This window comes from Zalophus californianus, chromosome 1 (assembly GCF_009762305.2).
Source record: "Zalophus californianus isolate mZalCal1 chromosome 1, mZalCal1.pri.v2, whole genome shotgun sequence".
Classification (NCBI taxonomy): domain Eukaryota; kingdom Metazoa; phylum Chordata; class Mammalia; order Carnivora; family Otariidae; genus Zalophus; species Zalophus californianus.
The window spans coordinates 211,535,733-211,606,444 of NC_045595.1; the positions used below are offsets into that span (position 1 = coordinate 211,535,733).

General features: G+C 49.5%; 2 protein-coding genes across 4 annotated transcripts in view; both read left to right on the forward strand.

Moving 5' to 3' along the window:
* Positions 1 to 10,817: 10,817 nt before the first annotated feature.
* On the forward strand, positions 10,818 to 45,836 carry FAM3B (FAM3 metabolism regulating signaling molecule B). 2 transcript variants are annotated; one of them, XM_027585604.2, is made up of 8 exons: positions 10,818 to 10,937; positions 17,119 to 17,262; positions 24,350 to 24,473; positions 36,634 to 36,692; positions 37,640 to 37,690; positions 38,677 to 38,764; positions 39,892 to 40,024; positions 45,698 to 45,836. In XM_027585604.2, exons 1-8 carry the CDS (start codon positions 10,919 to 10,921, stop codon positions 45,785 to 45,787), a joined length of 708 nt encoding a protein of 235 aa, XP_027441405.2. In that variant the 5' UTR covers positions 10,818 to 10,918; the 3' UTR covers positions 45,788 to 45,836. The 2 variants fall into 2 exon arrangements, with proteins under 2 accessions (XP_027441405.2, XP_027441406.1); XM_027585605.1 differs by lacking the exon at positions 17,119 to 17,262 and having other exon boundaries at positions 10,838 to 10,937.
* A 3,834-nt stretch (positions 45,837 to 49,670) lies between these two features.
* MX2 (MX dynamin like GTPase 2) overlaps positions 49,671 to 70,712 on the forward strand; it is a 29,506-nt gene continuing 8,464 nt past the window's right edge. Inside the window, exons 1-8 of one of the 2 annotated variants that reach the window (XM_027583500.1) lie at positions 49,671 to 49,824; positions 55,180 to 55,497; positions 56,043 to 56,235; positions 57,832 to 57,969; positions 60,088 to 60,242; positions 62,228 to 62,366; positions 67,084 to 67,282; positions 69,635 to 69,713. In XM_027583500.1, the coding sequence (XP_027439301.1) occupies positions 55,249 to 55,497; positions 56,043 to 56,235; positions 57,832 to 57,969; positions 60,088 to 60,242; positions 62,228 to 62,366; positions 67,084 to 67,282; positions 69,635 to 69,713 (1,152 nt within the window). In that variant the 5' untranslated portion in view covers positions 49,671 to 49,824; positions 55,180 to 55,248. Of the gene's footprint in view, positions 49,825 to 50,511; positions 50,555 to 55,179; positions 55,498 to 56,042; positions 56,236 to 57,831; positions 57,970 to 60,087; positions 60,243 to 62,227; positions 62,367 to 67,083; positions 67,283 to 69,634; positions 69,714 to 70,712 lie in introns of those variants that run through there. The other variant, XM_027583501.1, reaches the window with a different exon arrangement.

Below are 70,712 nucleotides of genomic sequence, written 5' to 3' on the forward strand. Positions count from 1 at the left end.
GAAGGGAAAACCTTATACACTGAAAACTATAAAACATTGCTGAAAGGAATTAAGGAAGTGACCAATAAATGAAAAGACATCTGTTGTTTGCAGATTGGGAGGTTTAATATCGTTAAGCTATCAATACCACCAAAAACAGTCTACAGATTCAGTGCAAGCCCTATCAAAATCTTGATGATGTTTTTTTGCAGAAATAGAAAAATCCAACCTAGGGGCGCCTGGGTGGCTCAGTTGGTTAAGCGTCTGCCTTCAGTTCAGGTCATGATCTCAGGGTCCTGGGATAAAGCCCCACATCAGGCTCCACACTCAGCGGAGAGTCTGCTTCTCCCTCTACCTCTGCCCCTCCCTGCCCCACCTCGTCTTCTCTCTCTCTCTCTCAAATAAAATCTTAGAAAAAAATAATAATAATCCAACCTAAAATTCCTCTGGAATCCAAAGGGACTCTGAGTAGCCAAAACAATCTTGAAAAAGAAAAAGTTGGAAGGCTCACACTTCCTGATTTTGAAACTTATCATAGGGCGCCTGGGTGGCTCAGTTGGTTAAGCGACTGCCTTCGGCTCAGGTCATGATCCTGGAGTCCCTGGATCAAGTCCCGCATCGGGCTCCCTGCTCGGCAGAGAGTCTGCTTCTCCCTCTGACCCTCCCCCCTCTCATGTGCCCTCTCTCATTCTCTCTGTCTCAAATAAATAAATAAAATCTTAAAAAAAAAAAGAAACTTATCATAAAGCTACAGTAATCCAGTGGTACTGGCATAAAGACAGATTCCATATATATCCATGGAATATACCTGAGAACCCAAAAAGAAACCCTTGCATATATGGTCAAATGATCTGTAACACGGGTGCCAAGACCATTCAATGGGGAAAGGATGGTCTCTTCAACATGTTGGGAAAACTGGACATCCACATCGAAAGAATGTAGTTAGGCTCTTCCCTAGCACCATATACAAAAAAACTGACTCAAAATGGGTCAAGGACCTTAATGTAAGTCCTAAAACTGTAAAACTCCTAATAGGAAACATAGGAGAAAAACTTCATAACACTAGATTTGGTAATATCTTGGACATGAGACCAAAAGCATAAGCAACAACAGCAACAAAAATAGATAAATGAGACTATATCAAACTTAAAAACCGTGCATAATAGGACACAATTAGCAGAGTGAATAGAGCACCCTATGGAATCAGGGAATATATTTGCAAACATCTGATACATGCAAATACATCTGATAAGGAACTAATACCCAGAATATTTAAAGAACCCATACAACTCAGCAACAACAACAAAACCAGACTATAAAATGTGCAAAGAACGGGAACAGACGTTTCTCCAAAGATGATACACAGATGGCCGACAAGCACAGGTGATGCTCAACATCACTAAGAATTAGAGAAATGCGAATCACACCACAGTGAGATACCCATTAGGATGGCCACTATGTAAAAATTTAAAAAGCAAAACCAAAACGTGTTGGTGAGGATGTGGAGAAATTGAAATACTTGTACACTGTTATTAGGAATATAAAATGGGGCAGCCACTGTGGGAAACTGCATAGTGTTTCCTTAAAAACTTAAAAATAAAATTACCATATGATCCAGCAATCTCTATTTCTGGGTATGTACCCAAAATAATTGAAAACAGGGTCCCGAAGAGATGTACATCCATGTTCATAGCAGCATTATTCACACCAGTCAAGAGCTGGAAATAACCCAAGTGTTCATCAGCAAATAAATGGATAAACAAAATGTGGAGTATACACATAATGGGATATTATTCAGCCTTAAAAAAGAATGAAATGCTGTCACATGCTACAACATGGATGCACCCTGAGGACTTTATTCTCAGTAAAATAGGCTAGTCATAAAAAGACAAATAGTGTATGTTCCAGTTGGGTGAAGTTCTTTTCTTTCTTTTTTCTTTATTTTATTTTTCTTTATTTGAGAGAGAGCACAAGCAGGGGGAGCAGCAGAGGGAGAGGGAGAAGCAGGCTCCCCTCTGGGATCATGACCTGAGCCGAAGGCAGATGCTTTAATCAGCTGAGCTACCCAGGCGCCCCTTCGGTGAAGTTTCTAAAGTAGTTGAATTCATAGAAACTAGGTAGGATGGTGGTTTCCAAGAGCTGGGGGTGGGGGAAGGGGAGTTGATATTAATGCGGAACAAGTTTCAGTTTTGTAAGACAAATAGGTCTTAAGATCTGTTGCACAACAATGTGAATACACTCAACACCCCTGAACTGTGCACTTAAATGTAAATTATTTTTAAATTTGGAAAAGATAGTAAATTTTATGTTATGCATTTTTTTTTACCACAATCAAAAAGAAAATGAAGGGGGGGCGGAGCAAGATGGCAGAGGAGTAGGAGACCTGAATTTCGTCTGGTCTCAGGAATTCAGCTGAATAGGGATCAAACCATTCTGAACACCTACGAACTCAACAGGAGATCAAAGAGGAGAACAGTAACAACACTCTGAACAGAAAAGCGACCACTTTCTGGAAGGTACGACGTGCGGAGAAGTGAATCCGAGGCGATATTCGGGAGGTTAGACGGCGGGGGAGGGGGCCTCCGTCGGCCGCTTCTGGCAAGTGATAGAGCCGCGGAGCACAAAATTGGAACTTTCCGCTGAGGGACGTCACTCCAGTGGCTAAGCGGGGGGGTGGAACCCTCGCGGGACAGTGTGGTCTCAGGACCCTCGGGGTCACAGAAAGACCAGGGGTGCCTGAGTGCGGCAGAGCTCCCAGGTATCGGAGCGGGGAAGCCGGCTGCAGAGACGGAGCCGAGGCGCGGGCTCTCAGCTCGGGGTGGCCATAAACTGTGATCCGCGGCCCAGTCGGGCCACTGCTCCTCCAGCAGGGACCCAACAGGCGGCAGATCCGGGGAGACTCCCCTTCCTCCCCCGGGAGCAGCGGCGCGGGAGCGCACCGCAGGGATCTGCTGGGTTTGGAGACTCCACACGGGGTCGGGTGCCAGAGATAGAAACGCTCGGTCACAGGCCGGGTGAGCACGGAGTGCGGCCGGAGACCGGGGACACGGGAGTGACTGCTTTTCTCTGGGGGCGCACTGAGGAGCGGGGCCCCGAGTTCTCAGCTCCTCTGAGGGGAGATTGGGAGGCCACCATTTTCACCCTGGTCCTCCAAAGCTGTACCGAGAGCTTGCAGGGAACAAAAGCTCCTGAGAGCAAACCCGAGCAGCTTGCTTAGCCCGGACCTACAAGGGCGGGGCAATTCCGCCTCCGGCAAAGACATTTGGGAACCAGGGCAACAGGCCCCTCCCCCAGAAGATCAGCACGAACAGCCAGCAAGCCAAGACCAAGTTTACCGATCAAGGAGAACGGGAGAACTCCAGCGCTAGGGGAATACTGCACATAGAATTCATGGCTTTTTTACCAGGATTCATTCGTTTTTCAAAGTTAATTTTTTAACTTTTTTTTTTAATTTTTCTTTTTCCCTTTTTCAAACAACATCTTATCAATCCCTTTTTTAAAAAAAACATTTTTTATTTTTCATTTTTAGAGTCATATTTTTATCCCTTCATAGTAGTTACCCTTATTTTTGGCATATATATATAAGTTGTTCTCTCTTTAAAATTTTGAGATACAATTTCTTCTAACAGATCAAAATATACCCTAAATCACTAGTGTATGGCTTTGTTCTAGTCTTCTGCCTGATCACATTCTCTCCCTTTTTTTTTCTTTTTTTTCTTTTTTGTTTTTCTTTTTAAATCTTCTTCTTTCTTTTTAAAAAACAACTTCTTATCTTATCAATTCCTTTTATAAAATCTTTTATAATTTTCATCTTTACAGTCATCTGCCATCCCTTCATTGTATCAACCCTAATTTTGTACATATATAAGTCTTTCTTCCTTTAAAATTTTAGCAGGCACTTTCTTCTAACAGACCAAAATATGCCCAAAAGCTAGTGTGTGGCACTGATCTATGCACTAGCCTGATCATATTTGATCATATTCTGTTTTTTTTTGTTTTTGTTTGTTTTTATCTTTTTCTTTTTCCTTTTTTTTTTCCTTTTTTTCCTCTCTTCTTTCTTTCCCTTTCTTGTCCCCTGGTTTCAGGTCTTTTCTGATTTGTATAGAGTATATTTGCTGGAGACATTGTTAACCTGTTAGCATTCTGTTCTCTCATTCATCTGTTCTCCTCTGGACAAAATGACAAGATGAAAAAAATCACCTCAGCAAAAAGAACAAGAGGTAGTACCGTCTGCCAAGGACCTACTCAATACTGACAGTACGATGTCGGACCTAGAGTTCAGAATCATGACTTTAAAGATACTAGCTGGGCTTGAAAAAAGTGTGGAAGTTATTAGAGAAACCCTTTCTGCAGAAATAAAAGAACTAAAATCTAACCAAGTCGAAATCAAAAAGGCTATTCATGAGGTGAAATCAAAAATGGGGGCACTAACTGCTAGGATAAATGAGGCAAAAGAAAGAATCAGCGATATAGAAGACCAAATGATGGAAAATAAAGACGCTGAGAAAAAGAGAGAGAAACAACTACAGGATCACGAGGGCAGAATTCGAGAGATAAGCGATACGATAAGATGAAACAACATTAGAATAATTGGGATCCCAGAAGAAGAAGAAAGAGAGAGAGGGGCAGAAGGTATATTGGAGCAAATAATAGCAGAGAACTTCCCTAATGTGGGGAAGGAAACAGGCATCAAAATCCAGGAGGCACAGAGAACCCCTCTCAAAATAAAAATAGGTCAACACCCCGACATCTAATAGTAAAACTTAGGAGTCTCAGAGACAAAGAGGAAATCCTGAAAGCAGCTCGGGAGAAGAGATATGTAACCTACAATGGTAGAAACATTAGATTGGCAACAGACCTATCCACAGAGACCTGGGAGGCCAGAAAGGACTGGCATGATATCTTCAGAGCACTAAACGAGAAAAATATGCAGCCAAGAATACTATATCCAGCTAGGCTGTCATTGAAAATAGAAGGAGAGATAAAAAGCTTCCAGGACAAACAAAAACTAAAGGAATTTGCAAACACAAAACCAGCCCTACAAGAAATATTGAAAGGGGTCCTCTAAGCAAAGAGAGAGCCTAAAAGCAGAATAGATCAGAAAAGAACACAGACAATATACAGTAACAGTCACCTTACAGGCAATACAATGGCGCTAAATTCATACCTTTCAATAGTTACCCTGAATGTAAATGGGCTAAATGCCCCAATCAAAAGACACAGGCTATCAGAATGGATTAAAAAACAAGACCCATCCATATGCTGTCTGCAAGAGACTCATTTTAGACCCAAAGACACCCCCAGATTGAAAGTGAGGGGGTGGAAAACCATTTACCATGCTAATGGACACCAAAAGAAACCTGGGTGGCAATCCTTATAACAGACAAATTAGATTTTAAAACAAAGACTGTAATAAGAGATGAAGAAGGACACTATATCCTACTTAAAGGGTCTATCCAACAAGAAGACCTAACAATTGTAAATATCTATGCCCCTAACGTGGGAGCAGCCAATTATATAAGACAATTAATAACAAAAGCAAAGAAACACATTGACAACAATACAATAATAGTGGGGGACTTTAACACCCCCCTAACTGAAAAGGACAGATCATCTAAGCAAAAGATCAACAAGGAAATAAAGACTTTAAATGACACACTGGACCAAATGGACTTTATAGACATATTCAGAACATTCCATCCCAAAGCAACAGAATGCGCATTCTTCTCTAGTGCCCATGGAACATTCTCCAGAATTGATCACATCCTAGGTCACAAATCAGGTCTCAACCAGTACCAAAAGATTGGGATTATTCCCTGCATATTTTCAGACCACAATGCTTTGAAACTAGAACTCAATCACAAGAGGAAAGTCGTAAAGAACTCAAATACATGGAGGCTAAAGAGCATCCTACTAAAGAATGAATGGGTCAACCAGGAAATTAAAGAAGAATTAAAAAAAATTCGTGGAAACCAATGAAAATGAAAACACAACTGTTCAAAATCTTTGGGATACAGCAAAGGCAGTCCTGAGAGGAATGTATATAGCAATACAAGCCTTTCTCAAGAAACAAGAAAGGTCTCAAATACACAACCTAACCCTACACCTAAAGGAGCTGGAGAAAGAACAGCAAAGAAAGCCTAAACCCAGCAGGAGAAGAGAAATAATCAAGATCAGAGCAGAAATCAATGAAATAGAAACCAAAAGAACAGTAGAACAGATCAATGAAACTAGGAGCTGGTTCTTTGAAAGAATTCACAAGATCGATAAACCCCTGGCCAGACTTATCAAAAAGAAAAGAGAAATGACCCAAATCAACAAAATCATGAATGAAAGAGGAGAGATCACAACCAACACCAAAGAAATACAAACAATTATAAGAACATATTATGAGCAACTCTATGCCAGCAAATTAGATAACCTGGAAGAAATGGGTGCATTCCTAGAGATGTACCAACTACCAAAATGGAACCAGGAAGAAATAGAAAACCTGAACAGACCTATAACCACTAAGGAAATTGAAGCAGTCATCAAAAATCTCCCAACAAACAAAAGCCCAGGGCCAGATGGCTTCCCAGGGGAATTCTATCAGACATTTAAAGAAGAATTAATACCTATTCTCCTGAAACTGTTCCAAAAAATAGAAATGGAAGGAAAACTTCCAAACTCATTTTATGAGGCCACCATTACCTTGATCCCAAAACCAGACAAAGACCCCATCAAAAAGGAGAATTACAGACCAATATCCTTGATGAACATGGATGCAAAAATTCTCACCAAAATCCTAGCCAATAGGATCCAACAGTACATTAAAAGGATTATTCACCATGACCAAGTGGGATTTATCTCTGGGCTGCAAGGCTGGTTCAACATCCACAAATCAATCAACGTGATACAATACATTAACAAAAGAAAGAACAAGAATCATATGATCCTCTCAATAGATGCAGAAAAAGCATTTGACAAAGTACAGCATCCTTTCTTGATCAAAACTCTTCAGAGTATAGGGATAGAGGGTACATACCTCAATATCATAAAAGCCATCTATGAAAAACCTACAGCGAATATCATTCTCAGTGGGGAAAAGCTGAGAGCTTTTCCCCTAAGGTCAGGAACGCGGCAGGAACGTCCACTCTCACCACTGCTATTCAACATAGTATTAGAAGTCCTAGCCACAGCAATCAGACAACAAAAAGAAATCAAAGGCATCCAAATCGGCAAAGAGGAAGTCAAACTCTCACTCTTTGCAGATGATATGATACTGTATGTGGAAAACCCAGAAGACTCCACCCCAAAACTGCTAGAACTCATACAGGAATTCAGTCAAGTAGCAGGATATAAAATCAATGCACAGAAATCAGTGGCATTCCTATACACCAACAACAAGACAGAAGAGACACAAATCAAGGAGTCGATCCCATTTACAATTGCACCCAAAACCATAAGATACCTAGGAATAAATTTAACCAAAGAGGCAAAGGATCTGTACTCAGAAAACTATAAAATACTCATGAAAGAAATTGAAGAAGACACAAAGAAATGGAAAAACGTTCCATGCTCATGGATTGGAAGAACAAACATTGTGAAGATGTCAGTGCTACCTAGAGCAATCTACACATTCAATGCAATCCCCATCAAAATACCATCCACCTTTTTCAAAGAAATGGAACAAATAATCCTAAAATTTGTATGGAACCAGAAGAGACCCCGAATAGCCAGAGGAATATTGAAAAAGAAAAGCAAAGCTGGCGGCATCACAATTCCGGACTTCCAGCTCTATTACAAAGCTGTCATCATCAAGACAGTATGGTACTGGCCCAAAAACAGACACATAGATCAATGGAACAGAATCGAGAGTCCAGAAATGGACCCTCAACTCTATAGTGAACTCATCTTTGACAAAGCAGGAAAGCATGTCCAATGGAAAAGAGACAGTCTCTTCAACAAATGGTGTTGGCAAAATTGGACAGCCACATGCAGAAGAATGAAACTGGACCATTTCCTTACACCACACACAAAAATAGACTCCAAATGGTTGAAAGACCTAAACGTGAGACAGGAGTCCATCAAAATCCTAAAGGAGAACACAGGCAGCAACCTCTTCGACCTCAGCCGCAGCAACTTCTTCCTAGAAACATCGCCAAAGGCAAGGGAAGCCAAGGCAAAAATGAACTATTGGGATTTCATCAAGATAAAAAGCTTTTGCACAGCAAAAGAAACAGTCCACAAAACCAAAAGACAACCGACAGAATGGGAGAAAATATTTGCAAATGACATATCAGATAAAGGGCTAGTATCGAAAATCTATAAAGAACTTATCAAACTCAACACCCAAAGAACAAAGAATCCAATCAAGAAATGGGCAGAAGACATGAGCAGACATTTTTCCAAAGAAGACATCCAAATGGCCAACAGACACATGAAAAAGTGCTCCACATCGCTCGGCATCAGGGAAATCCAAATCAAAACCTCAATGAGATACCACCTCACACTAGTCAGAATGGCTAAAATTAACAAGTCAGGAAATGACAGATGTTGGCGGGGATGCGGAGAAAGGGGAACCCTCCTACACTGTTGGTGGGAATGCAAGCTGGTGCAACCACTCTGGAAAACAGTATGGAGGTTCCTCAAACAGTTGAAAATAGAGCTACCATACGATCCAGCAATTGCACTACTGGGTATTTACCCCAAAGATACAAATGTAGGGACCTGAAGGGGTACATGCACCCCAATGTTTATAGCAGCAATGTCCACAATAGCCAAACTGTGGAAAGAGCCAAGATGTCCATCGACAGATGAATGGATAAAGAAGATGTGGTATATATACACAATGGAATATTATGCAGCCATCAAAAGGAATGAGATCTTGCCATTTGCAACGACGTGGATGGAACTGGAGGGTGTTATGCTGAGTGAAATAAGTCAATCAGAGAAAGACATGTATCCTATGACCTCACTGATACGAGGAATTCTTAATCTCAGGAAACAAACTGTGTGTTACTGGAGTGGTCGGGGGTGGGAGGGATGGGGTGGCTGGGTGATAGACATTGGGGAGGGTATGTGCTATGGTGAGCGCTGTGAATTGTGCAAGACTGTTGAATCACAGATCTGTACCTCTGAAACAAATAACACAGCATATGTTAAGAAAAAAGAAAAAGAAGAAGATAGCAGGAGGGGAAGAATGAAGGGGAGTAAGTCAGAGGGGGAGACGAACCATGAGAGACCATGGACTCTGAAAAACAAACTGAGGGTTCTAGAGGGGAGGAGGGTGGGGGATGGGTTAGCCTGGTGATGGGTATTAAAGAGGGCATGTTCTGCGTGGAGCACTGGGTGTTACGCACAAACAATGAATCATGGAACACTACATCAAAAACTAATGATGTATGGTGATTAACATAACAATAAAAAATTATTGAAAAAACAGAACAGGACATAAAAGCTCAATCTCCAAAATCAGATGAGCTAGACAAAGGTGAGACACTCTTGGTCAATGAAACCAAGATCCACCTTAATGAACTGATGCACTTGCTTAATGTAACTGTGAGGAACAGCCGGGGAGGGGCTTCTGAGTGTTGCCGGAGAGCAGCCCAGAGGTGGCGTCTGAACTGAAATGTGCCATGCTCCAAGTCCTGGGAACTGTGGAGACCCTGTCTTCTGATCTCCCTGATTGAGGACACAGTCGGAGGATGAGTGACCTGGAAGAGTAAAGCCAAACTGTCTGCAGGACATGTGTCTCCAGGCCCCCCGGATGGAGCCTCACAGGAGCTCCTTAGGAGGCAAAGACGATGGTGGAGGAGGGTCAGGGTAAAGCCCCTTCTGACAGCCCACGGGGATGGGTGTCCTAGGACTGGGGGAGGGGACTGGTTGGGGCCTCTGGGCTTTTCAGGAGAAGAGAAACAGGAACAGAGCAGAACTGTGGAGCCCGCGGACTCTGGGACTGGGAGTGGGTCTTCTGTAGAACCCTGCCAACCTGGAACACTCTTTCTACAAAGGTGACCAACTGCCCTTGGAGCCTTAACTTGCCCTTGGCAGCCTGAGGCCACTATGACTGCCGTGTATTCCAAAGAGCAATAAAATCTGATGGATGTCTGGCTTGGGTGTCTTCTGGGAAGCTTTTTTCAAACACCTGCCAGACTCCCACCCTGGCACCCCCGACCTCCCTGTGAACAAAAGGACCTGCAGACCTGTGACCCTGACCGTGGGGTTGGGGGCACTGTCCTCGCTCCATTCCCCCAAATCAAGCCCTGAAGTGAAGGAGGAAACAAGAGGTGGAGGACCGTGCTGGGCTGTGCAAATCACAGGGGCAGCAGGACTGCGCTGGAGGAAGCAAGGAGCATTATGACCTTGGCCCTGCGGCATTGACCTCCAGCTTGGACCCTGCTAGGACTTGGCTTTGATGTTTAGAAGGCTCAGGGCATACTTATCTTTGTAGCCATTTCCCCTTGTGAGACATTAAATTGGCGGCTGAGGCTGCCAACCCTTAAGGGACACAGTGTCCACCGCGCCTGGTTGGCTCAGGCAGTTAAGCGTCTGCCTTCGGCTCAGGTCAAGATCCCTGCTCAGCGGGGAGCCTGCGTCTCCCTCTCCCTCTGCCGCTCCCCCTGCTGTGCTCTCTCTCAAATAAATAAATGCAATCTTTTTTTAAAAGGGGGGGACAAACCCTGCTCATTACTCCCGGCCCCCTGTCGGCCGGGCGGAGGGAGCATCCCTCCTGGGCTGAAGGTCCGGAGCTCGTGGGCGCTGGCCCGCACCTGCCGGATCTGCTGGCACCTGGCCCGTCAGCACCCGCCCGGCCCGCGCCCCGGCCCGCACTTCCGTCAGGCCCGGTCTCCCCGCCCTTTGCTCTCCTTCCCCGCCGCCAGCCGCTCCGAGGGTGCATCTCTGTCGTCACTGGACCCCTCGAGGCTCGCTCCGGGCGCCAGAGAGCTGCACCTGGAAGATGCGCCCGGGAACAGCGGGTGAGTGCGACCCTCACACAGGAAGAGGGCGAGGGGACTCCGGCAGGGGAGAGCCGCCCCCTCGTCCTTCCTGGGAGCCCCCCACCCCCCGCGCGAGCCCGAGGGCGGGGCAGGTGCTGGGGCCGGGTCTTCTCCTAGCCCTGGGAGCAGAAATGCGGAAAGGGGCTCGGGCAGGGAACAATTCGCTGGGTTTCCCTTGCAGGTAGTCCCACCCCGTCTCCCGGCTCCGTGAGTCTGATGCTTTGCCTGGAAAGTAGGTAGCAGGTGAGCGCAGGCAGAGCTCCAAGCGGAGGGGGCTCCGTCCACGGGGGAGGGCATGTGCCCGCCGGGATGCCCTCCCCCGCCCCCCACCTCATGCGCCGCCGGGAAAGGGCTGCCAGCTGAGAAGTAGAGGCCCTTGTGGGCTCCACCTGGTGCTGCTCAGGCAGGAGTTGGGGGTCACTAGCCACAGGTCAAACTGACCAGCCCAGGAAGTTATGAAAAGTGAGGGAGAGTGAGGCAGCCTTTTTAAGTCGGGGGGGGGGGGGGGGGTGGGAGGGGGAGTGGGTAGGAGGTGGGGACGGATGAATGTGGAATGCCCCATTGGCACTGACTATAAAATTTCTGCTAGCATCTCTTTATAAGGCCGTTTTTATGTTTTCCAAACATCAAATTACTTGAGAAGGCTTGGGAAAAATAGGAAAAAGGGAAGAAGAAACAAAAGTCATTCCACCAGTCGTGTCGCCTCTCAAAGCCTGCCCTTCTGTCGTTGGCCTCCACCAATGGTTACTTGCCTGCCTGCCTCACCTTATAGGGCGCTCTGGGGTTCCAGGTTAACCTGCCCACCTTTGTACTTCCTGTTTCCTCCCTATAATCTGAGGAATCTGGATTCCTCCCGGAGCAAGGCAGCATACCTTGTACAAAAATGGGAACTTCAGAAATGGAAGTTCTCTGGACTTCTTTAGTGGCCCCTGCCCCTCCCCGGAGGGCAGCTTGTCTGCCTGGAGGTGGTAGACTAAACCATCCTCTTTTGTTGGGGCGCACCATTCCAGCTGTGTGGTCATACTCCAGAAAGTTCTAAACGCCACCTTTGCGGCTTCATTCCCAAAGTTTGGAAAGACAGATTTTCAGATTTTTCTTTATTGTGTGAAATAGTCGTGTTCTCTAAGAAACTGTTTATTTATGAACAGCAGTGTTTTTGGTAACTTGTGTGGATTGTAGGATAAATGGGTGGAAATATATGTCTCTTTTTGGGGGAGAAAACATCTCCCTTGGGGCATTATTTTCATGATAGCTATTTTGGAAGATTTTTTTTTCATTATCTCTATATTCTTAGAACATTTTGCTGGCTACTTGGTGGAAAATGCTGAATATTCTTAGACTGCTTTCCCCTACCTACACCTTTTTCACACATGGCCCTTGTGAGTCGTTCACGGCCCATGTGGTCCTTTTGCATAAAGCTTTGACGTATCGTCAGATCTGTAGTTATATGGACGTGTGTGGTTAAGAGAGAGTCACCTGCAGAAGCTCAGAACCATGTTACTTTGGATTTTGTGAGCTCAGGATTTGGCAACATTCTCAATGCAGCATTTTCCTGGATAGTTTGGTCAAGCCCTTGGGTGTTTCCCAGGTAGAAAGTTCACAGGAGGGACATTCAGATGGAATGGATGAAGTAAGTGAAGCTTCCACCACCGTTCACCTATGGGGCAGCTGCCTGATAGCTGTCGTCCTAACTCCTCAAAAGTAGGGCGTTGGTGTGTGAAACTTCTAAGGCAGGTTACCTTCCAAACCTATGAGCTTCAGGTGTGACACTTCCCAGCCTTCCTGCCAAAAAGCCTCAGTCAACAGGACAATGACACCAGTGGATACTGAGGCCAGCAGAGCCTGAAGCCGCAAAGCCGCCAAGTTCCGAGGAGGATGAGTAAGGCTCGTCCACCCTCAGCCCTCCCTTGCTGCCCCCTCCCTGAGATAGGAGGTGCAGGTGAGGCCACCTCCAGGGTGAGGGGGTTCGGGTTCATGTTGGCAAGGCTGCTAGTGACAAACAGCTTCCTCATCATACTTTATGTTGAAGGAGATCCCACCAGAGAAAGTCTGTTCTTAGGGGTTCAGAGTTGCCCTCTTCAGGGTCCCAAGGTTGGAGGGGTAAGTGGTACCCTGAGATCCCCTTAACCTGTAGCCTGGCTTAGTGCAAATTGGTTTTAGGACTGCTGCCTTCTCCAGTGTAAGGGAAGGGTCCGGGGCCAACCTGAGACCCCAAGAATCTGAGGGTGGGATGAGGGTAGGACACACACACGCACAGGCACACATACAGGATGAGTGGGGGGTCTCTGAAGAGGAGTTCCGCTGACTCCCTGTCCTGCTTGGAACTGGCCTTTGCTCTAACCCTCCCCTGTGACACCTGCTGGTTGGAGGCCCGCAGGAGGACATGTGTGTCAGCTGCCGCTGATGACTTTATTACTTTACAAGAAGAGACCAGATCCTGGCTACAGGATCACAGAAGGTTCCTGAACTCGACATACTTCCTCCCCACCCCCACCTCTCATCGGAAGCTGCTGGACCCCCTCCCACACAGGGCCAGGGAGCCATCTTAGCTGAAGTCTGGCTCCCACCTTTCCCAAATGAGTCCTCACCTGTGCCCCGCTCGGGCACGGGTTCCTTCTCTGCCGCCCAGGGTCTGAGCCTATCTCAGCAAACTGCTTCGGGTCCTACCTGGTGGGCACTCACCCCAGGGACTGACAGAGGTGTCCAGCCCCGAGACTGGCTGGGCCCCAGCTGGTGTGGGCGTTGTCCGGGCTTCCAGGCCTGCTCTCCCCCGGTAGCTGGACACTTCCGTGACTGTAAGGCCTGCCCACCAGCTGCCGGTCTAGCGCCCTGCTGGCGGGAGCCACCAGACTGTCGTGGTGGACTGGTCCCAGTCTGTGCTGCCTGATCTGCCCTCCCGCCTGGAGGTGGTTCTGGCTCTAGGTCTTGGCTTCTCTCGGCCAACCCCAGCCAGAACGTCACTGGCTCACCCCTCACCTGAAGCACGGGGACTTTACAGCCTTCCCAGGAGCGCAGGAAAGTGTCCAGGGCTGGGAGCTTACTGCCTTGCAGGGCAGGCCAGCCACAGTTTATAGCTGTGCGTACGAGGATGCTTGTACCATTCCTCATGGCCCTCCCCGTCAGTTCCGTTCATGTGTCCTTGTTCAGCCGGGGGCAGAACCCTGTCTCTCTTCTGTGTAGCTGCCCTTTACACATGTGGAAGGTAGCATCATGTTCTGTTTCAGTGTCCTCCAAGCTAAACAGCACCTGTGCTCAAAGACTTCACACGAGCCGTGGTGACTAGAAGATCCTGCAAAGAATCTCTGGGTTGCCAATTGTCCTCTTTAAATATGACACTTGGACAAAATAGTCCAGCTGTGATCTGACACACACAGGACACAGTGGACTACTGTTGCCTTTGAGCCAGACACTGTTGGTGCTGACTCCGTTTCCAGCAGTCATTCCACACTGCTCACTCGGCGTGCATCCAGCAGAATTTTCTGGAACCTCTGTGACCCACGTCTTGGTGTGCGGGCACAATCCTGGAGGGGGACGACCCTTGGCGTGCAATGCCAACAAAGCGTGTGAAGGGCTGCACTGAGGTAGGGGGAGCCGTGGAGGGAGAGAGAGAAGGCTGGAGGTCACGGAGGAGAGCAGAGACTCATGCAAAGGTACGTGGCAGGACGGGGCCGAGGCTCCAGTAGATCAGTGTGACCCAGGAGAGAAAACAGAGGAGTTGCAGGAACAGAGTCAGCCACGCCCATGGCTCTCAGTTTGTTTCCTGTGGCTGGTTTTCTCAGCTTTGAGGTGTCCCTTTGGCCCTGCAAACTGCAGTGGCCACCCTGTCCCACCCCTGCATAACCTTCTAACAACTTAAGGGGCTGCATGGTTTGGAAAACAGAGGAACATCCTAGATGTGGAAGTGCACACTTGAAAAAGACCAACTCGTCCCAGTGAAACCTAAGCGTCCCACCCTATTCCATCAGCGCCACCCACTGAGCTCACGGGTCACCCCCAAGCACAAGCACACGGACTGGAGGACACATGCCCTGTGGATGGTCCACAGATCTGGAGCACCAGCCCAATGAGGAAGCTTCTGGGTAGAAGACTAGGAGGGCCCCGGCCTCGGAGTTTTGGGCCTCTGCCCCCTGGGGTCACAGTGCATCAGCGTCCTCTCACATCTGTGTGTTAACTACCAGAAAGGTGCCCAGCCTCAAGCGTTGGGAGTCCAGAGTTCTTGAGTCTAATCATGTCATTGGTCACATAACCAGCTCAGGTTCCCTTTCATCTTCCTCCGGGAGGTCAGAGTGCCAACCCTCCAATCACATGGCCAGCCCCTCCCTTAAAGCTATCGAAGGACCTGAGGACACTCCTCCACCCCAGTCACCTCTTGAGCCTAGACTGAGCTGTGGTCGAAAGGAGCCTCTTATGAATAACAAAAGATGCTCCTAACAGATAGGAGATACCAAGGGTTTTAGGCTGTCTGTGCCAGGAACTGGGACAAAGCTGAGATACAGTCTTTATTACATCCGCTCTGATAAGTCCACGCGTTGTCTGGAGCACAGCCGGGTGTGGAGTTTTTATTCACTGCCAGCGAGAGGGAAGAGTTAACAATGGTGGTGGCCTGGCAGGGAGGAGGCAGTAGAGATGAAGAAAAGTCTATGGAGGTGAGATTTATGGTTTTGGTAAACCCAAGGAGACTGGCTGATGGATTCCATCAGGGCTGGGAGGGGAAGTGTGAAATAAAGGAAGAATCCCAGGTATCTGGCACCTGACCCCAGCCATCCACTGAGATGGGCCAGACGTGGGTCAGGAACAGATCTGGGGAGCGGGGAGAAAATGAAGGGTTTTCCTCTGGGACATCCCAGGGTACTGACAGGTTGGCAATTGGGCACCGAACTCAGAGGATTGTCTGGGCGAGCTAATCCTGGGATCCGGAGGAGAGGCCCAGAAGAGGGAAGGAGGGAGGGAAAGCCAGCAGAGAACACCAGGACGTGCCCACACACTGGGAGCCCCGTCAGGAGTGTGGGTGTCAGCCAGGGGGACATGCACAGGGGTGCCTGTCATCGGGGGACGGGGCGCCGGAAGCACCGAGGACTTTGGAGGCTTTGACCAGCACAACTGCGCTGAGCCATGGAGTGGGAGGGGAGGCCTGGAGGCTGTAGGAGGGGGCGGTATTTCCAGGTGCGTGGCCCGAGTGGTTACAGGGGTGAGGCAACCACAGGACGTTGTGGGGTCAGCTGTGAGGTCCCTCTCCTCCCCTCCCTTCTTTCCTCCCTCTCCTTTCTCTTCTCCTCGCTCCCTCCCTCCTTTCCTTCCTTTTCTTAGTTCTTAGGACTGGACCTATGAACACATATTTAAATGCTGACGGAGAAATTCTCGCTGTCCTTTTGTGCTGCGCCTGCAGCCATTCCTGCCTTGTGGCCCTTTTGGTGATCCTGAGTCGAGTCCCGATCTTTGAGCTATTTAGGGGTAAAATCAGAAAGGCCTGGTGGCAGGTTGTCTGTGAAGGGATGGGGAGCTGTCCCCTAGGCCTCCCGTGACCTAGGAGTGGGTAATGCCTTTTCCTTAAAAAATTGGGAGGAAGGTACCAGAGCCAATCAACCAGAAAGATTACCTGCAGGGATTTGCTGCTTCTGCAAAACTTGGGTTTCCCTGCAAGCTGGTCTGTGATGATAATTACAGGTTCGGTGGCTTTTCCCAGGGTCACGGGGACCCTGTGCATCTTCACAGGGCGCCAGGTGCTATTCTCAGCATAAACAAAACAGACCCTGCCCTCTGGACTTTGCAGTCCACTTCCAAAAGCCTCCTCACAAAGGAATGAGCCACTTTTGGTCTGTGTCAGGCGTGGTGGGTCACGAGGCCACTAATGAATCACTGATGTTAGCATCTGAGGAAGCTCTAAAACCCAGACCAACAGCAAATGTAAAAACTTGGCATAGAAAGCATTCATTTCTTGTTTCTATTATCTGTTGCTGTAACCTCAAATGCGTAGTCTTAGCAATGCCAGCTAAGTCTTCGTGGCTTCGTCACAGCCCTTACCCCTGCGGGCCCTTACCCACCTGCCACTTCCCCGGGACGAACGTCTCAGAACACCCTGCAGACGCTGATGCAGGAAGTGGGGTTAGGATGGAGGCACCTGTCCCCTAGGCATCCACAGTGGCGACTTGTCTGTCCCCAGGCACTTTGAAGACGGCGTTCTTCTTCTTTGCCTCCATATGCGCCTGGTATTCCGGGTACCTGCTCGCAGAGCTCATTCCAGAGGTATCCCTGACCAGTGCTGTTTATAGCATCCGGAGCATCGCCAAGAAGCCCCTCCTCAAGGGTGAGTACCACAGCTCAGCTGCGGTGGTGTGTGGGTTCTGGCCTCAGCTCTGCCCCAGCTGGCCATTTTATGTTGATGAAGGTGATGATCACGAAAGTGAAGAGGAGGGGAAGGGGGGAGGAGTGGGGGAGGAGGAGTTCCCACACCTTTCCAAGGTAGATACCCCTGCTTATCCCCCCGTGAGACCCCAAGGCAAATTATGCTGCTAGGAAAACAAAGAAACTTCATTTCCAAGATGTGTTAAATAAAAATACTCATTTGGCATACAGCTTAATTTGGGAATGAAGTGAAATCACAAAATCTTCATTAGAATCTCCATTGGAAAACAGGTGGGACACTCAAGGAGTAAACTATACCCCTTTTTGGAATCTCATTGTAAATAGGTATGCTGGCATGCTTTTAATACAGAAAAGATTATAGAAAACTAATTTGCACACATATAAAGAACTGGGTGATGATTTGGACACCTGCATTCCTCCGTGCCTGCGGAGTACCCAGGGTGATGGTGATCCCAGGCTTTGGACAGGGTTCAAGGATGAGCGTAGCTGCTGCCGTCAGCATGGGAACCCCTGTTACTCTTGGCTCAGCAGAGTGACTCTGACACCCTCCTGGGAGTGTTTGTTCTAAACGTCCTCAGTGACTCCTCACATCTGGTCCAATGTGAAGCAAAGGAAGGAGCGTGTTGATATGTGAGATCAGTGTTGGGCATGGAGAGAGAGGGGCTGAGGAACCGGAGACACATACTGAGCATCTCCCCCCATGGCCGAGGCCGCCTGGACTGAGCCCACCTGCGCTTGGCCCTGACACACCACCCCCATCTTGGGCTTTCACCCTAACCCATGGTTGCTTTTCCACTTCATAAACTGTTCTCTTATTTTTTTTAAAAAAGATTTTATTTATTTATTTGCCAGAGAGAGTGCACGTGTGCACAAGCAGGGGGATCAGCAGGCAGAGGGAGAAGCAGGCTCCCCACTGAGCAGGGAACCCAATGCGGGACTCCATCCCAGGACCCTGGGATCATGACCTGAGCCAAAGGCAGATGCTTCACTGACTGAGCCACCCAGGCGTCCCCTAAACTATTCCCTTAAAATGACCAAACTCCCTGTGCAGCCTTGGAGGCCCTGCGATCCTGGCTTTGGGTTTTCTGAAGTTAATTCTTACCCTGCAAGTCTGTGCTCCCCTGGGTGCATACCATCCTCATGTTGTATGCTGCTCCCCCACCCCTGCCCTGCCTTCTCTACGAGATTGTAAATCTGCGCTCATCCCGAGCCCCCAAATCTCCCTGGGTTTCTAGACCTGCCCCCTCTCTTCCTTCTGCGGACCCTTGGCCGTTGTTTGGCGTCCACGTGCTGACTGCTCCGGGTCAGCCTATTCCTCATACAGAATGAGAGGACTTCACATCAGTCTGGCTCCTTCGTGAAAGAGGCTTGCTCGCTCGGAAGGACAGAGAACCCCGTGGCTCCCTGTCTCCCCACAGGCCTCAGTGTCGCTCCACCCTTACCCCCACAGGCATGGGCCAAGGCTGCTCAGGTTTTACTTTCTCCTGCCCCATCTCCCCATTTTCCATGCCAGTCCTCCCCAACCCCTCTGAGGTGTTTCAGGACATCTTTATGTTTGAATACCTCATGGCAGAACCAGCTGTCCTATTTTGTGGACGTGTATCTTGGTGCCAAAAGGTGCTGCCCTCTCAGTGGGGGGCAGGGGGCCGTTCAGGGCAGGCTGTAACTGTGAACACCAGGCCTTTGTCCCCGTGCCCCGCCCCCTCTTCTGTAGATCTCGAATTTGTGCCTTGCCCATTTTCTGTGGGATGGTTCTGTTCTTGTTGATTTGCAGGGAGTTTTTTGTATACATCTGAAGCTGTCAATGCCTGTTCCCCACATGGCACATATCACAGTCAGCGATGATCTATCCTAGCTTGCTTTCTGTCTCTTGCATTCACCGTATGGGAGCTACTCTGTTCACTGCTCTCCCCGTAGAGCTGAGGACGGCATGCGGTGTTTAACAAGTATTTTGTCAATAAGTGTCTATATAATGAGAATTTGTGCATCCATGAATGAGTGAGTCTGGTTGGAAGCCACATACACCCCTACACACAGCTTGCAAACCCAGGCCTCAAAGGTCGGTTTCAGGAGAGTAAGTAGAAGGAGAATCCTCTTGAAATTTTCTCCCGTATACTTCAGATGTGAGGCCATTGAATCATTTTCTTAGAAGCTCTGGTGAGACGGAACCAAGCCAACCAAATCAGCTCCATTGAGCCACCTTCCTAGATTCTCAGCCAAGATGGAATGAGCTGACAACCACTGAGTGGCTGCGTCGCAAGAAAAAGCCAGAAAAACTACTTCTAATTCTAATTCTGCCACTGACTAGTTGTCACTGCCTTCGAGATCCCTCCTCTGTCATGCGGAAGGGACATTGCCGGTGTCTCTATGTCTGAGGCTCTTTCTGGTTCAAAAATGAACCCTCCCTTGCAGGGTGCTGCGTCCTCCAGAGAACCACGCTAGCTGGTAGGGCCTTAATGACCTTACCTGGCTCCCGTTTCCATGCCCCCGCAGCGAGGGCACAGAAGGAGCCAGGCCACTGTCTCTGGGGGGACATGGGGACAGAGGTCCAGGGGAGGTGACACAGCACCGTGCCCACACAGTCTCTCCGTGGGGTTCGGCATCCTTCCCCCCACATTGACACCACCCAGCCGGACGAACTGGTGCGCTGACAGTCTTTCCCACTTCACCATCCTCGGGACGCCCAAGAAATCATTATCCCTGACTGTCAGAGAGACCAGCACTCTTCGAGTGCCTTCTGGGCTTTTATTTCTGCGGACTGGACTTTAATCTCATGTAGAGCAAATGAGGCAAGTTGACGTGGCTGATATGTGGCCGAACACGCACCCCAGTAGCACCCTTCTTGTTTGCCTGGCACACGCAGCAGGAACACAGTTCTGTAATCACCTTCCTTATTTAAAGGGGTGAGGGCAGTTATGGTTCCCAAATCAGGAAGTATTTCAGAAAGACAGATTCCTGGACCCTGCTCCAGGAAATTAAAAATCTATGGGTTCAACGTGGAGCCTAAGAACCTATTTTTGTTTTAGCGAATGTAAGGATAAGAAATAAGGTAAGACTTCCCTCAGTAAGAGAATGATTTCTAAGGCTGAAATTCACGGCAGGAGGCCCACCATGCTGGAGCCACGTGGCCGATCAGGGCCCCGGGTCGTACTTAAACCAACGGGCAGGCTCTTCAGGAGACGGGAGCAGGCCCGCCATCCTCCTGGCGGCACCAGCTCCCACGTATGCACATGGGCTTTACTGTTCGATCTTGGGGAAAGAAATTTCAGGAAAATGCGCCGAGGACCTAAATGTAGCACAGTATCTGGTATTTAACAGATATTTTTGGAACAAATACCTGGGAATTAGGGAGTGAATCTGGTGAGGAACGTGGTGGGGAAGAGGCAGGGTTTGGAGAGAGCTCTGTCTTCTGAGAAGATGTGTCTACATCTCCACACCCCCACCCCGAATAAAGAATATGATCTTCTATCTTTGGCCCCATAATGACAGTGTGGGTTTCTAGGGAATGGGTAGAGGGTTAAACGAGCCTTTTTGAAATGCCGCACAGACTACCCAACGGTTCCCAGGTACTGCGAGAAAATACCACCTCCGTGTCATCCCTGGTCACTAGATCCACGTTGTCCTTGGAGAATCTGATGAAAATCAAGTGCCTCCCTTGTGGAAAATGCACCTGTGCATACCCACATGAATGGCACCCACATTTCGCTGGGGCCTCTGAGTGGCAGGGCTGTAGGTTTGGAAGACCTGCCCTCGGCACTCCTGGCAAGGCATGGGCTCTGGTGCCCAGTGATGCTGGTTGCCATGTGGATAGCAGGGCCCTTGCCTGGATTGCTGCTGACCCCACCGGATGAGGAGGTGACAGGAGATTATCCATATGAGCCCCCCAGGGATGGCGGCACTGGGAAACTCCAGCTTCAGGCCTTTGGGAGAATTTCCGGGCTAAGAAGGTGGGAGAGATGGGCAGGCTGAGTCTTGTCCAGTACTGTGCTTGCTCTGCTGGACTGGTCACTTTTTTCCTGTCTCCGAGCCCCAGCCAGGTGGAGCAGAGGGGTCACCAGCAGGAGGGAGAATAGGAAATAGCTCAGGTTGGGACTCAGCCCACACTGCCTCATTAGTCCCTATGTTTCCTCCTGACCGGCTCCACCCAGGTCCCTCTCCCATGTAGAGTCCTGGCTCCTGGCTTTAAAACAAAGCAAAATACCTTTTCCTGTTACCCTCGACACTTTGGTATTAATCTGCTGTGGTGCTGTCTCTAAATTACCATATCCTGTGGGGGTCAGGAGGTACGATGTGCCCTCATGGCCTTATCTCTTGAGATCTGTTGGGTACATGGGGGACCATCCACCTCTGCCAGTGAACACGTCACACCTGTCAGCATGCCCAGCACATTCAGGACAGATTTAGGTCCTTTTCATCATTGGGTTGAGAGGATCACGTAGCCAGTACAGTCCTACAGCCTGTGATGATGGCAAAAGGACCTGCAAACAAGGTCCTTCTCTGAGAGCAGAGGGCGGGTTCCATTTGGGGAACAGCAGGGTCCACCCAGAAGTGAGCGAGTCTGTGTGCTTGTTAAGGGGATAGCGTTACCTACACTAAGGCAATGCAGGTAACAGGTAGAATAAATGTGGATCCATCCCACTTTAAGAGTATTCACTCTAGGGGCGCCTTGGTGGCTCCGTCGGTTAAGCGACCGACTCTTAATTTCAGCTCAGGTCATGATCTCAGGGTCCTGGGATGGAGCCCCGCATCAGGCTCAGAGTCTGCTTCTCTTCCTCTTTCTCTGCTCCTCCCCGTTTGCACACACGTGCTCTCTCTCTCTCTCTTTCTCTCAAATAATAAATAAGTCAACTTAAAAAAAAAAAAGTATTTTCTCTAGATTGGCTATATACACAGGATGTCCACAAGTCAGGAAACAGGACATATCTACTTTTTTCTTTTGTTTTTTTTTTAGATTTTATTTGAGAGAGAGAGAGCACAAGCAGGGAGAGCTGCAGGTAGAGGGAGAGGGAGAAGCAAACTCCCTGCCAAGCAGGGAGCCTGATACCTGGCTCGATCCAGGACCCTGGGATCACGACCTAAGCCGAAGGCAGACGCCCAACTGAGCCACCCAGGCGCCCCAGAACATATCTAACAGTATGTTACATTTTCCAAATATTATGCTCAATGTGTTTTTAGGTAAATTACCTCTACATTTAAAGTAATGGGTATTATTATTAAATTTTTTAATAAAGAGCCAAAATAAATATACTATAGTGCCCCAAATACAGAGACACTGAATATACTGTATTTATAGGACTTTTTCATGTTAATGGTTGGACCCCTTGCTTTAAATTTAGGAATCTGGAGATTGAGAAAAACCATAGGGAATATATTACTTGAAAATTTACGTAAGTAACATACTGCTTAAGTATGTTTAATCTGTGTTTGCCAACTTTGCAGATGCCCTCTGTATGCATAGAAAAGTCTGGAAGAAAATATGCCAAAGAGTAAAACAGTTAAGATTCTTTAGAGTGAAGATATGTGGGATTTTTTTCCTTTCGTTTTGCTTTTCTATTACTTCTGATTTTCTTCTGCAGAAATTAAATTAGGAAAAGTAAAATCCCATGGGCCTTTCTTGTTTAAAACAATAGACTAATAGGAAGAAAAACTCGCAAAGGTGGACCAGAGCTACAGCCCTTGGTGTTCAGAAAGCCTCGCCATCCCTCGTGGCTTTTGCATGGGGCTCAGGGCAGGGACAGGGTTCAGAGTCTCTGACGTCGGGAGATTTCTCCTCCTCTGAGGGGCAGATATCCACTTAGTCAGCCAACAAACACTGGGGCAGCTGGGTGTACCGCACACCACCTTGGGGCTGGAGCCACCATCCCTGCCTTCATGGGGCAAGGGAACTATGGGATATTGGAGCGCTGAGTGTGTCAAGAGAAAGAAAACAGGACAACGGGGGAGCTCAGCCTCGGGGGTGGGGCAGGTGAGGAGGGGGGGTGATGTGAAGGCTGGGAAGGGGTGCATGCTCCCCGGAGAGCTCTGTGTTCCCTAGGACCCCTACCTGGGGCCCCAAGGCTGGGTGCACCCCAGCTTCCCCGTGCTCACCCAGAAGCTCCGCCCCATCCGGCTCAGCAGGGCAGCAGGCTGGGCCTTCACGGTGTCTGTGTGCACCCCAGCTCCCCCCAGCAAGGCCTTCCAGGTCTCACCACTCAGCCAGCTGTACCTCACAGCCGTGTGCCCTACAGCAGAAGTGCAGCCCACGTCTCCAGTGAGACAGGACGAGCCAGAGCACTGCCTGCGTCTTTGCACTGGGGACTTGGGATTTAAACCTGAACTGAGCCCCTCGTGGGGGGATCCGTGGTCAGTGACAGACAGCCACCGATGCCTTGGGGTGAGCAGGGAGGCTCACGTGGTGGCGATGGCCACAAAGCACCCAGCAGGCAGAGGGGCGGCCTCGGGCAGGTCCCCAGTCCTCCCCAGTTGCTGAGCCCTGTAGTGTGGGAGTGCTGGGGAGCCCTCTCCCTGGCCTGCTCATTGCACCCCCCACAGAGGAGCCCAGTGCCTCAGGCTCAAGTGAAAGGAGAGGGGTCCGCCATGGCCAGAGTGGGGTCTGGGCGTGTACGTGTGCGCGCACATGCGTGTTTCAGGGTGTTTAAATGCAGAAGCTGGATAGATGTTCCAATCATGGCTGTTTTCTTTGCTCGCCAGCACTCTCAGACCCAAGGGAGCTCTCTTTAATTGTGATACGAAATACACATTGCGTGCCAAGAATGTCAGGCGGCTGACCCTTCTGAAACTGTGATGCTCACTCCACATCCCCTCCCTTCTGCATGTTTGTTATTGTTAGACAAACGCAGATGAAATCAGCTGTATCTTCAGGGGAATTTCTGACGCTGCTGCTGAGAAGTTGGTGATCCCTGCTGCCCTCCCGTAGGACTTGCCAGCGTGAAGTCCCAGGATAGAAGGCCTGCCGTTCACGGTTGGGCAGTGGGTTCCTCTGATAAATCGTTGCATGATGCTGACTCCTCCATTCTTGTTTGCTGCAGCCCCAGCCCCTAAAAGGCAGAAATGTGACCACTGGATCCCGTGCCCCTTGAACACCTATGCCTACCGCTTGCTCAGCGGGGGCGGCAAGGACAAGTATGCCAAAATCTGCTTTGAAGATGAGCTGTGAGTACCCATGTTGAAGGAGAAAACATAGCTGTCCCGCTCGGTTCTTTCCCTTCTCCGGGGTGGGCCAGTCACTACGTCTGCCCTCGGGAGGGAAAGGCACGGGCCTGATCCCGGGCAAAGGCTGGGAGCCTCACGGGGGACTGAGCATGCCCCTCCGCCTTCCCTGGGGATGACAAGCTGCCCCCTGGGGCTGGGTGTATCTCTGCGTGGAACTCCCCTTTGACTGCAGGAGAAGCAAATATGTTGTGCTTGTCTTTGAACCTGACCCTTCCAAGTCACAGAAACACCAAAATTCAGCAGACGCAGGGTCGCTTCCATTTTATTGTGTGAGCCCCGCCGTCAGGGAGTAAAGCAGGGGCTGTCTCTCTCAGCAGCCCGCACCTCCTTGCTCCAGGTCTGTGTGACTGGCTGACCCACGGTAGCCTAAATAAGTCCCGGTACCTGGGACTGCCCCCGCCTAGCGTTTGCACGTGCTCGGGCGGCCGCACCAAAGCGCCACCGACCGGATGCTGAAACGACAGACGTGCATTCTCTCGGTCTGGAGGCTGGCCGCCCAAGGTCAAGGTTGGGTGGGGTTGCTTCCCTCTGAGGGCGGTGAGGGAGAGTCGGTCCCAGGCCGTCTGCCTGTGCGCTCACGTGGCCGTCCCTCTGCGCGTGTCTGTGTCCTAACTCCCCCTTTAAAAAGGCCACCAGTCGTACGGATTAGCGCTGACTCTAAGGACCTCATGTTCACTTAGTCACCTCTTTAAAGGTCCTGCCTCCAAATAAGATCACATCCCAGGGATCTAGGGGTGAGAACATCAGCATACGGATTTTGAGAGACCATAGTTCAATCCGTACCACCTGGCCTGAGGATGCTTAGGCCACACAGTAATTACTACAAAGGAGACCGAGCGCCGGCTGTTCCCAGCACTGGGGAGGAAGTCTTTCCCTGTGATGCACCCCGTTTCCCCAAGCTGGGTGCACCTTCCTTTGTCATCGGCTGGATCACCGTGGCGGCCCTCGGCCCTCGCTGCCACCGTCCTTGTCTTCCCAAGGAGTGTGTGTGGCCCACTGGGCACGAGCCGTGCTGGGCTCGGCTTCCACTCTTTGACTGGTCCCGGCACATCCCCCAGTCCGTAGGGAGGTGAGTGGAAACCACACTCCCTTCTGCAGGTCCATCGCTTACCAAAGGCCTACTTCACTCAGCCAGGGAGTTTCTGGGTAGACATTCCTCTGCACGCACCCCCGGGTAGGGCGCTCGGTGGGCCAGTAATGCCAAGAAACGTGGCTCTGCTGCTGTAGGAGCTTGCGTCCACACTTCAGGGTCCTCCACCTCAGCCCTGCTGACACTGCGGGCCAGCGACTCTGTGTCGTGGGGGTATGCTGGACAATGCGGGGGTGGCAGCATCCTGGCATCCTCCTGCTGGATACCACGGGCCACCCCATCCAGATGTGACAGCCACACATGTCTCTGGACACTGTCACGTGTCTCCCAGGTGGCCACATCTTTCCCCTCGCCACCAAGAACTGTAACACCTGGAGAAAGCAAACAGATTTTCCGGCATCCGTGGTGAATGCCAAATGGTAATTTTGTGTGGGGCCGCGGAGTTTGAGAGGTGAGTGTACCCTTGAATGGGATTGTCAGTGAGGTCCGTGGATGAGACAAGGTGGGGGATTCAGCTTGAAAAGCGAGCGGGATCCCGTGGTAAAGAAGCGGGGAGACCTGGGAGCGGGCAGGGACAGTGGGATGGAGACGCTCATCCAGAATCACGTCGCCAGAAGGGGAGTTGTTCCAAGTCCGACCCGAGAGCCTGGGATTTCCACTGCTCCACGATGCCCGAAGCCTTCCCCTGACCATTCAGAGCAAGAGCATCATGCTTACCTAGTGCAGACTAACGCACATATACATCAGCTTCGCGTGACTTCCTGTGAGGGTGCCATTTGTCATCCCCACCGTGCAGACAAGGAATGGATTCACAGACAGATTCAGTAACTAGCGCCCCAGCACACAGCTACTCAGTGGCAGAGCCACTGGCGTCCATGGATGTGCTGGGTAGACCAACTTGAACCCGGTTAGCTAATGGGACAGCTCACTATATGAACATGCGGGACCCAAACGCAGCTTGCCTGCTCTCAAACAGTGTTCCACGTGGTCTTTAGAATACAGTGTGGTGTAAAGCAGGAGAGACTCAAATAAAAGCAGGTTAAAGGAACAGAGGAGTGAACGTGAGCAGAGACCTAAGGAGAGTGACTCGCTTGGGTTAGCACTGTGTTTCGCTGTAACCAACTCATGGAGTAAAAAGTGCTGGGTTGTGACGATCTCATCATCTTATAAAGAAAAGATATGTTTATGTAGAAAGACAAGCAGTTTTCTGCTGCTCATTTCCTTTGCACAACCAGCCCTCCCTGGGGACAGCCACCTTCCGACTCTCCTTCCTTCCCCGTCTCCACGTAGCAGGCTCATGCTCACACTTCTTGGTTTTCCGTGTTAGGCATTATCTGTGGACCGGCCACTCAGTAGGTGAGCAATCTTCCATCATTGACACTCCTGTCTTCTTCCTCACCATGGTCCTGATTCAGTTATCGTACCGACTGTGCCATTTTAGTTTGATCAAGATCCAGCATTTGCATTATTAAGACCACCAAAAGAAAATCCAAAGGGCTTTACTTGATGTGAATGTTTTATCTAGTGAGGAACAGTTGGAGAACAGTGGTCGGAAGTCCAGACCTCAGTAGTCACAGCTCCGTGTACGAAGCAGGAATAAGCACACTGTTTTCTAGTGTGATTTGTTACTGGAGATGTACATTCATTTCCTGTTCATAACTGAAAAGTCACACTGACATGGGAAAGCTTAATTTTAAGGTCAGAGTCAGCATTTCAGTTATGTGATTGTGAGTGTTTGGTGACATAGTCAAATGGTGGCCTCCAGGTTTATTTGCTTTTTTTTTTTTTTAACATGGCTAAGTGAAGGTTCTGCGTGGCTGAAGCATGTCGTGTACGACTGTTGTACACCCTTGATTTTTGTTTGTTGTTGGCTTGCTTGGTTTTCCGTGTACTTACATCAGTTTAATCCCTAAGCATTCCTCCAGTGAAAATAAATCCTAGTGTCACATCCGATATTCATCAGGCTCATCTTCTGGAGCCTTCTGACCCACTCGGGTCAGCAGGCTTGCTGTCGGGGCACCATGCAGCTGTTGCCTGGCATTCCTATCCACTGTCATCCTGGAATGACCTTGTATCCCTCTCTGGAGTTGGAGCTCCTCTTTCTAGGTTGCAGCACCTTCCACTCTCCTAGACTCCTCCTTTGTTTTGCTGAAGACAGGGCGATCAGACATAATCTGGGTGCGGTCCCCAATCAGATATGGAGGATGATCAGCTATCAGAAGGAGGGGGATCTGGATAAACTGACTTACCAGAATTCTTCTAAAACTGGACACTGCAGAGGTTAACACAGAAGTCCAAAAGTCAGGCCTAGTTAAAGAAGGAGCTCAGGGGAGCCCGAGGGGAGTTTGGTGAAGGAGAGAATCTGTGTGAGCACAGAGGGACACCAAGCAGGTCCATTCCTGGAAGATGCAGGCTCTGCTGCGGGCCATCGTGGATTCCAGATGCCCTTGTGGCCTTGCTGAACCCTCCTGAGACTGCATGGCAGCCTAAAGTACGTCCAGCCAGGCTTTGTCCCCATCTCCTCTTGTAGGCATTTCCCTGGACCCAGATTCTTGTGCATTTTATCCTGTTCTGATATCTGCTCCTCAGAGGACTCAGATTAGCACAGTAAGAATGATTGTTTCCGCACAGTCTGTCCAGCACAGCACGTTGACAGACACTTTGATCCCTGCCATTCTGAGAGATGAAAATTGAAGTCTCAGATTTTTACTTTCATTGTTTTTGCTATGAGTGAATTGAGGATCTTTTATGCTAAGAGCCTTTGTATTTATTTCCTGTAAACTATCTGTTTATATCTCTTGCCCATTTTCACCTCTCTCACTGGCCTTTTCTTATTGATTTACAAGATTCCTTCTATATTAAAGTAGTTAAGCTTTTTTGTGTGTTGTAAAAATCTTCTCCATATTTTATCTTTTCACTTACTAGAATGGTATTTTTAAATGTGCTTATGCCCTAGTTAATATATGAGCTTTAAAAAAGCAAAAAAAAAAAAAATACAAACCATATAGCGAAAGCAAAATCTTTAAATTTTAAAAAGCAACAAAAACAGAAAGCAACCCAAGTATGATGATATCACAAAGAACAAATATATCTTACATAAAAGTGGTCTGAAAGCTGCCAGTGAAGGGAGAACAACTCTTAGAGTAGATCACAGCACATAAACTCCCAATAATGCTGCAGATAAAACACGCACATAAACCAGAGAATTGAGGTCACGGGGCAAACCGATGCCCTGAAAATGGGACAGACAGGTAGATTTACAGAATCACACCTCAGCTAGAGCCAACATCAGGCAGGAATCCTTCAGAGGCAATTGACTAGTTGCTAGAGACTGAGTTTGGACTATTTTGAGAGATTAAAACTCCTAGAGGAACCCCTACATTTTCCTGAGTTTTTCTGCCAGGAAGCCCACCAGGCTCTCAGAGTGAAGATCAAAGAAAAATCCCTTCATGATTTTGTCAGGGGGAAGGGAGAGTAGCCATTCTGAAATACACCCACAGTGTTCTGTTCTTCTTAACAATGGCCCGCCTTCAAGGGAAATTTGTTTTGCCAGAGTCTAACCAATGTGAGTTTTACCAGATACTAACTGGCCTGTGGGAGGGAAATACCCAGCATCAGCTCCTTCTCACCTTCCTGTCTCACCTAAGGAGTCAAAAAAAATATGGCCAGGGGCGCCTGGGTGGCTCAGTCATTCATCAGGCGTCTGCCTTCGGCTCAGGTCATGGTCCCAGGGTCCTGGGATCGAGCCCCGCATCGGGCTCCCTGCTCATTGGGAAGCCTGCTTCTCCCTCTCCCACTCCCCCTGCTTGTGTTCCCTCTCTCACTGTGTCTCTCTCTGCCAAATAAATAAATAAAATCTTAAAAAAAAAAAGAAAAATATGGCCACCTGTGAGGGCCACCACTAGTGGCACAGGCTCACCAAAAGACTGAGACCCAATCTTAGGACTGTAGAACATTACCCCATTCCCCACATCTTACCACCACATAAATAAAGCTCCTTAAAAATAATAGGGGGTTACAGCTCAAAAGAACCACAAGGCTAACCCCAATTTTATAAAGAGTCCCTAGGATACTCAGACATAGGGAAGAAATTTTAGTCTTTGACACCTACAGCCACAGCAAATAACAAACACAGCTCACTCCTAGCCAGATGAACATAAAGATTCACAGTAAACTTTATTTACCTCTGTTCCTTTTAACTGGCATACCGTGTCTGGCTTTCAACAAAAATAACAAGGCATACTAAAGGCAAACAGCACAGTTTGAAGAGATAGGGCAAGCATTAGAACTTACCTCAAATATGGCAGAAATTCTGTAGTTAGCAGGCCAGGAATTTGAAACAATAATGATTAATATGCCAGAGGCTCCAATAGAAAAGGTGGGCAGAATACAAGACCAGATGGGTAATGCAAGCAGAGAGATGAAATCCCTCAGAAAGAATCAAAAGGAAATAGTGGAAATTGAAAAGACTGTAACAGAAAAGGAAAACACCTTTGATGGTCTCATCAGTAGGCCAGATACAACCAAGGAAAGGGTCAGTGAGCTTGAGGATATGTCAACAGAAATTCCCAAACTGAAAGAGGAAGAGAAGGAAAAAAAAAAGACTAAAGGAAAAAACAAAGACAGAACAGAATATCCAAGAACAATAAGACAAGTACAAAAGATATAACGTGTAATCAGGAACCAGGAGAAGGGAGAGAGAAAGGAACGGAAATATTTGAAGGAGTGTTGCTGAAAATGTTCCAAAATTATTAACAGACACCAAACCATAGATCCAGGGAGCTTAATGATACTAAGCAAGATAAATACCAGAAAAATCTACACCTAAGTGTATTATATTCAAACTACAGAGGACCAAAGGCAAGGAGCAAATCTTGTAAGAAGCCAGAAGCAAACAAACCAAAATGAAAAAAAACCTTACCTATAAAGGAAGAAGGATAAGAGTTACATTGGGCTTTTTTTGTTTTTCAGAAACCATGCAAACAAGAAAAAAATGGGATGAAAGCAAAGGGTTGTACCTGTTAGGTTCCCATCAGTGTATGAGAGTTGATCCACCATCATACTCACCAACACTTGTATGGTCAGTCTTCCTAATCTTGGGCATCCTAATAGGGGCGCGGTGGTATCTGACTGAGGTTTTAGTTTGCATTTTTCTAATAACTAATGATAGTGCACCTCTTTTTTATGTATTTATTTGCTATATGTATATCTTATTTGGTGAAGTATCTATTTAAGTCTGTGGTCATTTTCATTTGGTTGTTTTCTTATTATTGAGATTTCTTTATATATGCTACATACAAGTCCTTCATCAAATACATGATTTGCAAATATTTTCTCCCAGTTTGTGGCTTGTCTTTTTCTTCTCTTAACTGTGTTTATCAAAGAGCAGAAATTCCTAATTTTAATGAAGTCCAGTTTACCAGTTTTTTAGTTTAGGATCATACTTTTTGTGTCATATCTTAGATCTTTTTGCCTAACTCAAGGTCACAGAAATTTTCTTCTATGATTTCTTTTAGAAATTTGATAGTTTTAGATTTTTTATTTCATATACTGTGAGATACCCATTTGGGGTTAATTTTTGTGTATGGTGTGAAATTTGGATCGAAGTAATTTTTTAATGTGGATATCCAATTGTTCTAGCACCATTTATTCAAAACACTATCTTACTCTAGTGATTTTCCTTTGCACCATTAGCAAAAATCAAGTGACCATACATGCGTGTATCTAATTCGGGATTCTCCATTCTCTTCCATTTATCTGTCTTTTCACTATATACAATGTCTTGATAAATGTAGCTTTGCAGTAATTCTTGAAGTTCACTAACATAATTTCTTCAGTTTTGTTTTTCATTTTTAAAATTATTTTCACTATTCTAGATTCTTTCCATATCCATATGAATTTTAGAGTCAGCTTATAAATTTCTACACAAAAGCCCGTCGGCTTTTCATTGGGATTACGTTGGAACTCTAGATCAATTTGGGGAAAATTGACACCTTAACAAATACTGAATCTTTTACTCAACAAACATAGTTAGCTCTCCGTTTACTTAAATTTTCTTTAACTTGATTCAGAGATGTTTCTATGGCATTCAGTGTACACATCTTGTAGCTCTTTTATTATATTTATCTCTAAGTGTTTCATTTTTGATGCTGTAGGATATTTTTTTAAATTTTAATTTCCAACTGTTCATTGCTAGTATATAGAAATAGAATTGATTTTTGTATAATGATCTCATATTCCCACAACCTTGCTAGGCTCACTTATTAGTTCTAGTAGTTTTGCTTTTACATTGGATTTTCTACATAGATGGTAATGGTCAGCTAACCGCCCCCCCCCCCATAAAAGGCAGTTTTACCACTTTCTAATCTGCATGCTTTTGCTTTCTTTTTCTTGCCTGATTGCACTGGATAGAACTTCCATTATAATGCTGAATGGAAATGATGAGAGTAGACATCATTGCCTTTTTCCTTGTCTTGGAGAGAGAGCATTCCATCATTCATCATTAAGTATGATGTTAACTAGGGATTTTTCACAGAAGCCCTTTATCAGGTTGAAGAAATTCCTTCAATTTCAAGGTTTCTGAGAGTTTTTAATCAGTGATGGGTATTGGATTTTGTCAGATGTTTTTTCTGTATCTCTTGAGGTGATTATATGGTTTGTCTTTTTTAGTCTGCAAATAGTCTTTTTTAGTCTGTGAATTACATTTTTGAATGTTGCATTTTTGAGATAAATCCCACTTGCTTGTGATATAGTATCCTTTTTTGTATATTGTTGCATTCAGTTTGCTAAAATTTTGTTAAGAATTTTTGTATCCATGTTCATGAGAGATATTGGTCTGTGGTTTTCTTGTTGGTGTTTTTTTTCCTTTGGTTTTGGTATCAGGGTGGAATGTGTTGGTGAGTATTCTCTTCAAGAGTCTGGGAGAGTTTGTAAAGAATTGGTATTATTTAGGGGCGCCTGGGTGGCTCAGTCGTTAAGCGTCTGCCTCCGGCTCAGGTCATGATCCCAGGGTGGTGGGATCGAGCCCCGCATCGGGCTCCCTGCTCCGCGGGAAACCTGCTTCTCCCTCTCCCACTCCCCCTGCTTGTGTTCCCTCTCTCGCTGTCTCTCTGTCAAATAAATAAATAAAATCTTTAAAAAAAAAAGAATTGGTATTATTTATTTAAGGGTTTGGTGCAATTCCCCAGTGAAGCCTTCTGGCCTAGAGTTTTCTTTATGAGAAGATTTTTAACTACAAATTTCACTTTCTTTGATAAATACGGAGCTACTCAAGTTACCTGTTTCTTCTTGAGTGAGCCACATTATTTTGGGGGTACATAAAGGAAAACTGCTGTACTCTGAGTGCATTTGTACTCTGGTCATCAAATGTGTGGTAATTTTTCCCCACATCAAGCAATTATCTGCAACACCAGCTTGTGGGGGGTGGGGGGTGGGAATCTACAATTCAATTCAATTCTGATATATCTATTTGAAGACGGCCTCAGACCCTACAGGTTAAGGGCTTAGTCTCACAAGACACTCCCCCCGCCTTCCGACTTCAGATGCCAATCACAAGTCCCAGATTGTCAGTATACTTCTGACTGATTGCCTGTAAATCAGAGTTCCGTGCCCCCCTCCTTGGGTTTGGTTATTTGCTAGAATGGTTCACAGAACTCAGAGCAACACATTTACTAGTTTGTTGTAAAAGAATATAACAAGGAATACAGATATGTACTTAAATATACTCATATGTAAGTGTATGCATACATGTATATATACATATATAAAAAACACATACATGAATGTATATTAATTATGCATACACAATTTGCTTATTTTTGATGTAAAAACAAACCCCGGAAGGATAAACCAGAAACTAAAATAAATTAATGGACATGGGAACAGGGGATGAGGAGAACAAATTGGAGGGTATAGAGAAGATTTCTTTGGGGATGATTTTATTCTGTCCACATAATGGTGATTTTTGAACCATGTGATGTATTGCATATTCAAATATTAAATAAAATCCAAAGAAAAACAAAAGAAACTCTAGAATTGAAAACAAGCTGACATAAGTCCACACATACATCAAATGTGTAATATAATCCCATGTCTGTTGGTGCGCACGTGCATATATTTCAGTTGGATATTGTTTTGGGGGATTGCACAACTATCCTCAACTTCCATGATCTCCAAGAGGGACTTGTAAGACTCAGTAACAGCTAATATTTACAGATAAGATTTATTACAGCAAAAGATACAGAAAAAAAGCCTCTGTATGATCTGCTGATGATGAATTGTCTCAGTTTATGTTTCTCTGAAATACCTTTATTTCATCATCATTGCTGAAAGATACTTTTCCAGGTTGTGTTTCAGCCCATTCAGATACCGTTCCATTGTCTTCTGGCTTCCATTGTTTCTCTTGAGAGTCAGCTAACAATTGAATTGCTGACACGATGAAAGTAACAAGTAACTGCCTTTTTCCCCCTCTCTGATTGTCTTTAAGATTTTTCCCTTGCCTTTGGTTTTCAGCACTGGTACCCTGCTGTGTCTGTCATTATTGCTTTATCTTCTTTGGGGTTCATTGTGCTTCTTAAATATGTATGAATCAAAGTCCTTCATCACATTGAACAAATTCTCTATCATTGCCTCTTCTGCCCCATTTACCTTCTCCTGATCATCTGAGACCCCTGACAAACATATGTCAGATCTTATTATTATATTCTCTATAGCTTTCAGTCTGTTTTGTATTTTCCATCTCTGTATCTTTCTTTCATTGTAGGCAGAGCTGTTTTCCTCTGAACTGTTGCTCAACAGATCTTCTACTGTGCCTGATCTGCTGTGAAACCCCTCCATTAACTACTGATTGTAGTTGTTACATTAATTTAGATTTAGAGCTTCATTTTGTACTTCTAATCTTCATTTTTTCATAGTTTCTAGCTTGAAATGTTTTGCTTTTATTTATTGTCTTCATTCGCATATTAAGTATAGTTATTTTGAAATCCTTTGGATAATCTGTTTGGAGCCCTTATGAGTCTGTCACTATTACCTATTATTTTCTGCTGGTTTCACTGGTACTTGTTTATGTCGGCATCTTTCCTTATGTGCCAGGTGACATTTGATAGCGTGACAGAGCATGTATTTGAGAAATTGTGGGTTTTTTTAAAAAAAGATTTTATTTATTTGAGAGGGCGAGCATGAGTGGGGGAAGGGGCAGAGGGAGAAGCAGACTCCTCACTGAGCAGGGAGTCCCATGCGGGGCTTGATCCCAAGACCCTGGGATCATGACCTGAGCCAAAGGCAGACACTCAACTGACTGAACCACCCAGGCACCCTCTGCATTTTTTTAATTGAAGTATTAGATGGTATCTTTTTCTGAGGATTTTTGCTTGCTTATACCAGGGACTTGGAATCGTGAGCAGAATAGAATGATCTGAATAAATGTTAAGGACAGAGATTTTGGGGGACCCACCCAGTTGACTTAAAATTTGGCTGCGGTTATTCAAGTTCTGATCTATTTCTGGTTCATTCTTATTTTTAAGATTCAACCATCTTTGACCCCAACCCAAATAAGATTGGAGGATTTAACATGGCCTTCTCTTTGGTGGGCCCTGGCTTCCAACTTTTGTCCCCCAGGCCTCACCTCACGTGGTTGTCAAAAGTGCTACTCATCTCCTTTGATACTTTTTCTGGAATTAGTAAATGCTCCTGAGGCAAAGTTGCTTTACTTGCTGGGCTCACCCACTTGAAACTTAAGTGTCCCCCCACATCCTGGCTTCAGAGCTCTTTATTTCCTTGTTAGGTCTCCAATATAGTCAAGTAGATACTCTTTAAATCCCATTTTAAAATTTTTCTCTATGAGAAGTTAGGTTCAGATTATCCCCACTTCCCATTATCATAAATGGAAGTTTCTTTTTCTCTTTCAAGATATTATAGAATATTCTCTAAAATTGTCAAAAAGCTACCCTTCTGAAAAGGACTTAGACTAGAAAGCCCCCAGGGGAGTTTAGATAAATGTGTGAAGAGCAGAATATTATAGTGCTGTATTCACTACTCCCAAGCATGGGAAAAGGAGGAAAACTTTCAAATTCTATTTGTGATGCCAGCATATCACTGACTCTAAAACTTGACAGAGGGAGGGCACCTGGGTGGCTCAGTCGTTAAGCGTCTATCTTCAGCTCAGGTCATGATCTCAGGGTCCTGGGATCAAGCCCTGCATCAGGCTCCCTGCTCAGCGGGCAGTCTGCTTCTCCCTCTGCCCCTCCCCCTGCTTAAGATCTCTCTCTCTCTCTCATTCTCCCTCTATCAAATAAATACATAAAATCTTAGAAAAAAAACTTGACAGAGGGTGCACACACACAGAGAATTCTAGAATCTTCAGCAATAAATACCATCTCCAGGAAAGTCAGTCTTCATACTGGTTTTAGGGCACAATTCATTTGAAGTTGATCCTATTCTCCAGTTTAAAAATGGAAATTAAGTGAAGTAATAGAAAGTATTTATTTGAGGAGCTAAGCTGGGTTGCATTTTGTGGCTGGATTAAAGGATCGCCAAGAGTCCAGCAAGGCCTCCATCAGTACAAGGAAAGAGGGTGTATACATGGGGAGCAGACTTGGGTCAGATCCATGCCCAGCTGATCCACCTCTTACGACTTCCTATCTGTAAGGTGGAAAAACGAATGCTCAGGAGGTAGTTGAGGATTCAGTGAGAAAATGTTTGTAAAGAGCCTGTACTCAACAAATCCTAGATTTTCCTCTCCCTGGCCATTTGTCTAGATTGTAGGATTAAGTGCAGTTTCCAGGTTCCCCGAGGGACTGAGTCTATAGAACCTTGGGGGTGGGTATGTGCAGAGCGAGGATGGGGGTGATTCTCAAGGGAGCTGAGCCAAGGCCCATGCGTATCTTCGAGGAAATGGTAAGTGCCAATGGTTGGGGTAGTGGTTCTGCCAAGAGAAGAGCTTATGGAACAGGGAGCCCTACTCATTGCTTCGTGAGAAAGGGATTCTTTGACTGACTCTTATTTACATTTCAGGCTCATGGGAGAAAAGACTAGAAATGTTGGAAGAGGGATAAATATTGCCATTGTCAATTGTGAGTTATTAAATGTTCTCTTTCAAACTTCTCTAAAAGTTCCATTGATTGGATTTTCAAAGATACCTTGGGTTTTTGAGGATTTTTGCAAATGATCTAGTCTAGGCTTATTTTTTAAAGCATTTTAAAATTATTTGATTATTTTTATAAAACCTCACTTTACAGATTGTGGTTCCTGGAAAAAAAACAAAACAAAAAAAAGAGTCCGAGGCTCCTGGCTGGCTCAGAGGAACATAGGACTCTTAATCTCAGGGTCCTGAGTTCGAGCCCCATGTTGTATGTAGAGATTACTAAAAAGAAATGAACTTAAAAAAAAAAAAAGGTCAAATATAAATAGGCTTTTAAAACACCGAAAAAGGACAGCAGAAGGCAGGGGTCAAATCAGATAAGCAGGCTGTGGGGGCACAGACCATTCTGGAGTCGCCCTTGGATTCCTGGTGACGCTGCAGAGGGTAACCAGCAGCCCGTTCCCACCTCTGTGAGAAAAGCCAACTAGGGCCTCGGGGGAGCAAAGCTTTGCTTCCTCTTAGGCCTGGGGAAGACATCCTGTCACAGTTGCCACTGGGGGCCCATGACCATGAGACCTGTCAGAGGTTGGGGAAAGGGTTCTGTGTGCCGTGCCTGGGAGCACACAGAGTGCGCAGTCCCCTGACCTCAGGGCCGTGGGACAGAGACAAAACACCCCCACTCTGAGAATCCCGCCGGAAAACCTAAAGTACGAAGCTGAGGGGGCTGAGGGGGGCGCTCTGGGGTTCCTGTGGGAGAGGCAGGGGCAGCAGGAAAGAGCAGAGGGTCCAACTAGCTGGAAGCCGCGGGAAGGAAGTTCTAGAGCAGCTGATAAGCCAGCTTCCCCAGATGCAGGATTGTGCCGTTTGAGCCCCTCGGTGCCACAGATGGACCCTGAGTCCAGTGAACGTTCTTTTAAAAACTATTTCTTTTATTTTCAGATATGACTGGGAAAGTGATAGCAACACGGTATTTTGATATGTTTGAAGGTGGTAAGAAAACTCTTTTCCTATGAAAATGAATTAGAAGCATGAAGATAAAGAGAAACAAATAAAAGTGTCAAGCATTCTTATTTTGTCTACGAAAAAAGTTGCCAGAAGCTCATAGGAGTATTCTAGAACAGTCTCACACAAGCCCTCCTTGTCTCTAATTGAGTTGGTATGATCGAGTTTGAAGGCGTTATCTAGAAAATGTCTTCTCTGGTCACACTTGCCCTGGGCCTTTTATTTGTGTTCCTTCATCAGATAATAAGAGAAAACATTTTTTTAAATCAAATATATGTAAAATAATGTGATCAGCATGCAGCCCTGAGCATCACCGTTGTTCCCGCCTGTTCATGTTGCCCCCCTGCGCTCAGTGCACACGTCCCCGGGACGCACGGTGCATGTTCTCCTTCTATGGTCTCTCCAGTCTGAGCACTGGGCTTGAGCACAGAGGTCGGTCAGGATATCGGAGCCCCTTCTATTTTTATTGAGCAGTGAGAATTATTTAAAACAAGGCTTTACAAAGAGAACAGAGTAATAAATGTCTGGACAGGGACTTGATGGGAACTGTGCAATAAATGCCCCAGTGGGAAATAATGAGGTTTGAGATTAGCCTTCCTTTTGTTGTTGTGAGGCACAGATTCGTCTCTTAGCAAAGACTTGCCGTGCTCAGTCTGGTCTGCAAGTCTGATTTCTCACCCCCATTCTGCATGTTAGTGCCCCGGGACCACTCTGTTGTGGTCATTGCAGAGAATGCCCCACCTGTGCCGGCCACGTCGGTGACCTTGAGTTAGATTCATAGAATCTCCATGAGCTGCTCGTGCCCCTCACCTCTGCTGGTCCCACCGTGGAGCCCAGCAGCCACTCACTAGTGGAGATGAGCTCCAGGCATTGGAGGATTCAGAGAGAACACGGCAGCTAAGCGCAGAGGAGGGACAGTGTCCCAGGCAAGCGAACAAGGAAGACCCTAAAACCGGTTTGCATTGACCCAACAGATAACTCTGGACCGATGATGAACTTTATTCATAGTGCACCTCCAAAGTCCCTGCTCTTCATGGTGACCCAAGATGACGGTGCGAGCAGGTGAGTGTGGACCGATTTGTCACAGTGGGGAGAAGGGGGAAGCCAGCTGGCGGAGAGCACCAGGCCTGTCAGGGCACCTGAGGAGCATCTTCTAGGAAAGAATGCAAATCCAAGGAGCAAGATGCTTTCCTAAGGAGAAGGAATGGGAGCTCATGACAAAGCAGACTGTGTTTCTAAAAAAAAAAAAAAAACCTGAGTAGCCAGCAGAGTACATAAGTCCAAGAAGCTAAGGAACATTCTCAGGTAGCAAGACAGAACCGCCACGGACCATAATTAGGACAGAAAAGCTAAACCCAGCGTGGGGCTTACAGAAATAGGAAAGGAAATTGAGAAGAATTCTCTATATGAATAGCAATTGAATGAAAAGGAAACACACACACACACAACTTCCTGAGGGAGAAGTTGGTTTGGCTCCTGTGTTGCTCGGAAGTTTGCTGTTCTGAGTAAACACATGTGTTCACGGCCAAACTTCCAAGGATCTCAGAGTACTTCTGTGCCCTGTGAGTTTCAAGGTGGCTCGTGAACATGGCATCCCCCAAATTTATTTGACCTCATATCCTGTTTTTAATGGAGCATCTTACCAGACAGAAGTTATCTGTCCAAGATACACACTCGGAAAAATTCCGATTTAACTCAGGAAAATCTGAGCTCTTTTTTTTTTTCTTTTCCTTTCTGCCCTCCTTCCTTTGCTTACTGTAAGTTGCCCACTTTTACAATGGTAGCGTTGGTTTAGATTTTTGTTTTCTTTTTTGATACTGACTTTTCTGAAAATGAAAGGGACCATTTTGACCTGTCCTTTCATCTTTCAGCAACTTCCGTCTGCCTCCTTTTGTGGTCATTGAACAAGAGGGGCAGCAAAGACCCAAAATTATGATGGCTGAACATGAGGATGTGATTGGATCCCAAGACACAGGGATTTGAGAATTGAGAATTAAAACTCTGTCCCAAACTGAAGCTTAAAGAGTCCCTGATATCGTCACATGATTAACTAGAAATTTGCCGTCCTCCCGCTGTACGCCCCGGGAGGAGGTGGGTTGTTCTAGAAGCCTCTTTCCTAGGACTACAGCCGTGTGACACACTGGCGTCTCCGCCTGCGACATTCACACACCCTCTTCCTCTTCCCCCAGGCTGAAGGAGGACACCAAGAAGGTCATAGAAGCACTTGGAAGTAAACAAATCAGGAACATTCGGTTCAGGTCAAGCTGGGTATTTCTCACAGCAAAAGGCTTTGAGCTTCCTGCAGACATTCAGAGAGAAAATGTGAGTGCTTTTTAAATGTCGCTTCCCACAAGTGGTTAGTAGAGGATGCCCTGTGATTTGAAAGGTTGTAGGTCGGTGATGGCTCCCTGCCTCCAAGACATTCCTGTGCAAAACGCGTGCCACACAGGGCCTCGCGGAGCCGGCTGCCCGGGTTTGAGCCCTCGCTTCTCTCATGGTAATGTGCCTGAGACTCTGCATTCCTGAGTCCTGGGCGAATCACGATAGGTGCCTGATATGTCATTGTAAGTAAAATAGTCCATCTTGTAGACCTTGCCCATTACATCAGGAAGAGGCACTCGACTGAAGTTCACACTTTACAAATCTCTTTAAAAGTAGAAGATTCTTTTTTTTTCTAAAGATTTTACTTATTTATTTGAGAGAGAGAGAGAGAGAGAGCACAAGCAAGGGGGAGGGGCCAAGGGAGAAGCAGACTCCCCGCTGAGGAGGGAGCCCGACGCGGGACCCATCCCCAGGACCCCGGGACCATGACCCGAGCTGAAGACAGAGGCTCAACTGACTGAGCCACCCAGGCACCCAAAAGTAGAAGATGATTAATGGGCTGTTGGTCCCACCTTTCTGTCATGGGGCAGCCAACACAGGCTGTGGCAAGCCTCTCCATCCCTTGCCTCTGTTCGGAGGCTGGTAACAGTGCTGGGTAATGGGGCTAACCCAGCCTGTGCGCTCGGGTGCCAAACACACGCCGGACAGACAGCTCGCATTGTTGCCATAGCTCAGTGCATGATTGATTATAAGCGCCCCCCATCATGTCCTCTTTATGGAAGAATAGTAAAGAGCTAGAGAATCAAGTTCTAATGAATTAACTCGGTCGCCTGTGAAAACTCCAACTGAGCATTGGCAAATGTTGTTGGAGTCGCAAGCTGGTGCCTCTGGGGACGGTCACACAGCCTCTTTGGGAGACGCGGCTCTTTAGGAGACAGGACAGCTTCCAGAGAGGAAGGATTAGCAGCACGGCCATGGAGTGGAGTCACCAACTCTTCCCAGGAGAAAGGCGTCCCTTCCAGGAACCAGAAACTCAAAGGAGGCAGAGATTGGATGTCTCTAGGCCGTGCAAGAGGCTGCTCCCGACTTCAGGCTAGGACCCGGTGCCCTAGCATAGACTCCTTGGAACTAATGATTGGGTCTAGACACCCAGTGTACAGTCAAGATCTCAGGGACTTGTCCTCATAAGAGGCGTTCCCTGGGCTCTGCGTGGTGGCACCACCTGGGCCACACCGCCTAGTGTGGTAAGCCAGGCACAGCTGGGGGAGGGTGCTTGGCACCCAGTATCAGATTTGCCAGAACAGCAGACTGAGGCCCACAGAGGTCAAGTAGTTTGCTGCTCTGGACAATAAGATGACAGCTGGGCAGCTCCTCAGGGCCCAGCGGCTCTGATGTGGGACGCACCCCACCAACCCGTGGCCTTGGTCAGGTTGACCTGCCTAGCAATATAGCATCACCTCCCCTCCACCCGTGTGTGATCAGTAGCAGTCTGGCATCTTAAGGATCTCCAGGCTTTATCCACTCAGCCGTGTGGTCTCGGAAAGTTACTCAACCTCTCTGTGCCTCAGAATCATCTCTCGTGGGGAAGGAATAAAGACCATACCTATCACATAAGGGTCCCTGAGGATTAAATGAGAATAGCATGCAGGGCCCAGCAGGGACCTGAGCAGAGTCCTGGAACCCAGAGCAACTTTGCAGGCCACCTGAGCTAGAATCACAGGGTGGGGCCTGGCTGGTGATTCTGATGCACGGGAAGGGTTGGACCCATTGCACTGATGGAGTCCCAATCCCATGTGCACATCCCAGCTTCCCCCTGACATCACCTTCTGGCCACTCTGCTCCTTCTCCAGCTGTGTTACCCTGTGTCCTCCTCCCTTCACCATCACCCCCCTCCCCTGTCCAGCTCCCTCAGTCTCTCCCCACCTGCCCTGGGTCAGGGGCCTGGCCAGAGCGCAGGCCAGGCCCCATAGGAAGTGCTGCCCTCATCACTGAGTGTGTCCACGGTATCAGAAAAGCCTGGAGTGAAGCTTGAATCCCTTTTACTTGGCGTTAACCTGAGTGCAGTGAACGGTTTTGGTGGGAGCTGTTAGTGGCTTAGGGGCACAAAAAGGGGTTTGCTCAGATGCTGGTGAGGCCTGAGCTGGGGGCCAGGGCCTCAGGATGATCTCACCCAAAGCTCGAGTCAAGTACTAATGGAGGAATCATTATGCCTTCCTGTTTTGAGTGTGCAGACTTGCTGTGTGGACTTCCCCAGGGGTGGTGTGGGGCTGTGTGGGGCGGGCCTCCCGGGCCCTGGCTGGTCCCCGGCCACTATCACCTCCATCCTGCTGCTGTTCCCAGAGCTGGCTTCCCAAGCACAGCCCACAGGTCATTCCCACGTTCAGAAGCCTTCACCAGCCCCACTCACCCACTGAACTGAATTGTAAAATGTAAGAGACTTGTTTTTTTTTTTTCACACTACCCAGGGAGGGGTCCATACAGCGTTGTTCTGCATTCCCGTCCTAACTTAAAGGGAAACTGTCCCCATGACCGGAGCCCCTGATGTCCTGCAAGTGAAGGAGGAGGATGTCCTCAAATTCCTTGCAGCAGGAACCCACTTGGGTGGCACCAACATTGACTTGCAAATGGAGCAGTACATCTACAGAAGGAAAAGTGAAGGCATCCACATCATGAATCTGAGGAGAACCTGAGAAAAGCTTCCGTTGGCAGCTCATGTCATTGTTGTCATTGAAAACCTGGCTGATGTCAGTGCCCTATCATCCATGAATCCTGGCTAGTGAGCTGGGCTGCAGTGTGATGTTGCTGTCCGCCTCCCTCCTGGAACCTTCACTAACTAACCAGACCCAGGCAGCCTTCCGGGAGCCTGGTGGTTACTGATCGCAGGGCTGACCACCAGCCTGTCACAGAGGTGCCTTACGTTCACCTTCCCACCTTCACTCTGTGGAGCAGAGACTCCCCCCTGCACGACGTGGACATCGTCATCCCTTGCAACAACAATGGAGCTCACCCAGGGGGTCCAATGTGGGGGATGCTGGCCTGGGAAGTTCTGTGCATGCCTGGCACCATTTCCCAGGTACACACATGGGAGGTTGGGCCTGATCTCTGCTTCCACAGAGATCCTGACGAGATTGCAGAAGACGAGCAGGCCGCTGCCAAAAAGGCCGCGACCCCGGAGGGATTTCAGAGTGGACGGCTCCAGCTCCAGACTGAGTTCACTGCTACGCAACCTGAAATCACAGACTCATTGAAGATGAGCAGGTGCGCTCTGTGCCTCGTCAGCAGCTCCCTCCTGAAGACTCAGCCAGCCAGGAGGAAGACTAGCCTGCAGGCTCCCACTGCTCAGGCCACTGAATAGGTAGGAGTGACCACGGAGTGGTCTGAAGCTGCTCTTCCACCAAGGCAAACAAAATGGAAATAAGGTTGATGGAAAATAAACCGTTTCTAAAAAAAATAATAAAAATAAAACGTAAGAGACTTTAAGGCTGATTCCAGCTTTATAAAGGGGGAGGAATCCGAAACTCACAAACTAAGGCTGAGGAGGTTAGAAGTCTGAAGCAGCGTAACCTGGCTTTGGACCTGGACAGTCACCCTAAGCTTTGTGACCCGAGGACTATGATGTGCCTGAGCCTCCTTGTCCTCACGCTGAACTGTGGGTGGTCAGCCTGCCCCGCTTGGTGTACCTAGCATGGGGTCATCATTAGCATCACCTCCAGCATGGTCTCCATCCTGGTCCCTAGTGATCTGGAACCAGAGCTAAGACCCCTGACTTTGCAGCCCAGCCAGTCCCCTCCTGCTCTTATTTCCATGCTGCGTATGCTCCACGCGCCAGCGAACCCGTTACCACTCCACTCTGCTCTCCTCCACACATCACAGAGCTTTCCCATGTGTGGCCTTTGGGGAGTGAGTCATGTTTTCAACAAGTGTCACTGAGTGTCACTGAGACAACTGGATATCCACATGCTGAAGAACAAATTGGGACCCCTACCTCACACCATATATAAAAATTCAGTCGAAGTGGGTCAAATAACTAGATGTAAGAGCTAGAACTACTAAACTCTCAGAGGAAAACATGGCCTTGGGTTAGACAGTGGTTTCTTTGATATGACACCAAAAGCACAAACAACAGAAGAAAGCACAAATACCATCCACAAAGTGAAAAGGTAACCCACAGAATGGGAGAAAAATACGTGCAGATGAAGGACTTGTATCCAGAATATATAAAGAACTCTTATAGCTCAATAATAAAAAGACAACCCAGTTTTTAAATGGACAAAGGATCTGACTAGGCAGCTCTTCAAAGACATATAGATGGCCAATAAGCACATGAAAAGATGCTCATCATTAGCCATTAGGAAACTGCAAATAAAAACCCCAGTGAGACACCACCTCACACTCACTGGGATGGCTGTAATACGCAAGATGTAATAAGAAGTGTGGATGAAGATGTGGAGAAATTAGAACCCTCATACACTACTGGAGGAAATGTGATATACAGCTGCTTTGGGAAATGTTCTGGCAATTCCTCAAAAAGTTAGATATACAGTTACCAGATAACCCAGCAATCCTATTCATAAATATCTACCTGAGAGAATGAAAACATATGTCCACCCAAACACTTGTACATGAATGTGCATAGCAGTATTATCCATAATAGCCAAAAAAATTGAAAACAACCCAAATGTCTGATTAATGGATTAAAAATGTATAATAAAATATGGGAGAGCCATTCACTGGAATATTATGCAGCCACATAAAGAGATGACATGCCAAGCCAAGCTACAGTACCGGTGAACCTTCAGAATATGCTAAGTGAAGAAAACCAAACACAAAAAACACACATATTGGTATGATTCCATTTGTATGAAATTTCCAGAATAGGCAAAATCCATAGAGACAGAAAGTAGATGAGTGGCTGCCTAGGGCTGTGGACAGTGGGGAGTGCCTGCTTGTTCAGGTGATGAGAATGTTCTAATATCATGGTGATGGTGGCGTATCTCTGTGAATACAGTAGAAACCATTGAATTGCATGCTTTAAACGGGTAAATTTTATAGTATGTGAATTGCATCTTAGTAAAGCTGTTATATAAAAAGGAATGTAAAAGTAGAATTCAGTTCCATAACAACGCAAATTATCCTTCTTACGTATCAGGTTAAAGTGCTCTGTTATCTGTGAAAGAATCAAAGATGTGAAGGACTTAAGCCCACTCAGTATGAACACACATTTGCTGAGCAAGGGACTGTACAGTTTCCCTGAAAAAAAAAAAAAATACAGCCCTACATCCAGAGAATTGAAAATTAAACATTTGAGCTATGCCAGCCAATATGGCGGCTTCTGGCCAAATTTGCATTTACCTTTACATTTATCTAAATAAAATAGAATTTAAAATTCAGTCACACTAGCCAACATTTTAAGTCCTCACGAATCCGACGTGGCTGGTGGCTACTGTACTGGACAGCGTAGATGATAGAACATCTGTGTCCTTGCAGAAGGTTCTAGAGCTTCATTAACACCTGGTTCAAATATTATTAAGAAAAAAAATCAAGTGCCCAGAGTAGGTTAGAGCAAATCCCGTTCTAGGCAGTGATTCTCTTTATATGACTTTGCTCATAACTGACATGTTAAATATTTGTTGAATCGATGAGTGGATAAATACAATTCTTTTCTTCACACAGATCAACCACTCTGACAGTGGGAGGAACAGGTACTCTGGCTGGCCTGCAGAGGTACAGATAGAAGGCTGCATCCCGAAACAACCGAGCTAATGTTGCACACGGCCTTAATAAATGTGTGATGTGTAGACCCATGCAGTGTGGCCTGGCCCAAGAATCTTAGCCAACAGTCAATATTTGATGAGTTTTTGAGGGTTGTCTTCAAGTGAGCAGTATTTGCTGGTTGTATCCAATCTTGGCACACCGTACGTTTATGCCAGAATTTCTCAAAGCGAAGGCATTCGTGAGCAGGAAGACTGGAATGGATGGGAATGGTGAGGGAAGGTAGGGATGTGGCCTGGAAAGAGAGGCTGGGAGGAGCAAGCCCTGCTTGTTGGGGTGCAGAACTGCCGTAGGACCGGACCTGTGGCCAGGGAGTGTGCAAACCACTGCCTAGGACTGTGGCTCAGGCCCCATTATGGACCAAACTGTGTCCCTGCAAAATTCCTAAGTTGAGATCCTAACCCCTGGAATCTCAGAATGTGACCGTATTTGGAAATAGAGTTGTGGGTGTAGCATGTTAGGAGGAGTAAGGGTGGACCACGAGCCAGGGGTGATCGTGCCCGTATGCAAAGGGGGACATGGACACAGAGCATGGAGGCAAAGGTCCGGGTGATGCTTCCACAAGCCAGGAAGTCCCAGGGACACCAGCAAACCCCTAGAAGCCTAGGGAGAGGCCTGGAACAGATGCCCCCCCCCTCAGAGCCCGTGGGGGGTGCACAGGCGGGCCAACGCCTTGGACTTCTGGCCTCTAGACTGAGGGAGAGTAAATGTCGCTATTTAAGCCGCCCATCTGTGGGGTTTGGTATGGCCGCCCCAAGGACATGCTTACGGTTCCCTTTGGGTTCTAAGCTCTGGCGCCCATAGACATTTCTGTACTAAAGAAGGGGAGGGAGTATCTTTGTACTGTGGCCGGAATGACTGCATTTTCACAGGCCCATTGATCTTAGTTCACTGTCAGGGATGAGGCCTCAGGGCCTCCTGGCCAAGCATGTCCCAGAATCCTGTCCCAGGATGTGAGGTTCCTGGGCTGCCTCCGCCCCGAGATAGCGCTGGGACCCGTCAGCCTCCACTGGCACCTGCGGTGGCCCTCACGGGTACATCCCCACCTGGGGCGCCGGCCCCGGACCGTCCGTGTCCTGTTTGCTGCCCACTGGGCCCCGAGGGTGGACACGTCCCAGCCTCTGGGCGCCAGCATCCAGGAGGGCCCCGAGTCTGTTCTCACGATGCCACCTGCTGACGCTCGGCTGCCAAGCTGACTGCCTGCCAAACAGAGGTTCCTGAAAACGTCCTCCTCAGTGGCGACCTTGGCCATATTCCCTTCATCAGGCTTGTGTTTTCTCCCCAGACTTTCATTTTATTCCATTAAATAGTATGGCTGTCAGCAGAATGGCTTCCACAACGTTAGCACATTTGAGATTTCAGGCCTGGGTCACTGCTGCGGGTCTTGTAGGCCCTGCCACTCCGTTTTCTTTCGGCAACTCTTGTGGAACGTTCCTGAAAGCATCTGCTTCCCAGCCTGCATGGGCGAGTTCACAGCCCGTGAGCAATGCCCGCAGTGGGATGGCTGTGCCCACACCGTCCTCCGCCCTGCGCTGGGGACTGCTCCCTCCCCGCAGAGCCCCGTGTCCCCCACCAGCTGCCTCGCTGTGTCCTCCCCTTACTGGGAAGCCCCTCTGGCCCCCCCTGCGGGAGGGGTCAGGGGTTCTGGGGTCTGGACCACCCGGGAGGCGGGACGAGGCATTTGGAGAGTGTGAAGGTGGTCAGTGAGGCGGCGACAGCAGGGACTGAGGGGTGGGGGGCCCAGCCGGAGCTCAGAGGGCCCATATGTACTGTAATGTGGGTGCGTGTCCTCAGGCACCTGCCCAGACCCTCAGAATGCACGTCACGGGGCGTGAACTCGACGTGAACTACGGACTCTGGGTGATGATGCATCAGTGCAGGTTTGTCGCCTGGGACGAAGGTCCCTCTCTGGTGGGGGAGGCTGTGCATGTGCAGGGGCAGCGGGAAATGGGAAATGTCTGTAACTTCCTCTCAATTTTGCTCTGAACCCACAACTGCAGTAAAAGATAGTCTAGTAAAAAAAAACAAAAAAAAGCTGCCAATGACACGTGCTCCCTCCTCGGCTGCTCATGTCACCATCGGCCAGCCGCAAGGACCCCATCCTGGCAGTTTGAGGCACATTTATTTATTTAGTTAGTTAGTTAGTTTATTTATTCGAGAGAGAGAGAATGAGAGCTAGCACGGGAGGGAAGAGGGTCAGAGGGAGAAGCAGACTCCCCGCTGAGCAGGGAGCCCGATGTGTGGGACTCGATCCCAGGACTCCAGGATCATGACCTGAGCAGAAGGCAGTCGCTCAACCGACTGAGCCACCCAGGCGCCCCCCATCCTGGCAGTTTGAATGTGTGGGCACCCCTGCTCCCTGCTGGAAAGGCCGCTGGGATGGGGAGCACGCAGGAGGGGAAGCTCTTCGGACAGCAGACAGAGGTCTCCCCAGCTGCTCTTGCTGCCTCCGCCTAAGATAGAGCTGCTCTGTCCAGCTTGTCCAGGGCCTTCAGGTGCCTTTCCTGGAGCTGTAGACACGCCCCAGGACTGCTAGAAAAGACATTGGTGGTGAGACAGAAAAGCTCCACACTGCAAATGAGCTGCTCAGCTCCCTTCCCCGGGGCTCTGGAGTAACAGTGCTCAGCATCAGACCCTGCAGGGCACAGATCTCGAAGACTGTCTCCCCAAGACCTCTCAAGCCCAGGGTTTTTTTTTTTTTTTTTAAGATTTCATTTATTTATTTGAGAGAGAGAAAGAGATAGCGAGAGAGAGCATGAGCAGGGAGAAGAGGGAGAAGCAGGCTCCCCGCGAGCAGGGCACCTGATGCAGGACTCGATCCCAGGACCCTGGGGTCATAACCTGAGCCGAAGGCAGATGCTTAACCGACTGAGCCACCCAGGTGCCCCTCAAGGCAAGGATTCTAAAAACATCTTTTAAACCTTTAAATTCCTTCTTTAAAGGAAAACATGCCCACAAGGGCAGTAAGTAAAATGAATGAACATAGAAGTGCTTGGGTTTGTTTGTTTTTTCATGATTTATATACAATGTTAGTTTCGATTTTGGAGGAGATCAGCCTGAGGCCTGCTTCCTCTTCCCTGTGCAGTGCCAGCACCCTGGGGTTCCCCAATAGCTGTGCTCTGGTGACAGGCGTACGTGACTCACCTCTACTCAGGCGCAGAACAGGGGACCTGCAGGACCCCTGGGCGCATGCCTGCACTTTCACAGGGGACATGACCGAGGACCAGCTGGGAGCCCCCCCTCCCCCCCCCCCCCCCCCCCCCGCAGTCTGGCCTCTGTCCGCTTCCTGTCCTGGCAGAGAGCTCCCCCAGGGCAGGGACCCACCAGGAGTGTGCTGGTGTGCACTGAACAAGCGGGTTACTGCGGGAAGCTGCTCACTTCCCTCCTTTGGGTCTGCACAGGAACAGGACGGCAATGGTCAGCCGTGGTTCAGGCGCGCCGCTGCAGGACCTCTCAGGGCGGTCAGACCACGGCCCTGAGGGCATGTGGGAGCCCCCCAGGAGGGGCTGAGAGAATCAGAATGACACCAAGCAAGACGGTCAGGTCCTCGGGCTCACTAGCCTCGGTCCGGACGCTTGGGAGCCACATTGGCACCCCTCTGCAGTGGACAGCAAAGAACAGAACATTCCCATCATCACGGAATGTCCCATAGAATCGTGCTGCTCTGAGTCATCGGATCTCCAAACGGGGCCCTCCAAACGGGGCCCTACACCAGCCTCCCCCAGAACTCGTCCTCCGCGATGCCGATTCTCCGGCCCCACCCCGGCCCCAGGCAGCAGCCCTCCCCACCCCCACCATGTGTGCCCCAGCCTTGCCGGGACCATCCTGCCCAGCTGAGGACCCCTGTATGAGTCACGGGCGGGGTACGGGGGGGGGGTGGGAGGGTGTTGCAGCTTCGGTTTCATTTCTGGGGCTGGGATATCTAGTTTCATTTCTGCCAGTGCCCGGGGGGAGTGAGCCGCACAGCATATAAGAGGGAAGCGGAGACGGCCAGGATGACTCCTGGTGTGCGTTGCAGAGGCACAGAGGTAAGAGCCCCCCCACCCCCCCTCCCAGGCAGCCGTGCAGGGAGGGCTGCGTCACCATGTCTTTCTACAACAGTTCTGCTGCAGTTCGTGCTTTTTCAAAGGATTTCCCAGGAAACGTGGCTTGTGCCAGAAGGCAGGAGGCAGAAAGACAAGTTTCTGAAGGTGCCCCACGGGAGATTTGGGAAGGCCTGGGTTGGTGCTGGCCCCCAGCCAGGCCTGCATGCCCAAGGTGTGTTCCAGAGGAGGTGGCTGGCCTGGAGGCACAGGGCAGCACCCCCCCCCCCCCCCCCCCCCCCGTCCTGAAGCTGACCAAAGGCCCCGTGGCCACAAAGGGGTTGGCTTCTGGGACGCCTCGCTCAGCATCCGTGGTGCACACACGTCTGGGGGTGGGGGAGGAGCTTTGCGCCCCCGTGATGTTGTAAATTATAACAAGATACATTAACTCTCGTCACCCTGCTATATATTACACCCCATAGTTAGTAGTGTAGTTAATAACACTGTATTGCGTATTTGAAAGTTGCTTAGAAGTAGATTTTTTTTTAAGATTTTATTTATTTATTTGACAGGGTGAGAGAGCACAAGCTGGGGAACATTAGAGGGAGAGGGAGAAGCAGGCTCCCCGCCAAACAGGGAGCCGGATGCAGAGGCTCGATCCCAGGATGCCTGGGATCGTGACCTGAGCCGAAGGCAGAGGCTTAACCATCTCAGCCACCCAGGCGCCCCATAGAAGGTAGATATTAAAAGTCCTTACCGGAAGAAAAATGTCACTATGTATCGAGACAGATGTTAACTACATTTATTGCAGTGATCATTTTACAATATATACAAATATCAGAAAAAATATATATATATATAATTTGATCTTCATCCTGTTCCTGGCACAGAGCTTCTAAAACCCTTGGGATTTCCCAAATAGAGAGAGCATTGTCTTTTGTTATGTTAATAAGGTGACTTTGGAAAGCATCCTAGGGTAAGGCTGGCCTGTGATTATTGTTGAAACTTTCAGTCCCTCCCCCTGACCTCCGGGGAGGGAGAGCGGCTGGAGGTTGAAGCAATTCCGTCTGTGCAATGAAACCACTATAAAAACCCAAAAGGCGAAGGTTTGGCGCGCTTCCAGGCTGGTGAACACGGGGGACTGTAGGGAGAGTGGTCCCTGGATGGCACAGAAGCTCCTCCCCCGTCCCCCCACCCCCCGGACCTCGCCCTGAGCATCTCTTCCATCTGGCTGTTCCTGAGTCACATTCTTTTATAATAAACCGGTAATCTAGTAAGTTCTCTGAGTTCCGTGAGCCACTCTAGCAAATTATTCGAACCCCAGGTGGCGGTGGTTGGAACCTCCGATCTGTAGCCAGTGGGTCGGAAGCAGGTGACAGCTGTGGCTGGCGTCTGCAGGCGGCCGGGTGGGGGTGCGGTGTGCACAGGAGCAATCTGCCAGGACCCAGCCCTTAGCTTGTGGCATCGGATGCTATTTTTGGGTAGATGGTGAAAGAATTGAGTTAATCGGTAGAAAACCCACACGTTGGAACTGATGTCAGACTTCGAACCCCCAAGCCTGGTCTCGGGGCTTCGGGTGCCTTCTTGCTCGTGGCTTTGGTGGCACCGGGCCCCCTCAGTGGTGCGCTGGAAGGGTAGGGCGCCCGCTAGCATTTGGCAGTCCCCGTGGCACTATGTAGTGTAGAACGGCACCTTCGAAGTGTTACTTTGAGAGAGACACTGAGGCCAGGTCCTCCCAGCAAACAGTAGCATTTACAGGGAACAGAGGAGCATAAAACACGGAGTGTTCGCATCTCAGGGCCACCGAAACAAAGTGCCGCACGCTCCGTGCCTTGAACAGTAGAAACTTCTCGTCTCCCAGCTCTGGAGGCTGGAGGTCTGAGATCCAGGTGTCGGCAGGGCTGGGTCCTTCCTCGCCTCTCCCAGCTTCTGGCCGTTGCCAGCAAACCTGGCATTATTTGGGGAACCTATCTCAGGGTGCGGTGGGGGTTCCCGGGTCGTGCCAGCGGCAGGAAGAAAGAATCCCGGCCGCAGGGTCACCCACAACACAGGAGCAATTCCGGCAGGCTTCCCAGGACAGCTGGAGGTTCGGCTCCTCCCCGCCGCTCACACCGAGCCGCGGGGTTCAGCCAAGGACGGAGGGGAAGTTGAGACGCGCCTCTGTGAGTGGTAACACCTTCCTTTCTCTTTCCTGGAAACTGTGACGAGTTCCCCGCAAACCCGATTTTTGTCCTTGTATTCTGCTTTCAGGAGAAACAAAATTTCTTGATTAGCGTGAAAGGAAGCAAACTGTCCCCACAGGTCTGAGCGGTCGTACAGACTCGGCCCAATCGTGGCAATTTTAGAATAACCTTGAAGGCACAGCAAGATGCCAGGTCCAAGGGGGACAAATTAGAAATGGATGCCGCGTTCTCCCCTCTGCGGGCAGAGCCTGTGTGGCTGCCGAGCTCCTCGCAGGACCCGCGCCCCGGGGGCGGGGCCTAGGGGCAGGGGATGGGCGCAGGGCCCTGGGGTCCAGGCCCTGCCACCTACTGGGCCTCCCCTGGGACATGGCAGAACCAGAGCAAAGTCCACCGGAGAATCAAAAGCGGGAGGAACAGACCCTGGGGGAGCGAGGGGCTGGTCTTCAAGATTGAGATCCCAAATCTATCCTCATGGAGAGTGGCCCTCTGTGAAGTGTTTTCTTTTCTTTTTTTTTAAGATTTTTTTTTTTAATTTATTCATGTCGGAGAGAAAGAGCACGAGTGGGGGCGGGGGACGGGGAGCAGGGGGCGGGACGGGTGGGGGGAGGGGCAGAGGGGGCGGGGAGCGAGGCTTGGGGGGGACTGGGAGGGGCAGGGGGAGGGGCAGTGGGGGGAGTTAAGGGAGGGGCAAAGTTTCTCCCGAGCCCGCAGGGTCTCAGTTGCCTTCAGCTCAAGATAATCCTCCTGCCAAGCGGCCCCTTCACCCCCCCCCCCCCCCGACCAAAAGAAATACCGAATAGTTCTATCGATTACTTGTTGCTGTTAGGTCCAAACAACTCAGGAACAGCAGGTTGTGTGGTGTCCATCAGGTGTCTCTGTGTACCCCTGAGAAATCTTAAATAAGCCACAAATGCCCCTGCAAGTTTGCGGAGGGTCCCCGGGGTGCCCTGACGCACAGTTTGGGAACCATCGCCTGACGCTTCTGGGTAATGCCTTTTCTTCTGTATGTCACTCAGGGGCTTACCTGTGATGTAGGTAACCTCGTCACAACTTGAGGGAGCACTGTCTCCGTGGACCCAGCAGCAAAGGATGACGGGATGAGGTCACTCTGTCGGGTCCCTCTCGAGTCCCGGCTGCTCTAGGACCGGGTGGACGGTGGACAGAGGCTCCGGGAGAGTCCATTTTGAGGGTGGTAGGGGTGGAGACTGAGCTCAGGCCACCCTTCCGAGCTTGTGCTGTCTGTGCCCTGGGCAGGCACACGGTCTGGGTTTGGTGACTCGTCCTCGGGTCAGCCACGCCCCCACTCTGTCTCGTGCTGGGAAGGAGACAAGCAACAACGTCCATCCAACGAGGATCCCCTGGAGGTGATCGGGGATGCAGGCAGAGGCCCAGGGACGATGTAAAACAACTCCGTCCGTTCCCTGTCCGCTGTCCCTCGGTCCGGGTGGCACCTCCTCCAGGGATCAGGGAGCCCTCGCCTCCAGGGGGCCTCCTCCCGTCCTCGGTCACGGTCCTCCCTGCATATCCCACCCTTTACCTACCCTTGGGGCCTCTTCTTCCTCTGGGTTGCTGGCTCAGCCCCTGCAAGGTCTAGTTGGGAGTGGGGGCCGGAGGGTCCCGCTCCGGCGCTTTCGCAGCCGAGGAGAGGGAGGGAAGGAAGCCCTCTCTCCGGGGGGCGGCCTCGCTGATCCCCAAGCACGACCAGCCATCTTTCCCCTGCCCGTGCGTCCCCCCTGGCATGTCCTCCCGCCCCTCCTGTCTCCTCCTATCCTGAGTGCCACCATTTATGATCTGCATCTTACCAGAGATGAATCTGTGCTCCTAACTCGATCGGACCCTGCTGCCCCAGTCTGCCGCGCCCGAGTCCCAGGAGTGGGTATTTCTCCACGCTCACTTCCCCGAGGCCTCTCTGCGGCTCGGCTCTGTCTTCAGCTGCGACCCCTCCTCCGGGGCCCGTGAGCTCCCACCAGGAAAGGCGAGAATGTATGGCCCTAAAGACCATCTCTCGCATGCACTGCTGTAAATTGCTTGTAAAACGGTTACCCGAAACTGGGGTCGCCTCTTGCTGGCGTCACAAGCCAAAGGGCACGACCAACCAAGTCCAAGAATAGGACAAGGAAGGTGGTACTTGGAACAAGCAAGGAACACCGGGGACATTTCCGGAAGCAGTGTCTCCGCAAACAACAGAACTGGGGAAGGTTTACGCTAAGGGCGCGTGCATGTTCATGACGGGGCTTGGGCAATGGGGGACGCAGCACGGACTTGGGGCAAAAGCCATCTTAAGGGACAGAGTCCAGGTCCTAGGTGATGGAAGGCACAGGGCCAGCCAGGGTGACACCATCAGTTCTCTGGGTCCAGTTGGTCCGGTGTCTGCGTGCTCACAGGGTTAGCTCCTGCAGTGATGCTCAAGAGTGTGTTGGGCCCATCTTTACTTTTTGAACCAACCCTGGGAGTTTTGTCACTGATTGATTGTCCCCAATACCATTCTTAGGCTAGCTCCTGGCTTGATAGAGGCTGTTTGTTCTTCCATTCTCTTCTTCCCTTAAAATCCTTAACTACTGGGCTCTATTCTTCTGCAATTTTGACATATCCCAGGAAGTTCTGCAAGAGATGTGCTTTGAGCAAGTGCAGGTCAGGCACAGAATCCAGGATGGCTGGACCTAAAATGATGCTTCTTATGTCAAGAAAGTTGTATCTCGTCTTTCCTTTTCTGGGGACCCCTAATTCTCTCTGCTTGCAAAATCTTAAAACAAGAATAAGGCCTCATAAGACTCCAGGGACGAGAGCCAAAGAGCATGGCAAGGCCCACGACCCTACGACTCCCCCTGATTCACTTTCGGGCCTCCTTGCCGCCAAGGGGGAGGGGACACAGACTGATTGTGTCCTTTACTCTTTGACAAAAGGGAGCCCTTGATTCGCCAGGAGAGCAAACTCCTCAGCTTGGCTCTCTGCGAAGTAATTTATTGTGTGTTTATATCATGGAGGTTACTATAACTTACATGATTTCCTTACTTAAGGAGATTCAGCAAGTCAACGGATTTGTTCTTGAGGTCTCCCCCGGGTCTGCGTGCAGGGGTGCGTGGTGTGCGGTTGGGCGAGGCGGGGCTGGCAAAGGTCCAGCCTGGGAGGGGACTGCCTAGGGACAGTGGGCCCACTCTGCCATCCTGTGTCTTTACAGAGCTTGTCAGGCAGACGCGGTGCTGAGCAACGGGGAGCACTCCCACCAGCTCTGACTCAGTGACGGCTAATGTCTAAGGCCCACACTTCTTGGCCATACCAGAGGCGGAAGATGTTTTGTCCCCAACAGCAACCAAAAAAAGAACTGAACATCTTCCACCAGCAGCCCCCGCCACCCGGTGAGGCAGCAGGACACATGATGTGTCCCCCGAACCATCAGGTCAGAGGGCAGGATCCAGCTTATCTCATCAAGGAGTTCCACTCACTGGCACTGAACCCTCAGCAGCCAGAAGGAAGCAGGGGCCAACAGAGGGCAAAGGTAGGTCACGCAGAGGGACTCCAGGAAGGGTGCGTTCCAGCCACCGGCCAGAGATGAGCGCCCTAATCATAGCCATAAACCCACAAGTCCGGTCCAATCCCACCAGGAAAGCCGGTGCCCCGCAGACTCCTAGGCACCTGCAGCAAGCCCCAGGGACATACCCGATCTCTGAGGCAGCAAGCCTGGGGCTTCTGTTCCAGATGCTGGGGTCTCCCTCCCTCCCAGGGGAGATTTCCTGCAGCTGCTATGGTCGCTGCCACCATTGCTAACCCACCCCACTCCCCACCCCACCCCTGCTCGGCAGCCCAGGGCCTGGCTCCTGTCCTCCCTCTGGCCAGGAGCTTCCGCCCCTGCGTGCTTCCTCCCTGCTCAGTGAGGCACCTCCCAGCCAGCTAGCCCCACATCAGCAGAAGCAAAGCTTCTGCAGGAAGAGAACACGGGCACCTCCCGGAGGCCCTCCCACCTCCTGTCTGCACCCCAGCATCAGCGGAGGCACACATTCTGCCCCAAATTCCCGACGATGATGGGAATCCTGCCTCTTCCAGGGCCCCGAGCACAGTCTGGCTAGCCAGTATGAGGAGAAGGTGCGCCCCTGCATCGACCTCATCGACTCCCTGCGGGCGCTGGGCGTGGAGCAGGACCTGGCCCTGCCCGCCATCGCCGTCATCGGGGACCAGAGCTCGGGCAAGAGCTCCGTGCTGGAGGCTCTGTCGGGGGTCGCCCTCCCCAGGGGCAGTGGTAAGCACCCCGGGCCAGCTTCGCTCCGCAGCCTGCTGGGCCACCCGCGGGCCACAGAGAATCCCTGGGGGGCCAGCAGCTTCAGAGACAGGTCCTGGAAGGCTTGGGTCTGCAGCGCGTGGCCTGGGCTGGCTGGAGGAGGCGGCCCCCGGGTTTCTGACCCCCTTTCACATCAGTAGCTCTCCCTGGGCCTGGATCATTTGAGGCCCAGGGACCTTGCGTGTTTTTCCAGTGGTCTCTGTAAGAGTGTAGAAACATTTCTTTGAACATGTTGAATTTCTAAGTCTCAGGGGACATGTGAAAATTTTTCTCAACGTTTGGAAAAGCGATTAGCCAGGATCGTAGTGTGATAAGACACACTGTTTTCCTTGAAAAAAAAAAAAAAAAATACTAAGTGTGTATAGAGTTAAAAGGCTGTTGCACATTTATGATTTAATAAAATAAAGGAAAAAAGAAAGGGAAGAGATGGTACCCTCCAGGTGGATTGGAGGGGGCTCCATCCGGGTCCCTGGCCCTGCACCCTCTCCTGCCAGTGCGGCCATAGCCCAGACCCGACCGGAACCCAGGGGTCGGCGGCCACCGACGCCTTCTCACCTGGGCTGCCCCCGGGCACAGAGGAGGGTGTGGGGGACCCCAGAGGGCTGTCCAGGTCCTGCACAGCCCCCATCAGCTGCTGCCGCACCAGGCACCCTGGCTTGTGCCCTCTCCCAGCCACTGGCAGCCTGGTCCTAGACTCCAGGGTGTCCTGTGAGGTCCCCGTCAGCCCAGCCGGGCACCTGATGCACAAGGGAGGAAGGGTCTGGAGGGGTCGCTCCTCTGCTCTGCCCTGGGCTCCGCATTCTGGGGAGAGATGCAGCATGGTGGAGGGTCCGGGTACCAGTGGCATGCCTGTGACTCTGGCATGTCCCCAGGCTGGTGGAGGAGATGACGCTGGCCCTTCTAGGGCCAGGAATATAGAGGACACATGCGGTGCTTGGGGCCTTGCCACAGGAACACCCAGCCCTAAAGAGCAAGGGGCAGTTCCAGCCTTGAATCCCGAAAATGCCCTTGAACCCCCTCCTTCGGATGTCCAGACTCTTGCCCTGGCTCTAGCTACCTTGTCCCTGCACCCTCCAACCCCAAGTGTGAGGGGCTTGGAGGGGGTGGGACAGGTCTCACTGCTCCATACGTCCATCTGTCCTCTGTCCTCTGCGGCCGCCTGGACAAAGCCTGGCCCCACGGCCAAAGCCCGACTGGGACTCCAGCCCAGGCATCCTGGGGAGCCCTCAGATACACAGAGCCTCAACTCGGGCTTGTGTGGCTTCCAGAGCAGCACAGCAGGGACGGTGGCCCTGGGCGGCCTGGAGGCTCAGTGACCGCAGAGCACAGGGCCCCCGCCCAGGGTGGGGGGGCAGCTGCCATGCCTCTGTGCTAGGACCTGGGCACCTTCGTGCCACCCGATCCAGGCCCCCATTGCTCCCCAGCCCTGGAGAAGGACTGAAATCTCAGATGGGGACTCTCAGGGACACCAGGGCAGCTCCGTGGGGGGCGAGGGGAAAGGGCACCCGCGATCCCTTCTTTTCAAGGGAACTTAGAATGTTTGGGACACTGTCTCAGGAATTGTGACCAGGTGCCCGCTGGTGCTGAAGATGAAGAGGCAGCCACAAGAGAGCGCATGGAGGGGGAAGATCAGCTACCGCAAGACGGAGCTCCAGCTCCAGGACCCCTCCCAGGTGGAGAAGGAGGTCCTCAAAGGTAGGAGGCCCCAGGGGTCTGCAGGTGCGGCTCGGGGGGCTGCTCCCTGGCCGTCCTGGCTCCTTCTCCGCCTCCTGGTCATCGGGCCTCTTCCTCCCAGGCTCTTCCGTGTGCTGGGCCTCCTGCCTTGCACACCGTCCCCTCCTCTGGGAAGTGCCCCCCCCGCAGAACACCCCACCCCGTCCGGGCCACTGCTCTGCAGATTATTAAAGCGGATTCAGAACGTGGGGGGCTCCATGTGACTGATGGCAAACACAGCCTTTCTCCGTGGCTTCCGGGCTCAGCTCCCCGGGAACCCCGTGTCTGCAGGCCTCAAACGGCTCTGCAGAGGGATCTCCTCCAGAACAGAGAAGCCCTCTCCTGGCTCCTGTGCGCACCCCCCGATGACCACCCCACCAGGCTGCTGGAGAGACAAGGGTCCTCCAGCCCAGAGGCTCCAGGACTCGCTTTCTGTTCCACGGTGGATCCGTGGCTAATTCCAAGAGGAGGAGGAGGAGGAAGGGAGGTGTTGGGGAGAGAGGCCACCCTGGGGGACAAGGCCAGGTGACGGGGGAGCATCGTCCTTATGTCTCCATGCTTCCCCTTGAGCCGGTGGCCAGTGACCTCTGTGTCCTTGTCCTTGGCATGTGTGTGTCCCTCAACAGTTGCCATCGGTACCGCCCCCTCCCCCTCCCCTAGACCATCCAAGCTTCCTTTCGCTTCTGGATTGCCCTGGCCCTCATCTGGTCTGCAGCAGCGACTCTGCCTGGGGGCTTGTTGGCACTGCAGAGTCTCAGGGAGACACCCCAGACCTGCCCAGTCAGAATCTGGACTTGAACCAGGCTCCACAATGGGTTCCCCGTGCTCAGAGTGCAGGGCCAGCTACGTGACTCAGGCGCTCAGTGCAAAGTCAGACTGCAAGACCCCCCCGCCCCGTTCAAAATTACCAAGAATTACAAGACCGTGAAAGCAGATTAGTAAACCAGGAGAGGAGCCCCTCTGGATATGGGGACAGCGTAGGCCCCACGCACATGAAGCAGGTCCTGGCTCGGAGATGTATGCACGAGACACCGTAGTCGGTCCCTGTTCTGGTTGTGACGTGAACAGCCTGTGGGAAGACTGTTTTTTTCCAACTCACCTACAGGGGTGCTCCCAGGAAGGGACGAGATCCCCTTGGCATGTCTGGTGGACCCTGCCTGCCCGAGGGCATCTGGACATCACTGTGGGTGACAGGCAAGCGAGGTGCACGCACAGCCAGGCAGCTGGGCAGCTGGTGGAAGTGCAGGGGGAGGGGCGGGGGGAACGGTCTCAGCTCCGCCCACATGTCCTCCTTCCGGCCTTGAGATTTGCCCTGCGAAGCTCCCGTGGGGGTCCCCGGGGCCCACACCTGCACGTCTGTCCTTCCTCCCCACACCAGTCTTAGACTGCAGATGTGATGGAGGCTCCCTGTCGATGGCATGGAGGGTCCGTCTTTACGGACACTTGGGTTTTCGTGACAATGTGCGCACCTTCCAACTTCAGACCCAGCCCGTCCGTCCATTGGCCACCCTCTAGGAGGACGGAGACCGTCCTGCCACATCAGCAGAGCTCGAGGCCAGCTCAAAAAGAAAAATTTCTTCTGTCTTTGAACCCTATTACCTCGGCAGAGATACATGGTGTCCTCAGGACAGGCCGGCGAGCTTCCCCCAGAGTGAGCCACGCGAGAGCAAGTAGGGCGGCGGTCACGGTGTGATTACTGGTGGTCACACACGGTCACTTCCGCCATCTCTGTCTTTAGACAGAGGTCCCTACACCCAGCCCCCCGCGCAAGGGGGCTCACCTTTTGGAGGGGAGAGTGTGGAAGAATTTGTGGACATATTTGAAGCCACTACAACACTCACTGGGAAGTATTAAAAAGCATAAAGAAAGAGAACAGAACCCATCCGTAATCCCATTGTGAGCATGTGGTTATGCTTCCCTCCAGGCTTTCGGAGGGTCTGTGTGTTCAACAGCCCCCCCCGAGGGGCCTCAGAGACCACTCCTCAGGCCTCTGTGAAGTGTTTCTTGAGCACCAGGGGCTCTCGGAGGCTCCTACAACTGCTTTTCCTCAGATGGGTCGTTAATCTGGACCCTGGGTTTCCCCTCTCTCGGCCTCTACAGCCCAGAACACCATAGCTGGGAACGGAGTTAGCATCAGCCATGAGCTCATTAGTCTGGAGGTCACCTCCCCTGAGGTTCCGGATCTGACCCTCATTGACCTTCCTGGCATCACCAGGGTACCTGTGGGAAACCAGCCCCAGGACATTGGACTGCAGGTGAGTTTTCTGGAACTTGGGAATGGGCCAAGCTGAAGATGGGGGGACTTCTAGGTCTCTGCGGGCAGCCCCAGGGGCTCTGGAGCGCCTCCCCTGCCCTCACTCTGAGTGGTTGGGGAGGAGACTGGGGGAGCAGTGCCCAGGGCACAGGGGGCAGAAGCTGTCACTCCCCGATGCTCTCCAGTGGCCCCACGTCCATCAGCATGAAAGCTTCCAACGTCCAGTGTGCTCTGGCCCCACTAGCTCATTGGCCACATCTCTCACTGTGCCCCATTCCTCACCTGCGCCAGCCACACCCGAGTCCTCGACGGTCCTCGAGCACTCCAGCTTTTCACCTTCTCTTCCATCCCTCTGCCCAGATTTCCACATGGCACATTCCCCTACTTCCTCCAGAGCTCTCCCAAATGCCACCTTTTCCGGGATGCCCTCCCTGATGCCCAGTACCCCGCACCTGATCCTTCCACTTCTATTTACCGTCCCTGTTGAGTGTCTGCGTTTCCTCCTGGGACAAAAACCCCCGAGGGACATTGCCTGTGTGTTCAGTGCTGAATCTCTAGATCCTGGAAAGGACCTACCACCTGGGGGTGCCCGTAATGTTTGTTGCATGAACTGAAGGTGAAGAAGTGTGTTTCCCATAGTGGTTCCTACCCCAAGCCTATTTTCCCCCCAGGGACGTCAGCAATGTCTGAGACATTTATGGATGTCACAACTTGGGAAAGAGGGGCTGCTACCAGCATCCAGTGGGTGGAGACCAGAGATGCAGCTGAATTTTCTATAATGCACCAGCTGGCCCTGCCCCCTGCCCCAGCAAAGAGCTGTCCATCCCAAATTGTCCCATGGTGCTGAGCTGGAGAACCCTGGATGGTCTGTTCACTTACAGCAGAACAGGTGCTACACAAGGGTGTGGCAGAGCGGATAAAGACCGACAGGAGACATTTAACTTAAGGACAATTCACGTTTAACATGAATTTATGCTGTAACATTATCCCATAACGTGAGTTTATTCCATAAACTCGCTTACAGAAGTTGATTATAACTTTACTCAGTGAAATTTTCCCATGGCTAAGACCTAACTGGTCCTGTTTGTATTTATCATTTTTATTTGACCCCAGCACTTAATTGTTTATAGGATGCTAGGCTGCGCTTACGTGATGCAAATTTCCTGTTTGTGTCTATGCAGTATTATTTTCTGTGTGCAACTTAAAATAATTTTATGGGGCATCATGAGAGCAAAACTATGTGTGAATTGTACCAAAATATATATATATAAAAAAAGATATGTCCCTAGGTGCCAGACTTTTCCGTGTTGGTTTGTATTGTCCATGGGGAAAAATATTTTTGAAATTTGAAATGTAAGGCTTATGTTGCCCACATCTTTCTTTGCCTACAGATTCTAAGAAATTTTATTGGATTTCTCTAATCTGAGTGAGCTAGACCCCTCCCAAGAACAAACTCCAGAAAAAGACATTAGTATTAGGAATGAACACATGTAGAGATATTATTGACATCAGATACTATTGTAGCAGGCACTGAGCACCTGCCACTTTGGGGCCCCATGTGGGACTCGGCATGGAGATACCGAGCTGACACGTGAGAGGTCACAAAGGTGCCCCTGGGCGTCTGGGGCACATAGGACACATACACAAACACTGTAATAGAAGGCAGAATCTCAGAAGCATCACAGGAGAGATTTGGAGAAGAAGGAGAGGTCTAGTCTGGCTACAGGAATCAGAGTCTGCTGGAAAGAAGAAATACCAGTGGTGGGGTTTGAAGGGAAGTAGGAAATCAACAGAGAACCCAGAAAGGGCAGATGGGGCAGGCGTGTCCGAGGAAAGGGATTGGCCAAGTCAACGCCCAGAAGTTCGAAAACTGGGTCACGCTCTTGGAAATTGGCTTTTCGCAATCACACCTGTCCAGCTGGGCTGTTGGTTGACCAGAGATGTGCTCTTCCTTTGTGTGATTTTTTTTTTTTTTTTTTGCATCAGATCAAGGCACTCATCAAGAAGTACATCCAGAAGCAACAGACGATCAACTTGGTGGTGGTCCCCTGCAACGTGGACATCGCCACCACAGAGGCGCTGAGCATGGCTCAGGAGGTGGACCCCGACGGCGACAGGACCATAGGTAAAAAGACAGAACCAAGCTTGCAGAGGACAGGAAGGAAGGGGGAGACTTCTTATATATTTAGAAGGTTCCGGAATGTAGCTCCATTAGAGACAAGTGCTACTCCCCGCAGAAGCTCCATGGGCTCAGGGCGCCTTCACACGCTGCAGATGGCAGTGTGTGACTGAGGGGACTCAGTCAGGGTGAGGGGTGTGGCCAGAATTTGGAGGTTCTTCATCCTCCTTCCTCTTGGCCCTCATTTGCGTTCACAATCCCTTCTGGATCGGGGGCAAGAACTGCCTTATCTGCTCTCCCACGATTATCTGGAAAGGAGAAAGTGACCGGCGCATCCGCTCTACCATTCCACAGGTAAAGGTCTTGGGATCTGCTGGTACATGGAAAGGGCCTTCATCAGGCCCCAGTGAACATTCTACCGGGCCGATGTTGGGGTGGGAGAGTCTGCAGCATTGGTATTCAAGCAGAAGTCTTCGTGGGGAGCCGGGTTCTCTTAAATTTCTTCTAAAAAAAAAAAAGTCACCCTGGGACTTGTTACAGGGAACTTGGTTTAAAAGCACACATGGTCTGGGTTTGAATCCTTGTTCTAGCGCTTACTGGCTACATAGCCTTGGGTAATACATTTAACCTCTCCTGGCCTCACTGTCTCCATCCACGAACTGGCATCACAGTCACACCTATGTGCTGGGTGGTTGGGAGGATTCCATGAAGAAATATCATATAGAATGGTCCTTAGGGCTATGCATGTAGTATTTTCTCAGCAAATGAGAGCTGCTATTTTTTTATTAGTAATATCATCACTCAACATCACTTCGTCACCGATCATTCCACCTACCCAGAGAGTTGACCCTCCTGAAACTTTGCAGGTCATTTCCCTGACGAAATGCATACTCGGCATACAATTGCTTTTCCTGTTTCTTCCAAAATAAATGCCTGGTTTCCCAGTAAGGATAGAAATGAATATGAGGGGCATAGACGTCAAGCATAACGTTTCACTCTGTGCTAGATCACCCTCGTGCCCTGTTAGCTGTCGACTTCTGCAAGCATCCCCAACACACTGACCCAGAGAGAACACTCAGGCTTTGGGTCACTGCTCGTTGTAGTTCCGTGCTCTTTGCCCTCCCTCGATCCCAAGTCAGGAAGGCTGTCTCACTGGTGACCACAGTAGGCGACATCATCTGTTTTGTAGGGTCAGCTATCTGGATATTAATATGTTTATAGAACGGGGGTGACCAGGAGTTAGTGGATGAGTACAGAGCTTCAGTTCTGCAAGATGAAGTGAATCCTCTTTGGGGGGGTGGGGGCGGTTCACAGCCGTGAGGATCCCGGATGCTGCTGAACCATCCACTTTAAAATGGCTAAAACAGTAACTTTTATGTGATGTAGATTTTACCACAATTTTTAAAGATACACGATTTTTAAAAACAGGATAACCGAAGATGGCGTGAAGGAGGAAACATCCTATTTTCATTAGTTGAATTATTCTCTTGCACACGCGAGTTATGTGTATTTTGCCACATTTTTTAAAAAAGAGAACTGAATGCCTACCTATACAGTACTTCCAAAGGGTGAAAATAGAACAAGGCTGATGACTAATAGAGTAGTGGTTTACATAATACCAAGGTTCAGAAAGAACTGGGAGCCCGTACATTTGCAGGCTATCCGCGAGACCGGTCTCCCCTCCCCCGCGACCACTAGATGCACACTGCCCACTCGGCCAGCCCCAGCGGGATTCCTGTCGCCACCAAGGTACAGAGATGCCATTTGGTAAGGTCGCCAATGCCCTCCATGCTGACACACACCTTCACTTCTCTGTCCCCATCTTTCTCCACCTCAGACCCAGTCCGGCGGCTGACCACTCCCTCCTTCTCGAACTCTCCTTCCTTTGCTGTCACACACAACCCGCTGGCTCCCGGCTCACCATCCGCGCTGTGTCTCCTCCTTCACTGGCCGCTCGAGGTCACATTCTTAGTCTTGTCTGGTTGTTTCTTCCATTCTCTGACCCCTAAATGTCGGAAACTCAAAACTTGGTTCTGAGACCTCCCCTCTATCAACACGTGCTCTTTAGGCGAGCTTACTCTTTGATCTAAATTTGTAACCCTTACCTCTCCCTAGGCTTGACATCTCCACCTGGATGTCTATTAAATGTCTCCGATGTCATGCGACCAAAAGACAGCTCCTGATACCCCGCCCCGCCTCAGTTCCCCTCCCTCCCACGGCTTCTCCGCCTCACTCACAGCACCGCACCTGCTTGCCCCACTCTAGAGCCAAATCTGGGCGGGGGGCAGGGCCAGCTGGTGCATTATAGAAAATTCAGCTGCATCTCTGGTCTCCACCCACTGGATGCTGGTAGCAGCCCCTCTTTCCCAAGTTGTGACATCCATAAATGTCTCAGACATTGCTGACGTCCCTGGGGGGAAAATAGGCTTGGGGTAGGAACCACTATGGGAAACACACTTCTTCACCTTCAGTTCATGCAACAAACATTACGGGCACCCCCAGGTGGTAGGTCCTTTCCAGGATCTAGAGATTCAGCACTGAACACACAGGCAATGTCCCTCGGGGGTTTTTGTCCCAGGAGGAAACGCAGACACTCAACAGGGACGGTAAATAGAAGTGGAAGGATCAGGTGCGGGGTACTGGTCACTCCTCCTTCCCCTGCGTCCATGTCTAATTCATCTGGAATCCCGTGACTCTGTCTCCAAAACTGTACCAAGTCTGTCCACTCCTCTCCATCTCCACGCTCACCACTAGACCAGGCCCCCATCATCTCTTGCCTGGATGACTCAAATGTCCTCCGACTGGGTCTCCGGGCGCTCACCTTGCCCACTACAGCACACCCCCCACTGGCCTTTAAGCGGGTAAATAAAGTCAGGCCCCTCCTCTGCTTCTACGCTAACGTTCCCACCTTACAGACATAAACCCTGGACCCCTTTCCTGGACAACAAAGCCTTCTGTGACCTGGCTGCCTATGCCTCTCTGATTGTGGTTCCCATCGCTTCTGCCTTGCCCACAACTCGCCAGCGTAGCTGTCATCCCCAGGGCCTGGAATGCTCTTCCTCCATCCTCACAGGGCTGGCTCCTTCCTCTCATTCAGATCTCAGCCAAACGCTGCCCTCCCAGAGGCCTTCTTTGTCCACCCAACCCAACACGGCACCATCCGCCCCTGCATGCACATGACCGGATTTTCATTTTCTGCCTAGCACTTCTCAATATCAGATACTTTTTCTTTATTGCTTGTATATTACTAGACTAATTTATCTGGCTTTTACCCACTAGAAGGTGAGGGGATTGTCACGAAATCAGGGACTTGGCAATCTTGTTCACCGCCATTTTCTCAATACCTAAAGCAGTGGGCTTAATAAGCATTTTTAAATTCAATATGAATATGTAATGTACTCAGGAAAGAGTTAATTTAAAAAGAAGAAACATTGTTGACAGTGCCCTTCTCCATGGCCCAAGAGTTGGGACACTGGATGATGCTCATGCACTGAGGCTGTCGTTGGAGGCATGAGTATTTCCTAGTGGATTCGCGGCTTCAGACTCAGGCACTGGGTGAGAAGGCACTCTCTTCCCAGCGAGGGAGAGTTCTCATTGCAAACCTCACTCCTTCTTCCTACTTTTTCTCAGACTACAGTTCAGTGATCTAGCCTTCCCTGGATGACTGCTGGCTCCAGGGAGGGGTCTTCATGGCTGTTGTCGTCCCTCCTGGTGCAGGGTCCTCTCCTTTGCCAGTGGAAGGTGCCAGCGTAGGTTCAGCGACCTGTCGGCTCCCTTAGTAACATGAAGATCTGCGCGCACACAGACCTTTTATTGAGTATAAGGATACACTCTTTTTTTTTTTAAAGATTTTATTTATTTATTTGAGAGAGAGAGAATGAGAGACAGAGAGCACGAGAGGGAAGAGGGTCAGAGGGAGAAGCAGACTCCCTGCTGAGCAGGGAGCCCGATGTGGGACTCGATTCTGGGACTCCAGGATCATGACCTGAGCCGAAGGCAGTCGCTTAACCAACTGAGCCACCCAGGTGCCCAGGATACACTCTTGATGACCACCTTTGGTAATAAGAAGGTAGAACAGAGAGAAATTCAACTGCTTAGATGCCAGGAAAGTTTCAGGAAATGATAAGCCAGATGGTCAGACTGAACCACAAATTGAAAACAACCTGCAAAGAGAGTAGGAGATGACATTAGGTTTCCACCCTAAATAGACAGAAAGATGCAGTGGCTATCTGACACCCCAAGAACATGAGTGGAAGTCGATACTCAGAATTCAAAGCGTTCCATCCAATCTAAGTGGGAGGCTGTGGGGGCAGCAGGGGGTGAGGGAGGGAGGGAGGATGCTGTCCAAGGAGGCCCCCACCCACAGGAAGAGGGCAGAGTGAGTCTGTGACGGGAGACACTAGAGGGGGACCCAGACCGTCCGTCCAGCAGGGAATGATCCGTTTCAGGGAACACGGTGGAGCCCGTCCTGACGATGCAGACATGTCTGTTCAATAAATTGCACAAGGAAATGACTGAATTGAGTGAGTGGGAGAGCAAATAAAGACGCGGATAAGAGGGGTGGCGACGGAATGTGTGAATGGGGTTTCAGGCCCTGCGCCACCAGAGCCCCAGAAGGCTTCCCAGGTCCTGGCCGAGGAAGGATCCCAGAGCCTAGCAGCATTCACGTGTGTGTGAGGAGAAAACTGACTTTTTCCACTGTCCTTGGCTACTCCTCTCCCAGGAATCCTGACCAAACCAGATCTCGTGGACAAGGGTACCGAACACGTGGTCGTGAAAGTGGCGCAGAACCTCACGTACCGTCTGCAGAAGGGCTACATGATCGTGAGGTGCCGGGGGCAGGAGGAGATCAGCAACAAGCTGAGCCTGGCCGAGGCAACCAAGAAAGAAATAATGTTCTTCCAAGCACATCCGTATTTCAGGTGAGATTCTTTAGGGCCGTCCCAGGACTACCCTCTGTGGAAGCCAGCCCTGCCTTCCAGAAGTGGCCAAGATGGTGGCCAAGTGATAGAGATCAATGTAGACCATGTCTGTGTTCACCCCGGGTCTGGGCGGGGCCCAAGAATGTGTGTTTCTATCACATTCCCGGTAGAGGTCAATGTTACCGGGGCAGGGACCACACTGTGAACACCACCACTCAAGGTCCTTGGGAAAGCAAAGTCTTGGACGAGAAAAGTGCATTGACGTGCTTTGTCGTCCTGCATCCGAGTGGAAATCCTTGAGGGCCCGTGGGCAGGGACTCACCTGTTGCATGAGAAACACTCAGAGCAGAGCTGGAATAATGGTCCTGTGGGATCCTTCCTGGATTCATGTACATAACACACACTCTGCAAACACTCTGCAGCCTGGTGTGTGGCCCTGGGCTAGCTACTGATCCTTGCTGTGCCTTTAAAATCAGTTACTCATGGATTCAACACGTTAGTATTTGTAAAACCCTTAGAACTGTGCCTGCCACTTAGTAAGCACCATTTGAAATTTTTTTTAAATTTAATTTTATTGGGGTAAGAACACTTAACATGAGATCAGCCCTCTCAACAAATGTTTAAGTGCACAATACCATCTTGTTAACTACAGGCACAAGGCTGACCAGCCACCTGTAGAACTTTTTCATCTTGCATAACTGAAATGTCACCCCTGTTGATTAGCAGGTCCCTATTTCCCGTCCCCCACACACCTGGCAACCACCACTCCACTCTCTGGTTCTGTGAGTTTGGCCAGTGTAGCCAGATCATGTAAGTGGGATCAGACAGTATCTGCTCTTCTGGGACTGGCTTATTTCACTCAGCGTAATGTCCTCAAGGTAGGACCCTACTTACCAGTTTTTGCTTTGGTTGCCTGTGCTTTTGGTGTCACATCCATGAAATCATTTTCAAGATCAATATCATGAATATTTTCCCGAATGTTTTCTTCTAAGAGTTTCCCCCCCCCCAAGGTTGATTTTATTTACTTACTTACTTACTTACTTACTTACTTATTTATTTATTTATTTGAGAGAGAGCACGAGAAGGGGGAGAAGCAGAGGGAGAGGGAGAAGCAGGCTCCACGCTCAGCGCAGAGCTTGGTGTGGGGCTCTTGATGTGGGGTCCCACAACTCTGAGATCAAGACTTGAGCGGAAATCAAGAGTCTGACGCTCAACGGACTGAGCCACCCAGGCGCCTCTTACAGTCAAGCTTTAATTAGACTTTTGTTTAATAGTGTAGGATATGGATCCAGTCGCATTATTTTGCACGTGGTTGTCCAGTTTTCCCATCATCATTCGGTGAAGAGACTACCCTTCCCCCATTGTATCCTCGACCCTCCGTCAAAGACCAGTTAACTGCATGTGCGTGGGTTTGTCTCTGGGCTCACCGTTCTGTTTTGTTGGTCTGTACGTCTGTGTTTATGCAAGCACCGTATTGTGTTAATTACTGTAGCTTTGTAGTATATATTTGAACTCAGGAAGTATAGTGCCTCCAGCTTTTTTTTCTTTATTAAGACTGATTTGGCTATTCGGAAATAATTATTTGTTACAAGAAATAAAATACTAGTTTGGGTAAGTCATTTATTCTCTATGAAGTTAAGTTTGTTTTGTTTTTCTGTAGGTAAAAAGACGACTTACCTCATGAGTTTATTGAGATAATAAAAGAGAAAATAAATGTAACCTTTCTAGCACCCTGCTTGCTTGGGTTTGGGCTCACCCCATAATTAGCAACTGTCTTTCTATGCACTCCTTGGCTTTCTGATGGCCTGTGTCACCCTAGGGAGCTGACACTTAATAAAGCCCAGAATAGGAAAAATGATCGTATAGGTTGTCGAATAACCTTAGAAATAAAACAGTGAGTTCTTTTTCCAGCAAAAACGAATTTATTTGGGAAACACAGAGAATTGTAATCTGGGGTAAGCGAGTCATGGCAAAACCATAGGCAAGTCCAACAAATAAAGGAGAGGAACATTATTTTATGGAGAAGAAGGAGAAGTTGGGTTGTTTTGAACTCAGTCCATTGGAGAAAGACAAGCGTTCAGGGTGCTGACAGTTTTTCTTTGGCTGAATTGCAAGTGTGGTGGATTGCTTGTAGGAGAGACGGTGCACATCCTTTTTTGTGGGGCCCAAAGCTGATGATTCTCTCCTGTTGAGGAGGCTTTTCTGCTGGGTGGGGAATGGACACTTCTTAGACCACGGTAGGGCATGGGAGCTCCCCCTTCTGGCCTCCTGCCTCCATTTCAGCGAGGTTTTCCCGACAGTATTGATAACCAGGGTCCTTTCTGAACGCCTGTGTGTTCTGTCTTGTCTCAGAGCTCTCCTGGAGGAAGGAAAGGCTACAGTGCCCTGTCTGGCAGAAAGACTGACCAATGAGCTCATCTTGCACATCAATGTGAGTCAACGGGTTGGGTTGCGGGTTGTAAAAATTACAGCCTACCCAAGTCCCTCCGTCATGAGATGGCTACAGCAGCCCCGAGCTGCCCATACAAGCCAGCAGACAAGCACGCTCTGGAAACCAAATCGCTCATGGTCAGAGGTTCCTAGCAGAGCTTCCAAAACCTGGAAGCAACAGCCGTGTAATGTTGAAGCAATTGCTGAATCCGTCAATTCGGGGGAAGCAACAAGGGAAGGAGGAACATGATAAGCCACTTTAGAAGGGTAAAAGGAATGAACAGGCACTTAGCAAATGTATCCTTTTGCAAGAGGTTAACATTTTGTCGACCTTGAAAATGAAACAGTCAATTATTTTACCGGCCTGCCAGACAAAAGCAATGAATTCTTCCAAGCCAGGAAACACATACTCCAGGAACATTTGGTTGGAAGGGGCCAGTGGTTCTCAAACTGCACACAAGAGTCACTTGGAAAGCTTATTTAAATTCAGATTCCTGGGTCCCAATTCACGTTTCTGAGTCGGTAAATCTAGAGGGTAGGAGGCAATGAATTTGCACTTGTAACTTCCCAGGTGGTCCGGGAAACATACTTTGAGGAGCCCTGATTCCAGTGGAACCCCCTTCATTTGCACAAGAGGGCTCCAAAAGACATACCCCTGTCTAAAGGACACAGCCCCGTCTCATTGACAAAAGCTTTGTTTTTGCGAAAAGACATTGCGTTTTGATAACTATTTTTGATGATATATTTCTCAGCATTTAAATATTTTACATTAAAACTTTAGTTGTACATTTGTGGTATTCTAAGTTACTTTTTAAAATTCATAACAAGACCCTTATGATAATGATCACTTGAAACATCAGGAAAAAATTGAATACATTTCTGACCATAGATTCAAACTGCCTGAAAACAAAACAAAACCAAACCAAAGCCCCTGTGAGACCTTACTACTTCTGGTGTCGTCCGCCTTCGTCAGCATCTTGCCCGGGCTTGGGATGCTAAT

Excerpts from the sequence above, each read along its gene's own strand:
- FAM3B (XM_027585604.2), top strand. Across the intron at positions 37,691-38,676 it reads TTTTGATATGTTTGAAGGTG|ATAACTCTGGACCGATGATG; the intron begins GTAAGAAAACTC and ends TTGACCCAACAG. Across the intron at positions 38,765-39,891 it reads CAAGATGACGGTGCGAGCAG|GCTGAAGGAGGACACCAAGA; the intron begins GTGAGTGTGGAC and ends CTCTTCCCCCAG.